The 72089-nt window shown below is 46.3% G+C and overlaps 1 protein-coding gene across 2 annotated transcripts; it reads right to left on the reverse strand.

The window, feature by feature from the left end:
* Positions 1–8616: 8616 nt before the first annotated feature.
* On the reverse strand, positions 8617–48558 carry PTGS1 (prostaglandin-endoperoxide synthase 1). 2 transcript variants are annotated; one of them, XM_003407491.2, is made up of 11 exons: positions 48517–48558; positions 48323–48412; positions 38938–39054; positions 38414–38554; positions 38074–38217; positions 35465–35646; positions 35277–35360; positions 31106–31352; positions 28300–28586; positions 11346–11493; positions 8617–9765 (listed from the first exon to the last, which is right to left on the reverse strand). In XM_003407491.2, exons 1-11 carry the CDS (start codon positions 48521–48523, stop codon positions 9410–9412), a joined length of 1803 nt encoding a protein of 600 aa, XP_003407539.1. In that variant the 5' UTR covers positions 48524–48558; the 3' UTR covers positions 8617–9409. The 2 variants fall into 2 exon arrangements, with proteins under 2 accessions (XP_003407539.1, XP_010585962.1); XM_010587660.2 differs by lacking the exons at positions 48323–48412; positions 48517–48558 and adding an exon at positions 43828–43941.
* Positions 48559–72089: the final 23531 nt, after the last annotated feature.

Here is a 72089-nt window from a genome sequence, read left to right on the forward strand (position 1 = left end):
CCAGTGCTGTCGAGTCGATTCCGACTCATAACAACCCTATCGGACAGAGTAGAACTGCCCCATAGAGTTTCCAAGGAGCGCCTGGCAGATTTGAACTGCCGACCCTTTGGTTAGCAGCCGTAGCGCTTAACCACTACACCACCAGGGTTTCCTAACATTAGTCATTGGGGAAATGCAAATTAAAACCACAATGAGATACCACCATATGCCCACTAAAATAACAAAAATTTAAAAGTCTGACAATACCAAGTGCTGGTAAAGACGGCACCTGAAAACCTTCTGCATTGCAAAATAAGCAGCCGCTTTGGAAAACTGCTTAGCAGTTTCTTAAAAAATGTAACCAATACCTACCGTGCAACCCAACATTCCCGCTCCTAGGTATTTATCTAAGAGAAATGAAAACATATGTTCACACAAAGAACTGTACGCCAATGTTTCAGACAGCTTTATTTACAGTAGCCAAAAGCTGGAGACTGTCTTAACAACTGATACGTGGGTAAATAGTGGTACATTCATACATAGAATACTAGTAAGCAATAAAAAGGAATGAACTACTGATACGTACAACAACACGAATGAATCTCAAAAGCAGTATGCTAAATGAAAGAAACTAGACAAAAAAAAGGCTGCATACTGTATGACTCCATTCATATGACATTCAGGAAACAGGAAATCAGATCAGTGTTTGCCTGTGGCTGCGAGTGGGGGAAGGGTAGTGGCTATAAAGGGAACTTTTGGGGTGATAAAAATGTTCTATATCTTGACTGTGGTTGTTACATAACAGCATACATTGGTAAAAGTCATTGAACAGAAACTTTTTTAAAAAGGATGAATTTTATTGTACAAAATTATAGTTCAAAAAGTTGACTTTAAAAAATAAAATTCTTAGGGGAAAATAAAGATTTTAGGAAAAAGTCCTTAATAAGATCAAAGTGCATTGACAACAAAATATTGATAAATTTGTTTCAGCATTAAAGCCAAAATCTTTGCAATGGTCTATAATGTCCTCCATGAACTGGCTCTCAGGGACCTCTCTGACTTCATATCCTGTCTCTCTCTGCTCACTGGATCCAGTCCAGCCACATTGGCCCTCTTGCTGTTCCTCAAACACATCAGGCACACTCCTGCCTCAGGTTTTCACCAATCCCATTTTACAATTTTAAGCCTCCTTCAAAGCAGAGGAAATTACTAGGAATGATTACTGCTGTGCAAGACCCACCCCTCAACTCGGTGCCTCAATTCCAGGAAGAATTTCAGACCAGACCGAGGTAGGTCTGCTTGTCTGATTGGAAAGTGGGACAGAGAGGCCTGAGAAAGAGTCTCCGTTCCTCCAGTAGTAGTTTGAGCTGGTGACAGTGACAGTCAAGGGCCATTTTTCTAATTAGGAAACTGCTTTGCTGAGAGACTACCATGCCTAATGACTAACCACCGCTCACTTAGGAGAAACCAAACTTTTGACCACAGATGAACCACAAAGAACTTCTCTGAGTGACTAATTAATACCAAACAGAGAAGCCAGGAAATTCTCAAATACGGTTTCTCTGGGGTCTCGTTAATGAGGCCACGGAACAGACCAGGCCCCAGAGAGGCAGCTCCAGGTGTGCTGAAACTTTCTGATATTTCACACTCAAAGCTTCCTCACTGCTTCAAGAGGTTACATGTATCCAACTCCTCTTTTGAAACTTGGATGTCTTACCAAAAAACAAACAAACAAAACCTGTTGCCATCAAGTCGATTCCAACTCATGGCGAACCTACAGAATAGAGTAGAACCCCATAGGGTTTCCAAGGAGTGCCTGGTGGATTCGAACTGCTGACCTTAACCATTATGCCACCAGGGTTTCCTTAAATTTCCATATTCAAAACTGAAATTTTGACCTTTGCCCCTACAGTTGTGTTAACGTCCTCTCAATTAAGTCTTTCCTGTCTCAGCAAATGGCACCACCACTCCCTGAGCTATTCAGTGACCTAGGGGTCATCCTTGATTTCTCCTTTCTTTCATGATCCGATTCCTCTGTCTAACACCAAGTCCCATGGATTCCTTCTCCAAAATAGACTTTGAGCCTGCCTGTTTCCCTCAACCCACTGGGCTTTCAATATCTGCTTATTATCGTGATTTTACACTGCCCTATAATGATCTGGATAATTGGGGTGCTGTGCAAGAATAACTTTTAGAGCCAAGTTCTTGGTGGATGGGCTACAAGGGACACTAGTAGTGTGCCTCTCTGGTAGAAAAAGAAAAAAAAAGTGAGATATTGGTGGGGGGATAGAAAGACAAAAAAGATAACCTATAAGAATAGCCAAAATAAAGAAAGGAGAGGTCCTTCTTAAAGATATCAGTGAGGGCTTAACTACATAGCAGCCTAAGATACAGACAGGACAGTGAGTAAAGAGAGCACAACCTGGGTATATCTGGAAGCCCCACACCAAAAGAAACACTAAAGGATGTTCTTTAGGGAGACGGAAAATGATCCTAGATGGACAGACAAAACACAGGAAGAAATGAGCACAATGAAAAGGATAAAAATGTGACAAATCTTAATAAACAATGCCTGTTTAAAGCAATAATACAGATGTCTTCTGAGGTTAAAAATGAATGTTGAATTAAAATACATGACAACGTAGTTTAAAAGGCAAAAATTGAGCAAATGAAGTTAAAGTATTACAGAGGTCTTTCATTTACCAGGAAATGGTAAAAGTAAACCCCCTTTCTTTTTGTGGACAAGGAGATTGCAGCTGCTTCTTTCATTTCCAGGACTGCAAGGGAAGTCAGCCAGGGGCCCAAGCTCTTGAACTGAGAAACTTAAATGATCACTGGACAAGAACCAGGCAGTTGGCACCTTTCCGTACATGAGACCCCCTCAGTCTGTCACACACTTAAAGTCATTCCTTGATTCTTATTCAGCTGCCCTGTGCAGCATCCCAAGATTTGTGAAAGCAACCAACAGTGTCCGAGTCACATCTGGGATCTTACCATCAAGCTATTTCCTTCAATCCAGCATCTCAGATAGTGGAAAATTCCTAGAGCAAAAGTCATTTGAATGCGTGGTAACTGCACTTTTTTTGTTACCGCTGACCTTCAGAATGGAACGAACATGAATCTAGGAGTCATGCAGATTTGCGTCATATTTACGACCAAAAAAAAAGCCTCTTAGATCTTGGCCGTCTTTTAGCACGAACTGGAAGCAGCACTGGGCTGGGAATTCTAGTCCAGGCTCTGCCATTGACAGGCTTTGTGACCTCATAGAAATCTCTTCATTCTAAGCCTCAATCCTCTCATCTGTGAAATGGAAAGAAGAATGCCAATTTCACAGAGCTGCTCTTATGAGAATTAATAAGGTATTGTGAATAATGAGATTAACACAACGACCGATGAGTAGCAAGAGTTTTTAAAAAACTATAGACAGAAAGCAGATGAGTGATTTCCAGGGGCTGGGGAGGAGGAAATGGGGAATGACTGCTGAATAGGTACAGAGTTTCCTTTTGTGGTGATAAAATGTTCTGGAACTAGATAGTGGTGATGGCTGCACAAAATTGTGAGTGTACATTCAATTGTACACTTTAAAATGGTAAGTACTTTGTTTTGCATATTTTACTACAATAAAAAAAAAAACAACACTGTCTGGTCTCTTTCTGCATCCCATGGGGTGCATAAGAGAAGGAAACTAGGACCTGCCTTGAGACCCTCCCCTGGGGGCAAGAACTGAGAACTAAGACTAGGCCAGGCACAGAAGAATCACCACGCCAGGCAGGGCAGAGCCCTGGATCTGGAGCATCACTGAGAGCTGCTAGAGAGCACGGAGAGAAGCATAAGTGAGCTAGCAGGTGGGGAGATAAATGGGCACCGCTATGGTGCCCACTTGTAGGAAGTAGGGTGGGGCTCCGCTCTTTTCAGATTTCAGGGGACCGGGACCAGTTACGTTCAGTGAACACCAGTGTGGTATGAAGAGTTCAAGTCATAGATTAGAAAAGAGAAAGAAAGCCTGGAAAAAGTGAGTCATGGGGAGATTCATCCAAAGAGGAAAAAGATGGCCTACAGGCTGCACGACATGGTGCAGAGGTCTCCATCCAAGGCTTATTAGTAGCGTCACCTGGACACACATTAACATTACCAACGCCCACCATATCACTTCACCCTATACTGTCTACTCCCCCACCCCCACTGTGATTATGGTTCCAGATGTCTTGGACAAGGCCACGTGGTGGAAAGAGGCCAAGCTTTGGAATTTCATACTGCCTCCCACTACTTCCTGGCTGTATGGCTCTGGACAAGTCACCTAACTTCTCTGCATCTCAATTTCCTCACCTGTGACATAGGAAAACCTACCTCAGAGTTGTTATGAAGATTTAATGACATATACTGGTAAAGCCATAGAGTAGGCTCTTAGTATTTATTCCCTTTCACCTTTTCTCATGGTATATGTCACACTTGTGAATTTATTTTCTCTTTCCATCAGGCTACAAAGCCAGGGAAGACCTGCAGGGGATTTTGAATGGAGAACAAGGACCATTTCCCATTAAAAACGTATATAACAGATGATGTTTTAAACAGAGCTCTGCCATAAAGGCAGCTTTATTCATAATACCCAAAAAAATGGAACAACCCATACATCCATCAACAGTAGACTAAATAATCAATTGTGGTATATTCTTACAATGAAGCTTACACAGCAATTTAAAAAATATCAAGCTACTGATACACATAATGTCTCTTGGATGTCAGAAGACATTATGCTGAGCAAAAGAAATCAGACACAACACATACTGTGGGACTGCACTCATGACATTCACGAGCAGGAAAAGCTAATCAACGATGACAGAAGTCAGAATAGTGGTTATCTTTGGAGGGTTGTTGACTGAGAAGGGGCACAAGAGAACCTTCTAGAGTGTTAGAAAGGTTCTATATCTTAGTTTGTTTAGTGATTATTTGTGTTTATACATAAATAAAAATTCACTAAACAGTGCACTGTAGTGGAAACAAACTAAATGTCCACCAAGAGATGAATGGATAAACACAATGTGGTACATATACACCATGGACTATTACTCAGCCACGAAGAGAAATGAAACACTGATTCATACTACAACATGGATGAACCTTCAAAACATTATTCAAAGTGAAATAAGTCATTCACAAAAGGATAAATGGTAAATTTTATGATTGTATGATCGCATTTACGTGAAATATCTAAAATTGGCAAATGTATAGAGACCAGAGTTTATTAATGCTTACCAGGAGCGAGAGAGAAGGGGAAGGAGGGAGTCATTGCTTAGGGGGGCAGTGAGCTTCTGTTAAGGGGGGATGGAAAAGTTTGGAAACACATAATGGTAATACTTGCACAATGTGATAAACGTAATTAATGTTACTGAATTGTACTTGTAAGAAATGTTGAAACGGCAAATGTTTTGTTTTATATATATATATATATATACTTACCTCAATTTAAAAATTAAAAAAATTAATGAACTTTCTTGTGTATACGTTATACTGCAATGGAGGGGAGGGGCAGCGGAGGACCTGCCATAGAAGTCTTCAAGGATGCACTGCCACGTTATCCTAAAACTCAAGATACCAAGGCCATAATTGCGCAAATGTCTCAAAAGCCGTTTTGACGAAAAGTATAAAGAAGTATTTTGACCAGGCCTGGGGAAAAACCAACTTCAAATTAAATATCAATAATGGGTAAGATAGTGAGGGAAATGTTCCACTGTAGTTCCCTTAAGAGTGCCCTATAAGAGTACTTTTTAAGTTTTGGTATCCTTTAGTGCCATTCACACATAGTAATTGTAATTTAAAAGTCCATTTTTATAGGAAAAGTATAATTAATCACAAAAAACTGGATTATAGGCATGCCTAACGTTTTTTGACCCCTTTTACGCAAACATTATTAGAAGATTGTACTGTATGTACTCTAAAGTCCTTTGCATCTCTGTTCTTCTGTATTTCCCTCATTTCACTTAAGTTCTTTGCTTGCAGTTACATCTAGATGCTATCAAGTCAACTGTGGTGCATCTGCGATATTCTCTGTGATACTAACTTGGATCCACTGAAAGAAACTTCTGCTTCCTAGCCCCTCTGAACACTCTTTGTAGATATGGAGAATTTCCCACATTATGGGTCTCCTCTCCCCAGGGTACAAGCCAGAAAACTCATTTTCCCATCCTCCCTTGGATCTGGAATACAGACATATGCGCTAGGCTCCATCAGTCAGGTATTTAAGATTTTTTTTTAATTCTAAGTAGAGCAAAGTGAGGAGGCAGAGATCACAGGGGACCCATTTTCTGGCCCGGGTGGCTGGAAAAGCAACCGGCTTTAGGGCAGCAGTAGTGGGATTTTGGCAGCAGAGGTGCAATCTGAGATGCCGGGACCTGGTGGCATCTTCACTGGAATGGTGGGATGAGGCCTCCGAGCCAAATTCTCTGTCCTTCCTAATGGTTCTTCAAGCTACAAAATGCTTTATAATAAATTCCTTCATGCTTAAAACTGGCTAGAATGGATTCTGTTACTTCCACTAAAAGTCCTGAATGAATCACCCACCAGATCAAAACTCCAGGAATGAGCGTTCACACTAAGATCGTTCTCTCTGAAGAAGCCTTCTTGGTGCATTTGACGTAAGTTCCAGTTTGCAAAAATGTCATACACGGTTTCTCATACAAAGCAAGTTCCACCTAACCTAGGCAACTGGATTTGAGAAGGAAACATCCCTGGAATCTATCCCATCCTCCCACCCTCTTAGCACTTTGTTTGGCCCCAGCTGCCTCCATCTCTCAGCTGGACCATGGCAGCAGCCTTCTCACTGTTCTGTCAGGCTACCGTGCCTCTGCTCTGGTCTGTCGTCCACCTCAGCTGAACACACTCCTTCTCACACATGAATCTGATTGTGTCTCCGCTGATCAAAACTCCCTCCTGCACCACTGTAGTGCCTCTGTCACTTTGGGCACAGCCTCTTGCCAGCAGCCATTAGGGTTTGGTTGCAAGCAACAGACACCAACTCTGACTGATTTAAGCAAAAGAGGAATTCCTGGAGCAGCCAGGATGGAAGGAAAAGCTAAAGTTCATTGAAGGTCAGGAATCCAGGCTGCTCTGGGGATCTCAGAATCAGAAACCAAAGGATAGTCTTTTCAGGGCCCAGCTGTGGGGTTGAGTCAGCCATCTTCAGGCTGCATATAACTCCATTCAAGTATCAATTACAAGGACAGGGTGTCAAATTGGCCGAGATTGTTTCACAGGCCCACCCCTTGGCCAGGGTAGTGCCATTGACAGAACCACCTAGACTGAAATTAATGAGAGAGGGGAGGGCTCTCAGGCAAAGTAGGTGTGTTTATAGAAGAGTGGGAATATATATACTGGGCAAGCAAGGACAGGACACAGCCACTCCTTGCCCACTTCCAGCACACTGAAAGATTCTTGTACTTCAGAGCAACTGGGAAGCAGGGAAGACTCTGCATTCAACAAAGCCCTGAGAGGATGGTGGGAATGGTCCTCACCCAACTAAGGAGGAAACAAAGATTTTCTGAACTGTAAGACAGCAGCCCCAGCCCCAGTGACCCAATTCCCCAGTTGTAGTCTATCATCTTTTTGAGGAACTCTAAGCCCATGTGTGTGGAACACAAAGGACCTTTCCTCTTTCCCCTAGTCTCTTACCTTACCCCTCTGTCCTCTCCATTCTCTTCATTGGCCACAGGGGTCTGCATGGCTGGAGAAGGGGTCTCAGGGCTGAGACCAGAGGGAAAAGGGGATGTATGCCCTTGGATCACCACTGCTCCATCTCAGGTCTCTGCAGCAGAGTGGGCGAGGAGAGAGCAGAGTGGACAGAGCAAAGTTCACACTCACCTTGTAGTTATCTTCTTTAATTGCTTTCTTGTTTATAGTCTGTTCTAACCCATTAGAATGTGGGCTCTATAAGGGCAGAAGCTTGTCTGTCTTGATCACTTACTGCTGTATCCCCAAACCTGTAAAGTACCTGGCACTTAGTAAGCATTTAGGAAAATAAATAGTTGTAATTGAATGAAAAGTGTGCATGTAAAGTGGGAGCTACACGGTTCCATCCCACCCTCTGTCTTTGACCCTAGGCCAGACAGGCAAGATAACCCTGGCACTGAGTCATATCAGGAAGCCGGGGAAAACTGAGTGGGTCAAACAGTACAACATCTAGACTCAGACAGACCTGAGTACCAAGCTTGGCTCTGGCTCCTGTGGGGTATGTTGTGTAACCACTCCGAGTCTTGGTTGCTACTGTTTTAAAATGGGGATATATCACCTACTTCATAATGTTGGTGCAAGGATAAATGAAAACTAAACTGTGAAGCTGGCCCACAATAAGTGCTCTCCTCCCCAGATGCCCCTCATCTGTCACACTCTCTGTAAAGGAGGATGGTGTAAATAATGCTACATCTCTCGGGGCTGGGACGTTGTGTATTATAGTACAGCAGCCTAGAAAAGGTAATGCCTAAGCCACAGGAGAAAGAAAAGCACCAGTGGTAGGACATATACACAGTGACAGAGCCCAGGTGATCCCAGTAGAAAGTCTCATGCTGCAATCTCATCACACATAGCTTGTGGCTAGGAAAAAGGCCCCTACGTTTGAGGATGGGACCAAAAGAGATACACAGCATGCAACTTTGGAAAGAGAATTTTATTAGCCTCATGAGAAACAGTTGCCGTGATTCAAGATCTGCTTGGGGACCAGGCCCTGGTGGTTTACAAGCAAAGGCACGGAAAGGCTCAACTGTTCTATCTACATCCTTGGACCAGGATCTAAATAGGAGTCCCAAGAAATATACTCCACCTTCTTGCTCCCTCAGTGCAGGTACGGGTTCAGACAATGCATTCTTATTGGACATTAGATGCTCCTGCTCTATGGATATCTCATTGAACAGGAAAATAATCAAATTAACATTCTAGGCATTCAGATCAGGACTATTCTGGCACACTAGTCACTGTTTTGGGTCATCAAGCAGGAACATAACTTTCTGGATCACCAGTCATAAAGTTAACATCCTGGGAAGGTCACCCACAATTCTAGAATGCAAAATAAGAGCCCCCTAACTTTCTAGATGATTTAACCAGGAGCTCCACATTCTAAAATGCCTATATTCCAAATCAACCAGAAATCTGACATTCTAGTTTGTTAACCAGGAACCCAGTGTTCTGGCATGCCAAGTGAGAGCCACTCCCAACATTCTGGATGATTAACCAGGAATTCAGCATTCTAGAACAACAAACAAAACCACAACATTCCAGATAATTGGTGAGGGATTCAAAGTTCTAAAGGTCAGTCCCAACAGTCTTAATGCCAAACTAGGCTATCAAAGTTGGCCTCAACATTTAAGACTATCAATCCTGGCCTCAGCATTCTGGAATGATAAGCACAAAGCTCCATCCTCCAGAATGCTGCTGCATTGTCCCCTTAGAGCTCTGTGGACGGCCGCTCCACAGTAAACCAGTCATCCCGACTGGGGTCAGGCACATGGAAGGAAACATAAGGACAGGTTTTGGTGTTGAGGCAGACCAGCTTCTTCAGTGTGGCAGTCTTGACAATGTTGAAACCTGTCTCGCCGCCAAATGTGCTGGGCTTCCAGTACTCCGGAGAACAGATGGGATTCCCTAGGAGGCCCTTGAGGGAAAAGGGAGCCCCAATTTCTATCATACTCTCCCCAAAGATGGAGTTTGGATGGCACTTCTCAAGAAGCAGCCCCGGATAGAACTCCATGGCATCGATATCACCATATAGCTCTTCCAACTCAGCTGCCATCTCCTTCTCTCCTACAAGGGACAGAGGCTAGAGTCAGAGCTGTGCAGCCAGTAAGGTCAATCTGGGGAGAGAATCTTCTAGGTCCATCTTTTACTGGGGAGAATAAGAGGCTTCAGAACAGCAGTTCAAGCAACTGGACATGACCTAAAATCTGGCCTGGTTGACATTGTGGAAAGCACAGATTGACACTCCTCCAAGGATGGATCTTGGGAAGGAATGTGCTACTGAAGAGAGAATAAGGGGCTTGGATCTGCCGCCAAACGGTGGGACCTTGAGCAACTCATATCACTTCTCTGGTCCCTAATTACCCAATCATTATGACAGGGAGAATGCTACCCATCTTTCTTTCTTCACAGACAGCTTCAAGGTCTTATCCTAGTCCAAGCCCCTTCATTCTGTTGGAGTTCAGAAACTCAAAGAACTAGTCCAAGTTCATATTTGGTGACAGTGTTCTTTCTGCCACTCTGGACTATTTGACACAGGAGATTAAAGAATGGGTGCTCTTTGACAAACCCAAAGATTGCCATTTCAGGGTTATGGGGATCTCCTCCACTGGCCCCAGGATCTGCCTCTATGTGAGACTCACATGTGCATTGATAGGGACCAAAGAGAGACAAACATTGAGTGACGCTACCCATTTCCTCAAAACCATCTTCCATGTGGCAGTAGTGCAGAGTCATGGGTCATGTCACATCTTGCTCAAAATCCTTCAATGGCTCCCTGTTATCTGTGACAAGGGCCCCCAAAATTAGCTGCCCAGCAGCTGGAGGTCTCCAATAAAAATATGTATGTACAGATTCTTGTGTACCACCCAAGCCTACTGAATCATAATCTCTGGGAGTGATATCTGGGATTTGGTATTTTTAATCAGTTTTCCAAGTGATTCTTATGTAGCTGGTCCATAAATAGGCATACAGGAATCACTAGACAGAATAAGGAGTCCATGGATGGTGCACATGGTTAACATGCTTGTCTGCTAACCAAAAGCTTAGAGGTTTTTGTCAATCAAGAAGCACTCAGAAAAAAGGCCTGGTGATCCACTTCTGAAAAATCAACCACTGAAAACACTGTGGAGCACCGTTCTACTCTGACACACATGGGGTCGCCATGAGTTAGGGTTGACTTGAAGGAAACTGGCTTCAGTTTTTTGTTTGTCTGTTTGTTTAGACAGAATAAAACCCAATATCGTTAGCATGGTACCCAAAATTGTACACAATTTGGCCCCAACTGCCCATCACTAACACCTTTCACCTAAGCCCCATGTTCCAGCCGTACCTACTATTCACTGTTTTCCTGAATAGGTGCAGTCTTTCTGACCCCTATGCCTTTGTACTTTCTGTTTCTTTACCTAAATTGCTCTTCCCTCTATTCTCCATCTGGAAAATTACTATTTATCCTTCAAAGGCAGCTGAAAAGCCACCTTCTTTCCCCAAGCACGGTTGTTTATCATTGCTCTCCACCCCAGGCACAGTGCTCTCATATCCTTACAACTAGGCCACAATCTATCATCTGATTCTGTTTTCTTGGCTTTGTCTCACTTTACTGTGAGTCCCTCAAGGGCAGGGACTGTGTCCAAGAAACAGCTGCTCACCTGTGAGCTCCTCGAAAGAGGTGTAGGGCCTCATGCCAAACCTCTTTCGGTACTCATTGAAGGGCTGCAGCCGCAACTCTCGAGACTGCTTGATGACCTCCACGGCAACATGCAGGACATGCTGGTCCAAGTTCTGACCGCCACCGATCTGCCAAGAGATGAGCACAGCTGTGGGCTGTAGGCCAGGCTAAACTGTCCTGCAGTCTGTGTTAGAGCCCTCAGAATAGAACCTCAGGCCAGGTGTCTCCCCTGAGCTAGGACAGAAAGCATGGCTCAGCCTTGCAGCCACAGTGCTGGGGATCCGGCCCTAGGTCCACCACTGTCCTGATCTCTCACAGACCCCTCTGAATCTCGGTTTCTTCAGCTTTAAAGTGTTTAGTGGGCCAGGAGGATCCGTCTAGTAGCTCGCCAACTCACACTGTTGCCTAATCCTTTAAATCTAGCTGAGAACCTTCAAGGCCATGATAAGGAAGGTTCTGGACCTATTAGGTTCAGCAAAAGGACTCTGCAGAGGAGATGGCCAGCATGGCCATAGCCAAGAACTCAAGCAGAAGGGGAGGGCACCCCACCTCTGGAGAAAAAAGTTAGAAAGGCAAAAGGGTTTCTGAACCAATAAGTGATTTGAACAGAAGGATGAGGGAATGCTAGTTTGGGGTGCCAGGAGTTGGGGAATCAGAAAAGAATTCCACTTTATGGCTTTCCTAAGATATTTTTTACTTTTTCTTGTACTTTAGATGAAAGTTTACAGCTCAAGTTAATTTCTTATACAAAAATTTATACACACATTGTTATGTGACCGTAGTTGCAATCCCTATATATACGTTGACAGTACACTTCCCCTTTCCACCCCTCATTTCCTGTGTCCATTCAACCAGCCCTTATCCCTTTCTGCCTTCTCATCCTGCCTCTGGACAGGAGCAGCCCATTTAGTCTCGTGTATCTACTTGAACTAAGAAGCACACTCTTCAGGAGTATTATTTTATGTTTTATAGTCCACTCTAATCTTTATCTGAAGATGGGCTTCAGGAATGGTTTTAGTTCTGGGTTAACAGAGTCCAGGGGCCGTGTCTCAGTCAGACCATTAAGTCTGGTCTTTTCACTTGCATTTGAGCTCTGCACCACACTTTTCTCCTGCTCCATCAGGGACGCTGTTGTGTTCCCTGTCAGCGCAGTCTTTGGTGGTAGCCGGGCACCACATAGCTCTTCTGGACTCAGTCTGAGAGAGTCTCTGGTTTATGTGGCCCCTTTTTTTCTTGGGCTAATATTTTCCTGGTGTCTTTGGTATTCTTCATTCTCCTTTGCTCCAGACGGGGTGGGACCAATTGATGGCCGCTCCCAAGCTTTTAAGACCCCAGACACCACACACCAAAGTGGTATGCAGAACCTTTTCTTAATAAACTTCGTCATGCCAATTGACCTAAATGTTCCCTGAAACCATGGCCCCCAGACCCACTCCCATGCTACTCTGTCCCTCGAAGTGTTTGGTTGTGTTGAGGAAACTTCTTAGCTTTTGGTGTAGTCCGGTTATGCTGACTTCCCTGTATTGTGTGCTGTACTTCCCTTCACCTAAGATAATTCTTGTTTACTATCTAGTTTTTTTTACTATCTAGTTAGTCAATTTCTCTCTCCTTCCCTCCCCTTCCTTGTAACCATCAAAAAATGTTTTCTTTTGTGTTTAAACTTTTTCTTGATTTCTTATAATAGTGGTCGCATACAATATTTATCCTTTTGTGATTAATTTCACTCAGCATAATGCCTTTCAGATTCATCCATGTTGTGAGATGTTTTGCAGATTCATCATTGTACTTTACCGTTGCGAAGCATTCCATTGTGTGAATATACCATAATTTGTTTATCCATTTGTCTGTTGATGGACACCTAGGTTGTTTCCATCTTTTTGCTATTGTGAACAGTGAGTGCTGCAATGAACATGGGTGTGACGGTTTATATTTCTCTAGGATATATTCCAAGGAGTGGGATTGCTGGATTATACGGTACTTCTATTTCTAGCTTTTTAAGGAAGTGCCAAATCGATTTCCAAAGTGGTTGCATCATTTTACATTCCCACTAGCAGTGTGTAGTGTTCCAGCCTCTCCACAACCTCTCCAACATTTATTAATTTTGTGGTTTTGGGATTAATGCTAGCCTTGTTGGGGTGAGATGATATCTCACTGCAGTTTTGGTTTGCATTTCTCTAATGGTTTATGATCATGAGCATTTCCTCATGTATCTGTTAGCTGCCTGAATGTCTTCTTTGGTGAAGTGTCTGTTCATATCCTTTGCCCTTTTTTTATTTGTCTTTTTGTAATTGAGGTTTTGCAGTATCTTGTAGATTTCAGAAATTAGACCCTAATCGGATATGTTGTAGCCAAAAATTTGTTCCCAGTCTGTAGGTTCTCTTTTTTACTCTTTTGGTGAAGTCTTTTGATGAGCATAAGTGTTTAATTTTTAGGAGCTATTTTTTTTTTTTATCAGTTATCTAGTTTCTCTTCTGACATTTGTGCATCATTAGTTATGCTTTGTATTCTGTTTGTGCCATGTATTAGGGCTCCTGGCATTGTTTCTACTTTTTCTTCCATGATCTTTATCATTTTAGATTTTATATTTAGGTCTTCGCTCCATTTTGAGTCACTTTTTGTGCATGGTGTGAAATATGGGTCTTGTTTCATTTCTTTGCAGATGGATATTCAGTTATGCCAGCACCATTTGTTAAAGACTGTCTTTTCCCCATTTATCGGACTTTGGGCCTTTGTCAAATATCAGCTGCTCACAGGGGGATGAATTTGCGTCTGGATTCTCAATTTCTGTTCCATCAGTCTATGTATCTGTTGTACCAATACCAGGCTGCTCTGACTACCATGGTGGTATAATAGGTTCTAAGATCAGGTAGTGTTAGGCCTCCCACTTTGTTCTTCTTCTTCAGTAATGCTTTACTTATCTGGGACCTCTTCCTTTTCCCTATGAAGTTGGTGATTTGTTTCTCCATCTCATTAAAAAATGTCATTGGAATTTGGATCAAGAGGACTTCCAGTCAACATGGTGCCATAGGGGGAAGCACCACACCGTCCCTCTACAGCAAAGACCCGAAAAACTAAGTAAAACAGAGACAAACATCATTCCTGGAACCTGAAGTGTCAAATGAAGAGATAAAAAACTCAGCCAAGCACCAAATGGAATAAGGAACTGACAGAGGACAGAGAGCAAGGAGAGATACCTGCAGAGGGCCCCATCACTAACACAGCACGGATCTGCCATTTTGGACTCCTGTCGGGGATCAGCAGACAGGTACCACGGGAAAGCTGCTTCACAGAACTCCCAGCAGGAGATAGAGCACCTGGTAACCAGTAATATACACTTTCCCACCCCCCATTCTCTCCCCGCTGCTCTACCTCTGAGCTGGCTGGCTGCAGTGGCTCGGCCAGCCAAGAAGTACAGAATCCGTGCCACTTGTATTCACCCCACCAGTGTCAGAGATCGGCGGACAGGGAGTATGAGAAAGCAGCTTCATGAAGTTCCCAGCAGGAGACAGAGCACCTGGTAACCAGCGATACATGCTTTCCTAACTCTCCATTCTTCCTCCCCACTTCAGCCTCCTCTCCTTCCTGCCAGCCACAGTCTCTTGGCCAGGAAGCAACTGTTTTGGCCTCAGTCTCCTTGGATTCGACCTGCCCACACTGGCTGGGCTCCTGAGCTGGTGTTGGTTCTTCCTGTCTCTTTGGTTTCCTCTGTGCCTCCTACCACCTCTTCCTCCTTTCTCTGGAACACCTGGCTCCCTGTGCCATTTTTGCTTCTTCTTGAAAGGCTGTGAAGCCACGCTCAACAGGGAAACCACTCCCCTGGCCCACAATGCCATGCTGGTGGGATCCCTGGGGCTTTTTTTTACCTTGTTTTGTTTTGTTTGTTTTTCTTTTCGCAGATTGGGAGCCCTTTCTAGCCAGGCTGCATTGCACAACTTAGGAGTCACTTCTCTATTCTGCGCAGCCGCCACGTAGGTGGGATCCCTGGGGGCATTTCTTTTTTTCCTTCTTTCTTTCCTTTTTTTTTTTTTTTCTTTTCTCTCTCTTTTTCTCTTTCTGTCTTTCCTCATTTCTCAGTTCTTTTTTCTCTACACTTATCTTTTTTTCCTGTCTCCTGAATACCTGGTGCTGTGTGATATCTATACCCTCTCTAGCTGGGCTATACCATGCAGCCTGGGAGCCACTTCCCCAGTCTTAGCACCCCCAATGATGGGACTTCAGGACTCCTGGGGCTTTTCTTTTTTTCTTTTCCAAATTTTTATCTATTTTTTTTCCTTTTTCCTTTTTCCCTTTTCCTTTTTTTTCTTTTTGCTTTTCCCCATTTCTCAGTTTCTTTTCTCTCCACTCCAACAGCAAGCTCCCTTAGCACTTTTTTCTTTCTTTCTTTCTTTTTAGCTCCTGTTTCTCTCTCCTCTTCCCCACACCCCTATTAGCTCCACACATCACAACCTCTTCCCTTTTTCCTGCCTACCTACACCAAGCACTGAAAATCACACCCCTGAGCAGTACAGGCACGACCTAGTGGAACCTGCCCAGCACTGACTCCTGGCCCACCCTGTCGGCCCTACTATGTGCACAAACAATCCATCCCAAACCCTTCCCTTCAGCTGGATATGCCCTGCTGCACCATAGCTGATTGACTGGCCCTGCTCATTGGACAAGGAAGTGAAAAGTATTGTGACTACAGACTAGCAAACAACAAAGAACACACAGTCTGCCTACTCAGACATAACCAAATAAAACAAACAAGCAGGACAAAGCAAACAAATCTACAATCAAGAAACAAAGAAAATAACTACTGAATGTCCTGAAGACAGCAGACAATACCAAAACATTAAAAAAAAAAAAAAAAAAGGACAGGATGGTTCCAGTAGGTGTCCAAAATAAAACATCAGATGACTTTCCAGTAGAAGAAAAGGCACTAGAACCACCTGACAGGGAATTCAAATCTCTAATATTCAGAGCAACCCAAGAATTGAAGCAAAAAAGCAGGTGAAAATGAGGAAAAAATAGACAAACTTATGGAAAAGGCAGACAAATTCATGGAAAATGCAGACCAAAAAAATGGAACAATTCAGGAAACTAATACAGGAACAAAGCACCAAAATAAGCTCACAACTAGAATTGATACAAAAACAACAATTAGAAATCCAAAAGATAAACAACAAGATTTCAGAAATGGACAGTGTCATAGAAGGGCTGAGGAGCAGGTTTGAAACAACAGAAGACAGAATCAGCGAACTTGAAGACAAACACTTGGATATAACTCTGTTTAAGGAAAAAGAATGAAGGAAAATGAAGAAACCCTGAGAATTTATGTGGGATACAATCAAAAGCAAAAATTTACAAGTGATTGGAATTCCAGAACAGGGAGAGAAAACAGAAAACACAGAGAAGATCATTGAAGAATTGCTGACAGAAAACTGCCCTAATATCATGAATAATGAAAAGCTGATCAACCAAGAAGCTCAACGAACCCCATATAGGATAGACCCCAAAAGAAAAACACCAAGGCATATCATAATCACATTTGCTAAAACCAAAGACAAAGAAAAAATCCTGGGAGCAGCTCGAGAAAAACAAAAAGTCACACACAGAGGAGAAACAACAAGGCTAAGCTCTGATTATTCAACAGAAGCCATGCAGGCAAGAAAGCAATGGGATGACATATATAAAACCTTGAAAGAAAAAAATTACCAACCAAGAATAATATATCCTGTAAAACTTTCATTCAAATATGATGGTGAAATTAGGACATTTCCAGATAAACAGAACTTAAGGGAATATGTAAAAACCAAACCAAACTTACAAGAATTATTAAAGGGAGTCCTTCAGTCTGAGAACAAACATCAGACCACAGCCTGAATCTAGGACACAAGATTGTACCAGCCAGATACCAACCTAGGAAATGAACTCTCAAGGACTATTCAAAGCCAAAAGAATTGCAACATGGAACCAGGGAGGTTAATCTGTAAATGACAACAACATCGGAACAATAAAAGAGGGAATAAACAGTGTAGGTATAGAACTTTCTAATGAAGAGGAAGGCAAGGGAATACCAAGTAATAATAGGCTGGTTCAAAACTAGGAAGATAAGGGTAAATTTCACGGTAACCACAAAGAAAGTTAACAAACCTACTCATCAAAATAAAGAAGAAAAACATAAGATCTCAATAAAAACAAAATCTACAAAAATGAAATGAAAAAGAAATCAACAAAAGGAACTCACCATAGGAGAGTAAGAGAAACAAAGAAAATGTTAGCACCACACACAAAAAAAAAAAGCACTACAAAATGACAGCAATAAACTCACACCTATCAATAATTACACTGAATGTAAATGGCCTAAATGAACCCATAAATAGATGCAGAGTGACAGAATGGATTAAAAACAGGATCCATCAATATACTGTCTACAAGAGACACATCTTAGAAATAAAGATGTAAATTTATTAAAAATCAAAGGATGGAAAAAATATATCAAGCAAATAACTACCAAAAAAGCAAGAGTGGAATTTGGATCAGGATTGCATTGTATCTGTAGATCGCTTTAGGTAGAATTGACAGTTTCACAATGTTGAGTCTTCCTATCCATGAGCAAGGTTATTTGCTTCCTCTCCTGTTTTTCTTTTGTTAGTTTGGCCAATGGTTTATTGATTTTGTCAATTTTTTCAAAGAATCAGCTTTTGGTCTTGTTAACTCAATTGTTTTTCTATACTCTTTCATTTATTTCTGCTCTAATTTTTATTATTTCTTCTGGTGCCCGTGGGCTTCTTTTGCTGCTGTTTCTCTATTTGTTCGAGTTGTAGGGTTAATGTTTTGATTTTGGCCCTTACTTCTTTTTGGATGTGTGCATTTATTGCTATAAATTGACCACTGAGCACTGCTTTTGCTGTGTCCTAAAGGTTCTTGTAGGATGTGTTTTCATTCTCATCTGATTCTGTGAATTTCTGTATTCTGTCCTTGATTTCTTCTATAACCCAGTGGTTTTTGAACAAAGTGTTGTTCACTTTCCATGGATTTGATTTTTTTTTCCCTTGCTTCTTCTGTTATTGATTTCTACTTTTATGGCTTTATGGTCAGAAAAGGCACTTTGTAATATTTCAATGTTTTGGATTCTGTTAAGCCTTGTTTTCTGTCCTAATACGTGATCTATTCTGGAGAATGTTCCACGTGAGTTCGAAAAGAAAGTATATTTGGCTGCTGTTGGGTGGAGTGTTCTGTACACGTCTATGAGATCAAGTTGGTTGATTGTGGCATTTAGATCTTCTGTGTCTTTATTGAGCTTTTTTCTGGATGCTCTGTCCTTCACTGAAAGTGGTGTGTTGGTCTCCTAATATTATTGTAGAGCTGTCTATTTCTCTTTTCAATGCTGTTAGAGTTTGTTTTATATATTTTGGAGCCCTGTCCTGTATATGTCTATGAGAGTGTGTAAATATTTATTACAGTTATGTCCTCCTCGGATCCACAATCAATACCCATGGAAGCAGCAGTCAAGAAATCAAAAGACACATTGCATTGTACAAATCTGCTGCAAAAGGCCTCTTTAAAGTGTTGAAAAGCAAAGATGTCATCTTGAGGAGTAAGGTGTGCTTGACCCAAGACATGGTGTTTTCAATTGCCTCATATGCATGCAGAAGCTGGATAACGAATAAGGAAGACTGAAGAAGAATTCATGCCTTTGAATTATGGTACTGGTAGAGAATATTGAATATATCATGGACTGCCAAGAGAATGAACAAATCTGTCTTATAGGAAGTACAACCAGAATGTTCCTTAGAAGCAAGGATGGCAAGACTCTGTCTCACATTCTTGGAATGTTATCAGGAGGGATAAGAACCTGGAGAAGGACATTATGCTTGGTAAAGTAGAGAGTCATAGAAAAAGAAGAAAATCTTCAATGAGGGAGACTCACACAGTGGCTGTAACAATGGGCTCAAGCATGGCAACAGTTGTGAGGATGGTGCAGGACTGGGCAGAGTTTCATTCTGTTGTGCATAGAGTCACTATGAGTCGAAAACAACTCAATGGTGCCTAACAACAACAACATGTCCTCCTGGTGTATTGACCCTTTAATCATTATACAGTGTTCTTCCTTATCCTTTGTGGTGGATTTTGCTTTAAAGTTTATTTTGTCAGAGATTAATATTGTCACTCCTGCTCTTTTTTAATTGTTTTTTGCTTGATTTTTTTTTTCATCCTTTGAGCTTTGTTTGTGTCTTTGAGTCTAAGGTGTGTCTCTTGTAGGCAGCATATAGACGTATCGTGTATTTTTGTCCATTCTGCAACTCTATGTCTCTTTATGGGTGAATTTAGCCCACTTACATTCAGTGTAATTATTGATAGGTATGAGTTCAGTGTTGTCATTTTGATGTGGGGTTTTTTGTATTGTTGCCAGTTTCTTTGTTCCACTTAATTTTCTGTGCTGAGTTGTATTTCTTCATGTATTTTCATCTTTTTCGTGGTTCTTGATTTTGTATCTGCTGAGTCTTTATGTTTTTCTTCTTTTTTATTTTGATGTGTAGGATTGTTAATTTCCTTTATGGTTACCTTAATATTTACCCCAATTTTTCTAAGTTTAAACCAGTCTTTTATTTCTTTATATCACCTTGACTTCCTCTCCATGTGAAAGATCTATGACATTTTTTAGTCTCTCTTTTTTGTTTTAAGTTGTCATCTTTTACATACTGACGTCTCTGTTTCCCTATTTTCAGTGTTTTAGCTTTATTTTTATGACTTCCTTATCTGGGTTGATATCTGGTTGCTCTGTCCTGAGTTCTAGTCTTGGGTTGTTAACTGATGTTATTGATTTTCTAACCAGAGGGCTTACTTTAGTATTTCTTGTAGTTTTGGTTTGGTTTTTACAAATTTCTTAAACTTGTGTTTATCTGGAAATGCCCTAATTTCACCACCATATTTGAGAGATAGTTTTGCTGGATATATAATTCTTGGCTGGCAATTTTTTCCTTCAAAGCTTTATATATGTCATCCCATTGCCTTCTTGCCTGCATGGTTTCTGCTGAGCAGCCCAAGATTAGTCTTATTGACTCTACTTTGTAGATGACTTTTCATTTATCACTACCCGCTCTTAAAATTCTCTCTTTTTATTTGGTTTTGGCAAGTTTGATTATAATATGTCTTTGTGAATTTCTTTTGGAATCTACCCTGTGTGGGGTTTGATGAGCTTCTTGGATAGGTATCTTCTCATCTTTCATGGTATCAGGAAAGTTTCCTGCCAATAAATCTTCAACAATTCCCTCTATATTTTCTGTTATCGCCCCCCCCCCCCCATTCTGGTATTCCAATCACTCATAGGTTATTCCTCTTGACAGAGTCTCACATAACTCTTAGGGTTTCTTCATTTTTTTTAATTCTTTTATCTGATGTTTCCTCAAATAAATTGGTGTCAAGTCTTTATCTTCAATCTCACTAATTCTGACTTCCAGTTCCTCAGTTCTGTTCCTATGACTTTCTACTGAATTGTATAATTCTGAAATTTTATTGTTAATCTTTTGGATTTCTGTTTGCCGTCTCTCTACGGATTCTTGCAGCCTGTTAAATTTGTCATTATGCTCTTGTATAACCCTCTGAAATTCCTCTGTTGCTTTGTCTTTGTGTTCCTTGTCTTGTTCTGCATTTTACCTTATCTCTGTCCTGATCTCTTGAACAGCTCTGTATATTAATCTTTTGAATTCTATCTCTGGTAATTCCAAGACCTTCTCTTCCTCTGGGAAGTTTGTTGGTTTTTGTTTTGGTTGCTTGCTGAAGCCATCATGGTCTGCCTCTTTACATGATTTGATATTGGCTGTTGTCTCTAAGCCATCAATAAGTTATTATATTTATTTATTGTATGTTTGCTTACTGTGTCCTACCTTCATGTTCTGTTTTGTTTTGCTATGCCCAAATAGGCTGGTCATGTGAACTACTTTGATTACTGTCATCTTTGAAGGCCTCATATCCTGTCACCAGGTGGTTAGAGCTGTTACTAGGTATGTGAGGCCAGGAGTTCATTTACTTTTCTTGTGTGGATTCAGCTCAGGTGTCCAGGTCATCAATCACCAAATGTGTGGTGCAGGCTCTCACCTACAGTCCTAGACCAGGCAGGGCTACATAGGGGTGATTGGGGTAGGCACAGGTATCTGCAGTAGGTGGTTATGTGCTGTGCAACATAGGGTGCTGATGGATACCCCTGAGTACCTAAGTGAAAGGCGTGTCCCTGTTCCCTAGAGCATGTACGTGGGTGGGCTTTGCGGCTGGACTTTGGGCACCCAGTGCTATTGGCTGTAAGGAGGAGGAGGCACCACTTATTCTCAGACTCCCATTGTGGGTTGCTAAGTGGAGTAAGTGGAGCCACCAGTCCTCAGGCCCCTGATGTGGGTACGTGAGTACCCTGCTTAATGTGCAGGGCAGTGTCAAATGTCACAAATCTGCCACTCCCCCTTAGCTGTTGCAGTTGAAAATAGGCTTCAGATGTATACTCTGTTGTACTGTACTAATGAGGGCCTGTGCTGCTGAAATGGGCCCACAGAGGCCTAGGCAAGGGTGAAAGACATTGAAAGGCCATGGAGCTCTTATGCCTGTGTCTAGGCAAAGAGCTGTGCCTGCCCTGAGTTCCCAGCTTAGGAGAGCTGGCAGATTGTTTTTTCCGGTTTGTTCATTTGTTCCCTCTCCAAAGCCAGGAGAAGGGCTCGGGGGGGCATGATAGGTCCCACTTCCAGCCCAGAGGGCAAGGCAACTGCTGAAGCTGGACCAAGACCAGAGCAGAGCAGGGAGGGAATGGGTAAATGAGAGAGAAATACTTCCCAGAGTGGGGGAAGGGTTTTTTTTGATCTACTGTGGTAGGTTAGATGCTTGCACTTAACTTTCTAAGATTCAGTGCTGCTTTCCCATGGTTCTGCAGGCTTGAGCAGACTTTCCACTGCTCAATTTCTCCTGGTGTGGAAAACACATCCTGAGCACTACCGCTTGCCTCAGGCCTGCACACCGGCTGATCCAGCCTGCAGGGTGCCAGCCAGGTCAGGTCTGGCAAATCCTCACTGTTTCTGAACTGTCTCTCCCTCCCCCTCCACTCAGTCCGACTCCTCAACTTTGTCTTTGATGTTCAGGGCTCCTAGATTGTCATACATAATCAATTCACTTGTTTTTCGGGTCTTTGTTTTAAGAGGGACGACAGGAAGCATCTGACTACTCTGTCTTCTTGGCCTCGCCTCCTAAGATATTTTTTAAATTATGTTCTAGCAGAGCTGACATGTGCTTGTCACTCTCCAAGTCTGCTTTTATCATAGAACAGGGATAATTAATCTTTCTGTGGCTTTTTTTTAATTTATAATTTTAATTCTTTTGCTGTTGTTGAGAATATACACAGCAAAACACACACCAACTCAACAGTTTCTACATGTACCATTTAGTGACATTGATTACATTCTTTGAGTTGTATAACCATTCTCACCCTTCTTTTCTGAGTTGTTCCTTCCATATTAACATAAATTCACTGACCCTAAATTTCACATCTAATCTTTCCAGTTGCTGTTGTCAGTTTGATCCCATATAGATAGACCTTAAACGAATATAATGCTCAAGGCTGCCCTTTTTTACTAGTTAAGCTAAACCATCGTTTGGTTTTAAGAGGACTTCAGGGGTATTTTGGTTTAAAGTTTAAAGATTATCTCAGGGCAATAGTTTCAGTTCATTCATTCAAACTTCGTGGCTCTAGGAAGTCTGGAGTCCATGAGAATTTGAAATTCTGTTCTATATTTTCCCCCCTTTGATTAGGATTCTTCAATGGAATCTTTGATCAAAATGCTTAGTAAAGGTAGCCAGGTACAATCCAGTTCTTTTGATCTCATGGCAAAGGAGACAGCTATTCATGGAAGCAATTGGCCACACATTCCATACCCTCCTCCTGTTCCTGAGTCTCCTTCTTCCTCTGTTGTTCCAGGTAAATAGAGACCAGTTGTTGTGTCTTGGGTGGCTGCTTGAAAGCTTTTAAAACCTCAAGCAATACACATCAAAGTAGGAGGTAGAACAGAAGCATTAAACACGTTATTAGGCCAGTTAAATGGGATGTCCCATAAAACCTCGACCCTAAACCTCCAAACCAAGAACCGAAATCCCACGAGGTTTTTGGTTGTATATATGCAGCCTCAGCAGCTACTCCTTTTTTTTTTTTTTTTTTGTCAATGTATCTATGGCACAACTTTTTGCCAATTTAACTTTTTACAGGTGCACAACTTATTGACCACAATTACAGTAATCGCTGTGCAGTCATAACCTTAATCAACAAGTATTTCCATCAACATTAATCCCCCTTTCCCGCTCCCTCCCCTCATGGTAACCACTAATAAACTTTGTTCTCTACATATTTGCTTTTTCTTGTCTTTTTATATAAGGGAGGTCATGCAGTATTTGTCCTTTTATAATTGACTTATTTCACTTAGTATAATGTCTTCCAGCTCTATCCATATTGTAGCATATATCAAGACTTCATTACTTCTACTGGCTGAGCAGTATTCCATTATATGTATGTATCATACTTTGTTTATCCATTCACCTGCTGATGGGCATTTAGGTTGTTTCCACCTTTTGGTTCTTATGAATACTGCTGCAATGAACATAGGTGTACAAGTATCTGAGTGAGTCTCTGCTTTCACATCTTTTGGGTATATACCTAGGAGTGGAATTGCTGGGTCATATGGTTCTATTTTTAGTTTTTTGATGAACCACCACACTGTGTACCATTTTGGCTGTATCATTTTGCATTCCCACCAGCAATGGGTAAGTTTTCTAGATTCCCCACATCCTCGCTAAACGTATTATTTTCTGTTTTTTTGTTGTTGTTTTGTTTTTTAACCTTAGCCATCCTAGTGGGAATGAAATGGTATCTCACTGTGGTTTTCACTTGCATCTCTATGATGGCTAATGACGCTGAGGATCTTTTCATGTGTGTGGTGGCCATTTTAATGTCCTCTTTTATGAAATGTGTATTCAAGTCCTTTGCCCATTTTATGATTGGATTATTTATCTTTTTATTGTTAAGTTGTCAAAGTTTTATATATATTTTGGTTATTAGATCCTTGTCAGATATACGGCTTCTGAACATATTCTCCTAGTTGGTAGCTTGTCTTCTCACATTTCTATAGTCTTTTGATGAACAAATTTTTTAATTGTTACAAGATCCTATTTATTTATTTTGTCTTTTGCTGTTTGTGATTGTGTTATCATATATTAGATAATCCATTGTTGAAAGCTACGCCTGAGAGCGTTGCTCTGCTTTTTCTTTTAAGAATTTTATGGTTTTAGTTTCCACATTTAGGTCCTTAATCCATTTTGAATTTGTTTTTGTGTATGGTGTGAGGTATGGGTCCTGTTTCACTTTTCTGCACGCAGAAATCCAGTTTTCCCAGCACCATTTATTGAAGAGACACTTCTTTCCCCATTGAATGGACTTAGCACCCTTGTCAAAAATCAGTTGACCATAGATGTGTGGGTTTATTTCTGGACTCTCAATTTTATTCATTGGCCTATGTGTCTATCGTTATACATATTGTATAGTATGTTTTAAAATCAGGAAGTGTGAGTCATCCTACTCTCGTCTTCTCTTTTAACATTGCATTAGCTATTCAGGGCCCCTTGCCATTCCATATAAAGTTGAAGATTGGCTTCACCATTTCTGTAAAGAAGGCCGTTGGAATTTTGATCAGGATTCCGTTTAATCTTTGGATAGTGTTGACATCTTAACAATATTAAGTCTTCCAATCCATGAACATAGAACATCTTTCTATTTATTTAAGTCTTCTTGGATCTCTTTCAGCAGTATTTTACAGTTTTATTGTATAAGCCCTTCATGTCCCTGGGTAGATTTATTCCTAGGCACTTGATTCTCTTAAATGTTATCATAAATTATATTGTTTTGCTAATTTCCCTTCCAGATTTCTCACTGCCAGTGTATAGAAACCCAACCAATTATTGTTTGTTGACCTTGTACCCTACAACTTTGCTAAATTCCTCTATTAGCTCTAGATGTTTTCTTGTGGGAGATAATTAATCTTTTAAGGGATCTTGCCAAGGGACCAGAGTCCTGGTGTCACAGTGGTTAATAGCTATGGCTGCTAACCAAAAGGTTGGCCGTTCAAATCCATCACCCACTCCTTGGAAACCCTATGGGGCAGTTCTAGTCTACCCTATAGGGTTGCTATGAGTCAGAATCAACTCGACAGCAAGGGTTTTTTGTTTGTTTGTTTCCTAAAGGACGAATTTGTATTTATTTATTTTCATTCTCTGTATCATAGTACTGAGATTCATCAAGATGTACTGAGCATCTAACATTAAGAAGGGAGCCCCTAGTAACTGGCCACCAGTAGGAAGAGAAACTAAAAGGAGTAGGAAGGTAGAAGGAGTAGGAAGGTAGCAACAGAAAGCATCAAGTTCCTCCAGACCAGATTAAGGCAATCACAGGAAGAGAAGTGAATACAGTCTGTTCTTTCTCTTTCCTTCTGCCAAGCTGCCTGGGAGAAGAAAGGTTGTATACTAGCAGGGAGGGAGCTAAAATCTTCCCAGGAAAACTATAGTATCTAAATAAATTTAGTTAAACTAAACTTGAAACATAATCCCAAAACCAAGGGGTGGTGTAAACACTCGGTGAAGGCAGGGAAAATAGGGTTCAAAACCCAAGTAACTTGGTGAGATAAAGGAGGCTCCAGAAGAAGATTCTTGTTCATAGCGGTTAAGGAGCATTGGGTTAAAAAAGGCTCTATTGCTCAGGATGAGTAGAGAGTTCTGTTTATACAGAGAAAGTATAACAGGGTGGGAAAGAGGAAAAACAGAGTTGGATGAAAACATGCACCTTGGAACAAAATAAAGAGAGGCTGTTACCACCCTGACTCGATCATTTGCAAGTTGTGGGACCTTGGGAATGTTACTTGAGCTAAGTGTCTGTTTCCTCGAATGTAAAACTGGGAAAGGTAAGAGCATCTACCTCATAGGGTGGTGGCAAAACAAATGAGATAAAGTATGCAAAGCAGTTATCACAGTGTTGGCCACATAGTCACCCTCAAGCAGTTAGCCATGTGTGATGGTTATCAGCGGAAATCCTGTTTTATCACTCCTCACATTCTTCTTAATATCCTGAGAGTCAGCACACTCCTGTCCCCCCTCTATTTTGTTCCATATCATCATTCCCATAATTATCATCATGGTCATTCCTTGAAAATGCTTTGGAAACCACACCTCATCACACAAATGCCATTATCTCTGTGCATCTGTGTTCCCACAGAGAACAGAGACCATAAACCAGCCAGCAGCTGCCTACTGGTGGCAGCATATGCTAATTTCAGTCAAATTACCAGGAGGAAACAAAAATCCATATGGTGCCAAAACTTCCCGATAGAGCTCAGGAGCAAGGAGTAAAGTGAAGCAGGGGGTCAGGGATGAAAACGAAGGAGTCAGAGAGCCAAGATGAAGGAGCTGGGAGCTTCCAAGCCAGGAGAAGGGAATATTTAGGAGGGAGTTGGTTAGGAATTCCAGGGAAAAAGACCTGTGATTTAATAAACACCTATGTGCAGGAGCTTTCACATGTATTACCATATCCTGAATGTCCTTCTGTTCCTCAAATCGCCATGCCCTCTAGTCTCTGGGCCTTGACCATGCTGTCCCCCAGTGGCATCACCAGGGGAGTGTGGGGCGTGCAGACCTCACCAGGTGACAATGTCAGAGGGGGTGACACCAAAATGATTGTCTATAAAAACATCCCTGTAGTGAGTTATAACAACAAAAGCATTTTTTGTAAGCCCAGCTTACATCAATATACCTACAGGGCTAAAACTCTTACACTAATTTACTTTTTGAACCTTCTAATGCACCTATCAGAGCTATCATTATTATCCAATTACAATGACGCTTCAAATCACATGGTTTCATTTCCATGCACTACATGCGTGCGCTGCTGTTTTCATTGCTGCTGGTGTTTTTATAGTCACTGGTTTTGTCGAATATTCTGGTGTTTTAGCTACAATACTATGGTAATTGGTATTTGTCAATCTGCATCAATAACTTTTTAGAGAATGAAGTAGTTATTAAAGGAAAAGGAGAAAAATCAAAAAAAGCTTTGCTCAACTACTAATAATACTGTAACATTGTTCGTGATTCATTGTAGAAAGATTTCACCAATTTTGTTTTTAGTATTTATATAATCTAAGAAATATTACATTTAAGCAATCTACAACTATATTTATCACATATTATTCTATCATTACAATTGATAATAAACATTACTAGGGATTTTGTATGATCTGGTACAGGAGGAGGTCCATGGTGGGGGAAGTGTGACACCATGACTTACCATACTGGGTGACACCAACCATAGTGAAGCCACTGCAGTCCCCTCTATCTGAAGCAGAGCCTTCCCCATCACTAACACTACCTCTTTCCCTGGGAAACTCCTATCCGTCCTTCAGATCTCTGCTTAGTTTCTTACCCATAACATCGCTTTCTTACCAATAACCCCCTAAACTGGATGAGAAACCCTCCCTGATCTCCCAGAACACCATAAGCTTTCTGTGTGGTGGTTCTTATCATGTGTTTATAATTCTGGTAACATCCAAAAGTACTTAGCACAATGCCTAACACACAGTAAGCGCTCAAAGGGTGTTTGCTGTCATATAACTATAATCCCTTTCTAGGGTGTAAGCTCACAGAGGACAAGAAGCCATGTGTCTTGCATGTCTTATGTGTCTTATTCACCACTATCTTCCCAGTACCTGGAATAATGTCTGCCATTGCTAAGTGGACAAATGAACAAGAGAATTAATGAAGGAATGCTCACAGCCGACCTTTGGAGGTGATACTACCCCCACTTTACAGAAGAAGAACTGGGATTTGGACCCACGTCTGTTGGTTCTCAGAGCCCACAAGCCCTCCCCAACACTGGCTCTGGGGCTTACCTTGCCAGCGCCCTGACGAGAGAAGGCATCCACTAGGGCCTCAACGCCGTAGTCCACCAACATTGAGGTGTTGAACAAGAACTGCTCATAGCTGTACTCTTGGGAGCCCACTTTGAAGGAGTCGGGCATGAGTGGGTGCCAGTGGTAGAGGTGGTTGAACTCCACGGCAATGCGATTGCTATACTGGAACTGGACACCGAACAGCAGCTCCGGGTCAAACTTCAGCTGCAGGAGGTAGCCACTCAGCTGCTGCACATACTCCTCAATTACGATCTTGATGGTCTCGCCTGAGCAGGGCAGGATTGGGAAGAGGGTCAGCAGATCACATTGATTTAGACACCCAGCTTGGGAATCAGGCCAATTCATGAAAAGTGCTCATTTTTTTGTTACTTTATGATTATTATCATTGCTGCTATTGTTAACATTTAATTTTAATTGGCCATTTTTCATTTTGTCTTTCTGTAACATGATGTGAAAATAAAATTTTCTGTCTCAGTTTTAACTGAGATCCCCCAGCACGAGAGGCACCAGCTACCCTTACATTCCAGAGGGAGGCACAGCTAAGAAGGACATGCAAAGGAGATATCTGAGAACTCCAGCTCATTAAAAGAGGTTGGAGAGGCCACCAAATATGGGAAAGTGGAGGTTTTACTTAGTGAGGGCTGTCAGCACGCTGACACCCTCAGAGGCGGAAAGGGGACTTCGAAGGGACCACTCTGAGAGCTGCTGCAGCAGCCAAGTCAGGGACACTTGGGGTATAAGGAGAACCAAAAAAAAAAAAAACAGTTGCCGTCAACTCAGTTCTAACTCATGGCGACCATACGTGTCAGAGAAGAACTGTGCCCCACAGGGTTTTCAATGGCTGATTTTTCAGAAGTAGATCACCAGGCCTTTCTTCCGAGGTGCCGCCAGGTAGACTCAAACTGCCAACCTTTCGGTAAGCAGCCAAGCCTGTTAAATATTTGCGCCACCTGGGAACTCAAAAGGAGAACCTAGCCCCAAACATATTTTAAAACTCTGTTTCTTATGTGTTTTTATACATAACAATTCTTTGTTACGTATAAAAATCTCCCTTACAAAGAGATTTTTCCTATACTCAGTAATGGAACACTGGCGGCACAGTGATTAAGAGCTATGGCTGCTAACCAAAAGGTCAGCAGTTCGAATCCACCAGCTGCTCCTTGGAAACCCTATGGGGAATTCTACCCTGTTCTGTAGTGCCACTATGAGTTGGAACTAATGCGACGGCAGTGAGTTTTTCCTCAGTAATAGCGACAAAGAGTGAGGGAAGAAACATATTGAACATCCTGTAACAAAATGATAACTGGTTAACTAGGTATTTTTTTAAAAACTGGCTATTTGGGGAAATTAGTCATTAGACAAATGGGCATTTAGTAAACTGACCTGGAGCCACTGGATTTGGAATCAATAGACCTGGGCCCAAATCCTGTCTCCTCCATGTCTAGTCACTTCAGCTTGGGCCATGTTGCTTAATCTCTCTGAACCTTACTTTCCTTAACTGTAAAATGTGTGTAATAATAGTACCTAGTTCACAGAGTCACTGTGAGGAGTTCACAACAAATGTATCTAAACTGCTCGGCACAGGGCCTGGCCTGGCATATAGGGAGTGTCGATACATATCAGCTAGAAGCAGGAGTACTAAGTGTAGGCACAAGGGGAGAATCCCCTCCCCATACTCATATGTCACAAAAGATCAGACTGATGTTTGCAACCTCTCTCCATTCAGGAAACAGTCCCCTTGTGACATGGTAGAAGTAGCATGAGCTTTGGTGCACCCAGATCTGGGTTCAAGTCTCCCTCTGCTGGGTGGCCTTGAAGAATTCACTGAACCTCTCTGAATTTTAAATTTCCCAACAAGCACAACAATAATTCGCTCATAAGGTTGTTGGGGAGAGTTAGATGCTGTACTGGATGTGCACTGCCCTAGGAGTTCCAGCTTTGGTCACAGCTTGATCACCTTTCAGCGTGCTGGGCAGCCTCTAGCCACAGACTTGCCCTTCTCTGGTCAAAGTCTCTCAGTGCTGGGACTTCAGAACCAGCCTCTCTCCCTCTCCAGGCCATTCCTATTCCAAAAGCCAGGCTCTTCCAGGTTCCAGTGAATCAAGCATTATAATTGTGACCAGCCATGCCCAGTGATGGGCGGAGGTAGGGGAAGGTGGTTACTGGTGACTCAGAAAGAACATGGCCTGGACACGCATGTCAGAGGCCAAGCACCCAGGCAGGAAACCATCTGACACTTTAAGCTGCAGACTCGCCCCCATAAAAAAATTAGGGAACACAAAAATATCCTGTCCCTGAGTCACCCAGAAGCTCTCAAACTCCAGGAAAGCAAATACATGTAGGGCAGGAAACGTGGGGATTCCTGAAGGCTGGGCAAGCTGGGGTTTGACCCTGCACATGCTGGGGCCATCACTGTGTACATCTGGGTACAGTACAAGGGAGAAACTGAGATTTAAGGTGGCTAATCAGATTTGCATTTGCCGTGAATCACCCAACTAATAATCAACCGTCACAGCCATCCGTTTTCTGAAGGCCTACTATGTGCTAAGTGCCCTCCCATCTATTATCTCAACAAATCCTTACAACCATTATTATCCCCAGTGAACAGATTTGGAAACTGAGGCTCCCAGAAGTGAAGGGGAGTACTCAAGTTCTCACAGTTAGTAAGCAACAGAGCCAGGATTCTAATCCCAACTCTCTGTCCCCAAGCCACTGCCCTCCACCCACCCACTTCTCAGGGTAGATGTCGTGACCTTCCAGAGCAGAGCTGGTTTGGGGTCCTCACCTATAAGGATGAGGCGGGTCGTCTGGAAGAGCTGCTCGTCGTTCCAGGTGGGGTGCTCAGCCTTCAGCAGGTCACACACACGGTTGTGCTCACGCAGCCAGATTGTGGCATAGAGCATGAGGCCGGGAAGCAGCCCGAACACCTCCTGGCCCACAGCCATCTGGCTCCGTGGCGAAACATTCCGTGGATAGTGCATCAACACAGGTGCCTCTTCCACCGAGGGGGGGTACACGTCTCCATCCAGCACCTGTGGATGTGGCCACCTGGCAACCTGGGACAACAGGGCATCCACACCTGCCCACAGCCAACACCTTCCCACTCCTACTTAGAGTCCTCTGCATCACGGCAGGGCAGCTGCCATCCTCTGCAACCAAGGCCTGTTGACTCTACCTCCTAAATCTCTTTGAAAGTCTTTCCCCTTCTCTCCGCCTCACTACCACCATCCTCGTCCCTTATCTCCCACCCTGATCGCTCTCTCTAAGCAGGCTTTCTACATCCACTCCCTCCCCCCAAACAGTCCATTCTCTACACTGCAGCCAGAGCAACCATTTACAAAACAATCTAATTTCAGAACCTATTATATAGCTACAGTAGTCAAAACAGCCTGGTACTGGTACAACAACAGGCACATAGGCCAATGGAACAGAATTGAGAACCCAGATATAAATCCATCCACGTATGAGCAGCTGATATTTGACAAAGGCCCAGTGTCAGTCAATTGGGGAAATAATAGTCTTTTTAACAAATGGTGCTGGCATACCTGGATATCCATTTGCAAAAGAATGAAACAGGACCCATACCTCACACCATGCACAAAAACTAACTCCAAGTGGATCAAAGACCTAAACATAAAGACTAAAACGATAAAGATCATGGAAGAAAAAATAGGATCAACCCTAGGAGCCCTAATACAGGCCATAAACAGAATACAAAACATTACCAAAAATGATGAAGAGAAACCAGATAACTGGGAGCTCCTAAAAATCAAACACCTATGCTCATCTAAAGACTTCTCCAAAAGAGTAAAAAGACCACCTACAGACTGGGAAAGAATATTCAGCTATGACATCTCAGACCAGCACCTGATCTCTAAAATCTACATGATTCTGTCAAAACTCAACCACAAAAAGACAAACAACCCAATCAAGAAGTGGGCAAAGGATATGAACACACATTTCACTAAAGAAGATATTCAGGCAGCCAACAGATACATGAGAAAATGCTCCCGATCATTAGCCATTAGAGAAATGCAAATTAAAACCACGATGAGATTCCATCTCACACCAACTAGACTGGCATTAATCAAAAAACACAAAATAATAAATGTTGGAGAGGCTGCGGAGAGATTGGAACTCTCATACACTGCTGGTGGGATTGTAAAATGGTACAACCACTTTGGAAATCCATCCGGCGTTATCTTAAACAGTTAGAAATAGAACTACCATACAACCCAGAAATCCCACTCCTAGGAATATACCCTAAAGATACAAGAGCCTTCACACAAACAGATATATGCACACCCATGTTTATTGCAGCTCTGTTTACAGTAGCAAAAAGCTGGAAGCAACCAAGGTGTCCATCAATGGATGAATGGGTAAATAAATTGTGGTATATTCACACAATGGAATACTATGCATCGATAAAGAACAGTGACGAATCTCTGAAACATTTCATAACATGGAGGAATCTGGAAGGCATTATGCTGAGCGAAATGAGTCAGTTGCAAAAGGACAAATATTGTATAAGACCACTATTATAAGATCTTGAGAAATAGAAAAAACGAAGAAGAACACATACTTATGTGGTTACAAAGGGGGGAGGGAGGGAGGGAGGGAGAGGGCTTTTTATTGATCAATCTGTAGATAAGAACTGCTTTGGGTGAAGGGAAAGACAACACTCAATACAAGGAAGGTCAGCCTAATTGGACTGGATTAAAAGCAAAGAGGTTTCCGGGATAAAATGAAAGCTTCAAAGGTCAGCGGAGCAGGGGCTGGGGTCTGGGGAACTTGGTTTGAGGGGACTTCTAAGTCATTGGGCAAAATAATTCTATTATGAAAACACTCTGCCTCCCACTTTGAATTGTGGCGCCTGGGGTCCTAAATGCCAACAAGCGGCCATCTAAGATACATCAATTGGTCTCAACCCACCTGGAGCAAAGGCAAAGGAAGAACACCAAGGTCACACGACAACTAAGAACCCAAGAGACAGAAAGGGCCACATGAACCAGAGACCTACATTATCCTGAGACCAGAAGAACTAGTTGGTGCCTGGCCACAATTGATGTCTGCCCCGTCAGGGAGCACAACAGACAACTCCTGAGGGAGCAGGAGACCAATGGGATACAAACCCCAAATTCTCATGAAAAGACCATACCTAATGGTATGATTGTGACTAGAGGAATCCCAGAGACAATGCTCCCCAGAACTTCTGATGGCACAGGACAGGAACCATCCCCGAAGACAAATCATCAGGCATGAAAAGGACTGGTCAGTGGAGGGGAGAGAGATGCTGACGAAGAGTGAGCTAATTAACTCAGGTGGACACTGGAGAGTGTGTTGGCAACTCTTGACTGGAGAGGGGATGGGAAGATAGAGAGAGAGGGAAGATGGCAAAATTGGCACGAAACGAGAGACTGTAAGGGCTGACTCAATAGGGGGAGAGCAAGTGGGAGAAGGGAGTAAGATGTATGTAAACCTACATGTGACAGACTGATTGGAATGGTAAATGTTCACTTGAAGCTTAATAAAAATTAAAAAAAAAAAAAACAATCTAGTATCACTTCCTGACTCAAGACCGTCTCTACTCTTGGCAGAAACTCCAAAATCCTTAATATATCTCCAGCAAACACCTCCACTTTCACCTCGAGTCATTCCTATCCCCAGTCACTAGGTTCAGCAACACTCCCCATCTTCTACTCCAAGCTGCTTCCCACCTCCAAGCCTTGGCACATGCTAAGCCCTCTACCTGGAAAGCCCCTTCCCGGCTTTGCCTTCCTAACCCCTGCTCATCCTTCACACAAGTCTCTTTTTATTTGTAACTTCCTAGGGAAGCCTTCCCAATCCTTTGAATACTCTAGCGGTGCCCAAAACTTCTCTTTGGTGGCAATTATCATGAGTAAGATTAATTATTTGACAGTTTCTTCCTTCATTTAATAAATATACACTGAGGGTCTACTATATGCCAAGTACTGGTTTTAACCCTAAAGATTCATCTGTAAACTTTTTGTTTTTGTTTGTTTGTTTATATTAGCGCTGTCCAATATGATGGCCACTAGCCACATAAGGCTATTGAACATTTGAAATGCAGCGAGCGTTTGTTTTATTTAATTTAATTTTAAAATTAAAAGCCGGTGCTTCGGTTACTGGGAAATTCTTAAGTATGCTTGGAACAACCTAGGCATGTACATCTATTTTTCAACTGTAAATTTTATGAAATTTAAATACAGATCAAGTAATTCCAGCGAAGAGTTCACATCCAAACTGAGGGGTGCTCTAAGTATAAAATACACACCAGATTTCAAAGATACAGCATCAAAAAAGTTATATACCTTATTAATAATTTTTCTATTGATTACATATTGAAATTATAATTTTTAGATCTATTGGGTTAAATAAAATATACTATAAAAATTGATACAGCTGTCTCTTTTTCTCTTTTTTAATGTGGCTTCTAGAAAAATTTTAATTACATTATGTTGCTCACATTATATTTCTGCTGGGCAGTGCTGGTTTAAACAAAAAGCCCTCCTGGAATTAGCACCCTAGTGTTTATGGCTGTGGCTCCTGAAGGACTATGAGTTCCCTGAGGTCACAGTCCATAACGATGATGTTCGCTGCCCTACCACCTGTGCCAGGTGCATCATAGTACCCAATTACTATTGTGGAATAGTTAAATAAATAAATGCAACCTGGAAATATCCACCTTTTAGTGAGCCTCAAAAGCTACCTCCTAGGAGAACATAAGAGGCCATGTCTGCTCCTCATCCACTTCTCTTGCCTGGGGACTTCTTCCAAGGATTGACTGTTGTCCCTAAACTGTCTCTCCTCCTAGCACACATTACCAGCTCCTGCAGCTGGCCCCCTCAGGACAGCACGCAGGCCCCAGAGCAGCCTTTTCCAGGGGAGACCATCAGAGGCCCTTCCCATCACCCCACCTCCAGGTCCAGCGCTACCTGGTACTTGAGTTTCCCATCCTTAAAGAGCCGCAGATGATACTGACGCTCCAGATTGTCTCCATAAATGTGGCCCAGGTCTACCTGAGGACAAAGAGGGTCCATTCAGATCTCCCTGGTCCCGCCCACCAGCGACGACCTGCATGTGCCAAGCTCTGGGAAGTCCTGAACCCCTCCTAAGGACTCACCCCGTGGCTCAAGGCCTTGGTGAAGCCAGGACCCATCTTGCCAGAAGTTTTGAAGAATTGGTGGGTAAAATGTTGTGCAAAAAAGGCAAACATGAGGTTGGCACCTTGGGGATCAGGTATGAACTTCCTCCTGAGCAGGAAGCGATGGGCCAGGAGCTGAGCATCTGGCAACTGCTTCTTCCCTGATTGGGGAGGTAGAAAAGAGCAGGAGCTGCCACCTGTCTGGGCCTTCTGGGCTCCTCAGGCCAAACTGGCCCAAGCAGAAAGCCCAGAGCAGCCTCTGCAGGACCACTTCCCACCCACCAGGTGGCCCCTGAGCCTTCTTCTATACCAAAGACCCTAGAAGTTTTTATGGGTAAGATGACATAATATCTGTAATTTTCTTACAATACTCCATAAAAAATAAGGTGAGAGGGTATAGATAAAATGCTGTTGTTGTTGTTGTTAGCTACCATCCAGTTGGTCCCCTAACTCATGGTAACCCCACACACAACAGAATGAAACACTGCCAGGTCCTGCACCATTCCCACGATGGGTAGTGGATCAGACTGTTGTGATCCATAGGGTAAAGATGAAGAAATTGTGGACAAGTGTTAAACCTAGGACATGGGTACATAGGAGTTCAGTATACTCAATTTTTATGTATGTTTAAAATTTTTCCATAATGAAAAGAAGTTAAAAAAAGAAAAGAACATGGACTCCTTGATTTGGGGGCAAGGTAGTCTATATTTGAACCGGGCCATGCCATTTGCTCTCTGTGCACATAGGTAAGTCATTCATCTTTCTGAACCTCAATTTCTTCATCTGTAAAATTGGGCAACTGATACCTATCTTATACAGTGGATTTGAAGATTACATACAGTATCGGATTACCCAATAAGCAAGGTAAGCACAGGCTTACTTGTGCTTGCCTACTCATCTGTAGTGAACAATTTCACATTTTTTCACCACATCAAAGCATCTGCTTCTACGTATGGCTGATATCTGTCGCTCTCTCAACCCCACAGCACCTTCCTGCAGAATCAAAGCCTCTTCAAATTTACAATTCCTGACAGGGACGGATTACCCAGTAAGCAAGATAAGCATGGGTTTACTTGTGCTTACTTACTTATCTGTAGTAAACGGTTTCACACGTTTTCACCTTATTTATTAGGTAGTCCGCCCCTGGTTGCATGAGATAATGCAAGCATGGCACAGGACTGGTAAAGCAGACTCTTTTAAAGTCCAGATAGTAAATATTTTAAACTTTGCAGACCAACTAAACTTTGCTGTTGTCAATGAAAGCAGCCATAGACAATATGCAAACAAATGACTGTGACTGTGTTCCAGTAAAACTTTATTTACAAAAATGGGGGCAGGCTAGATTTGGCATGGAGGCCATAGTTTGCCAACTCCTGCTTTTATTGATGGCAGTCCTTCTATGTCTGGGGTAAAGACAAGCCTTCTTGAAGGTGGTGTCTGTCATTATCAGAATAAGCACTTGAGGGGTCTTCCTTAATTATATAAATGTCAGATGAGTTAGCACCCAATGCCCTAACAGAAAAGACTAACAGAATGTTTTGTGTTCTAATAAAGGCATTCCTTGACAATACCTCTCGTAGGACCAATGTTAAAAGTTCAAGATTAGTAGAACCTTCTTTGGATCCAGATGGTCAACTTCATTCCACTGGCAGGAATGAATATCAAGCACCCCAAAAGGGAACTTACCAAAAAGGTAAGTTGGAGGGTATGGTCTGTACCCATAACCTGAAATCATCACCCAGGTAGACCTTGAGTTCGGACTGGTTCCAGCAAAGTATTGTCAGAGTCCAGAAGCTCTGCTAGACCTCACTGTCCTCCCAAAATGGTCATACTTTTGGAATAGTAGCTTAAAATGTGAGCGCAAACCATCAGAAAGGTAACCATGAGGCCAAAGTATGAGTTATCAATACATATGCAAGGTTCTGAACCTGCAAAAGCACACATCCATGGGACTGCACAGGATCAGTGTTTAACAGTGACACTCTATGGCAGCAACTGACTAGTTAGTCCCACTTGTCTTGCTGTTCTTGAAGCTGAGTTCATGGCTCTTATCTGAGTAACTCCTAGGTTTTTTGGACAATTAGGGGTAGAGTGGGAAGAAGAATTTAGGAGGAAGGCCCCTGCCAATGAGGCCAGGTGGGGTCTTGAGCAACAGCAACAAAACCAAATAAATAAATAATTCTTACTAACGTAAACAGGTTCCCATATTTCACCAGAATAGAGTACAAATAAGGTCATACCTTACTATAACAGGTATAAGTTTTCAACTTTCAAGTTACCCCCACTCCAGCAGGGTCTCATCCATTCAGTAGACAAAGTTCAGCCAAAGTGACACATGGAAATATGAAAGCCCTAGTCTGACTCTGCCAGAGACTTTCTAGGTGACCTAAGGTAAAGCCTTTCAGTGCCCTTTTCTGTCCTCATTCCCCAACCCTATCTCAACCCTGATGCTGGATATGTTCTTGCCTTGCTTTGGCCCACCCGTCTGTGAAACAGGCCAATAATTGCTCTTCTGCCTGCTTTTCCCCAAGGAGAATTGAGCATTTCCTGTGATTCCCAGGCCCAGCCCCTCGCCCCATCTTCATTACCTTTGGTTCCCATTGGTGTAGGGCAGTCTTGGGGCACAGAGGGCAGAATACGGGTATAGTAGGTCAGATTGGAGAAGGACTCCCAGCTGATGTAGTCATGGGCTGAGTTGTAGGTTGGGGGGCTGGGGACAAGGTTGGAACGCACTGCAGAGGGTGAAAGTACTGGTGACAAGGGGGCTCCCAGCCGCAGTTACATCCCTTCCCCACCCCCTCCCGAGTTGGGACTTGCCTTATCTGGCATTGTAGCATCTCCCCAACCATTGCCCATATCAGATGCCAAGAATTGGCAGGATCACTTGCTCTGATGTTCCCCAGATTGGGGGGCCCTGCCCCCACTCACCTACGAGTACCAGACGCATGAGCATTTCACGGATGAAGGTGGCATTGACAAACTCCCAGAACCAGCGCCCATGGGTCAACAGGAAGTGGAGAAAAGAGGGGCTGGGCCGCAATGCATTCCGGAGCCAGGTCCATAGATCAGCTGCAGGGGCAATGGGAGCCACTCAGTTTGGCCCCCTGGCAGGATCAGAGAGTGGATGAGGGGAACTGGCGACTAGGGCCAGGATGGAACAGGGAGTACATATGGGATAGAGAAGTACGGACAGGGCCCTGGGAGTGATGACACATGTAGAGTCAGAACTAGAAACAAGGACAGGGATAGGTCTAGGAACTGAGGTTGGGAGTGGTCGGTGAGGATTCCCGCAGAGCCCAGAGCTAGGAAGAAGGATGTGCTGGGAGTGAGAGCTCAGGATGGAGCAGATCAGGGAGAGTGTCAGAGCCAGGATGGGAATGAGAACGAGGCCATGTGGGGGTCTGTGGAGGGGAGCCCAGGGGAAAGGAGTGAGGGCTGGAGGGCAGGCTCACGGACGGTGCAGTTGGGGCCGGAGTAGCCCGTGCGGGTGCAGTCACACTGGTAGAGATCAAGACCAATGCGGACGCAGATTCCCTGGTGCTGGCACGGATACGAACAACAGGGGTTCACTGTGGGTGACAAATGAGGATCAGAGACTCTAGTGTGACCCCCAGATCCCCATCTTGCCCTGAATGGGAGAATACAGTGCCAAAGGTATGAGTTCAAGTCCCAGCTTTGTCCTAAGTCTCTAAGTGAGCCCTCTCTGGACTTCAGTGTCCCCTAAGGGCTCTCCCCGTTCCCACAGCAGTGAGCATAAATTCCTATTCCTGCCATTACCAGGCTCTGCTCTGCAGCTCCAGCTTTGCTCACATCAGGCCCCCAGGAGAAGTTTCCCTCCCTCCCTACTGCCACCAGAGGAGGCGTAGTCTGGACTCAAGACCATGACATCAAAGGCTAGGAAATAAGCTGATAAGACCCTGCAGTCACAAGCTTCTAGAGCATTCACTTCCTGCCAAGTCAGGGTTCAGTAGCAAGGGCAGGGTTTGTAGGGTCCAGAAAAGGGACAAGGATGAGGGATTTCTCCCCATGCTGGGTGAGCACCTGGACATTAGGACAATGAGGCCTCCCACCCATCCCTCCATTGTTGGAGAAGGGAAGGAAGAGCAAGCATCACAATACCCACTTTGCAGGTGGGGAAATTGAGGCCAGAAAAAGGGAAACCCAGAGAAATAACCCAGCAAGTCACACCAGACCCACTGCCTCATCCCTTCACTTCCACCCTACCCCACAGGCTCAGCAGTCAAGCCCAGAGGAAGAAGCTGTGGGGGTAGAGAGTGAGTTTGAGGGGAAGGAGTGACTCCAGCGGCTCAGCTATCTCAGTTCCAGTTCCTGATAGGCCCAGTCTTAGCCCAAGTCAGGGCTGGGGTCTGGGCTCTAGGACTCTGAAGAAAGTCAGGGACAAAAGGAACAGGAGAGAAATGGCTGGAAAACCCTCCTGAGAGAGTGAGTGGAGCTCTGGCATCAGCCCTCTTGCCTCCTGGAGAAAACTCCACAAGGAAGTTCCTCCTTGTGTCTAACCCAGATCTCACTGACCACAGCCCCCTGGCTCAAGTCTGCACTGCTTCAGTGATTCTTCAAACAACAAAGTTAGAAACTCTTCAGAGCTCATTTGGGTCCACCTCAAAGTGCAGAGCCCCTCACTGTTTATCTAGGGAAACTGAGGTCCAGGGAGAGGTAGCCACTTGGCCAAGGACACAGAGCAGAGCAGAGCATGGGCTTGGGCAGATCCAGGGCTCCTGGCTCCTGGCAGCAGACCCATTCCCAAGCCTACACAGCAAACACCAGCTTCTCTCTAAAAACATACACATACTTCCTTATCTGGGCTGAGAGCCAACATCACAGGGAACTTTTATTCTCTGTACAACTGATTATTGGTGATCAAGAGGGTAGCAAAAGGGGGGAGGATGGGATGATACGATCAGCCATCTCAGGGACCCATGATCTGAGGGCATGACCTTGGGCAAGGCCTGACTCCCTGGGCCTCAGTCTCCTTACTTCATAGGGTGGGGCTTGGCCTGGACATCAGGGTCCTCCCAGCCCCAACATCAGGGAGGGCCCCCAGCACCACCCCTTCACACACACGCAAGCACACAGACACACACCCCTGAAAAGAAACAAAAATTGCAAGAATCATGCAAATACTTTTGCTTAAGCCTTGGTGACTCCCCACAGTCCCACGATGGGCATTGTGTGGCCCTGGCAGGAATGTAGGAAGGAGAGGCCAACGGGAAGGAAGTTGGACAAAAAGGCCTTATCAGGCTGACACAGGCAGACCTGGCAGCCAGGACCTAGGGACCCCTCCCTCTCCCTCCCTCAAGCCCAGAAATGCCAAGGAGACTCAGGATCATCTCCCCAGCAGGCTCAAGGATCTAGCCCATCAAAGAAAGGATTCTTTACCTTGAGCTCTACTCCTTTGGTCCCTCCTGCTTACAACAGTTAAGAGCTGGGCTACTAACTGTAAGATTGGCAGTTCAAACACACCCAATGGCTCCATGGGAGAAAGACCTGGCAAGCTGCGTCCATAAAGATTACAGCCTAGAAAACCCTATGGGGGCAGTTCTAATCTGTCACATGGGGTGGCTATGAGTCAGAATGAACTCAAGGTCACCCAACAATAACAATACCATAGTAGGGACCTCAAAGAGATCTTAAAAGGTCCTTCTACTCCCAGGACTGAGATACTGGGATCGAAGGCTAAGGACCTTAATCTCAGGGGACACTGAGGTCAATTGGCATAACATAGTTCATAAAGATAATGTTCTACACCCTACTGTGGTGAGTAGCGTCTGGGGTTTTAAAAGCTTGTGAGTTCAACTGGACTAAACCAAGAGAAAAGAAGTTTTCTGAATAAGCTGAGTGCTTCGAAGGCCAGCGTAGCAGGGGTGGAGGTTTGGGGACCATGGTTTCCGGGGACATCTAGGTCAATTGGCATAATAAAATCCATTAAGAAAACATTCTGCATCCCACTTTGGAGAGTGGCATCTGGGGTCTTAAAGGCTAGCAAGCGGCCATCGAAAATGCATCAATTAGTCTCAACCCACCTGGAGCAAAGGAGAATGAAGAACATCAAAGACACAAGGTAATTATGAGCCCAAGAGACAAAAAGGGCCACATAAACCAGAGGCTACATCAACCGGAGACCAGAAGAACTGGATGGTACCTGGCTACAACCAATGGCTTCCCTAACAGGGAACACAACAGAGAACCCCTGAGGGAGCAGGAGAGCAGTGGGGTGCAGACCTCAAATTCTCATAAAAAGACCAGGCTTAATGGTCTGACTGAGACTAGAAGGACCCTGGAGGTCATCATCCCCTGACCTTCTGGTTAACCCAAGACAGGAACCATTCCCAAAGCCAACTCTTCAGACAGGAATTGGACTGGACGATGGGATAGAAAATGATACTGTTGAGAAGTAAGCTTCTTGGATCAAGTAGATACATGAGACTATGTGGGCAGCTCCTGTCTGGAGGTGAGATGAGAGGTCAGAGGGGGTCAGAAGCTGGCTGAATGGACACAAAAATAGAGAGTGGAGAGAAGGAGTGTGCTGTCTTACCAGGGGGAGAACAACTAGGAATATATAGCAAGGTATATACAAATTTTTGTATGAGACTGACTTGATTTGTAAACTTTCACTTAAACCCCAATAAAATTTTTTTTAAAAAGCTTGTGAGCAGCCATCTAAGATACAACTATTGGTCTCTTCCCATCTGGAGCAAAGGAGAGCGAAGAAAACCAAAGACTCGAGGAAGCAATTAGTCAAAAGGACTAATGGTCCATATGAACCACAGCATCCAGTAGACTAAGACCAGAATAGGTAGGTTGTGCCCGGCTACCACTGCCAATCACTCTGACCAGGAGCACAATAGAAGCTCCTGGTTAGAGCAGGAGAAAAATGTGGAACAAAATTCATAAAAAAGACTAGACTTACTGATCTGATAGAGACCAGAGGAACCACCGAGACTAACGCTCTAAGACACCCTTCTGATATGGAACTGAAGCCACTCAAGGAGCTCACCTTTCAGCCAAATAACAGACAGGCCTACAAAATGAACAATAACACCCATGAGTAATGTGCTCCTTAGAACAACCAACTATACAAGACCAAAACGACAACATTTGCCCAAAAGTAAAGATAAGAAGGCAGGAAGGGGCAGGGAAACCGGAGGAACAGAAACAGGGAACCCAGGGTAGAAACATTGAGGGAATTGCAACCAATGTCCCAGAAGAATTTGTGTATGATTATTGAATGGGAACCTAATTTACTATGTAGGCTTTCACTTAAAGCACAATAAAAATGTTCAAAAAACAGTCCTTCCAGCTCAAACATTCTGTAACAGTCCCTTCCCTTAACCTCAAGGCTGAAAGGTCTTCATCTTTTAACCAGGCTGCTGTCCCTCCCCAATAAATTTCCTCCAAACCTACCTGACCCTCCTGACTGAGCCCACGCCTTGCCTTGACCAGAAAGCCTTCCCTAAATATCCACACTCTAACTCTTCAGCTCTCCCTAGCCCTGGCTACAGAGTCCAATGCAGCCTGTTCTTCACCATAAGTTCCCAAGGAAGCGGCCATGCCTTCCCTGCCTTTCTCCTCCCCCTAACACAGGCTGTATACCCAAGTGGGGCTCTTTGTGTCTACTGACCAACAACCTCCACCCAAGTCTTGGAGATATCCAGCTGCCTAAGGGACTCACATGTGGTGACCAGAGGTCCATAAATATTTGTTGAATAAAATGAAATAAGGAAACTGGTCACTTTCAGCTTAGCCAAAGATACTCGCTTATCTTCCCAGCCCTCCGCAGTTGGATCTGAAATCTAGCTTGAAGCCCTCCTGCCGTCACTCTAGAGTTCTGCACCAGTAGGCAGCACATAGAGAAGAGAAGTGCCAGACGTTGGAGCTGCTGCCCACATCCCCTCCTTCCAAGAGAAGCTGTATGCTGAGCAGAGGCTCCTCCCTCCCAGACCAGCAGTCCAGCTTTCCCTCCCTCCTCCCCCACGTTTTTTCCATAAACACCAGCTGCCCCAGGACAGGAAAGCTTCTCCACAGAACACCAGCTGCTGCTAAGGCCCCAGGGGTACCAGGGGGGCAGAGAGGAGACTGGGCGCCGCTTCCCAAAGGATGAGCTTGACCACAGCTGGACCAGGAAGCCAGGACTCTCGCTCACTGAGTCTGGGACCTTTATACCTTCCATTGATTTACCTGCCCCGCGCTCCCTAGGAGTGGTACACTAGAATCCCCATGGCGCAGATGAGGAATACGAGGCTCAGGGAAGGCAAGAGACTTGCCCAATCCCCACTGCTCCGAAGTGGCAGAGCCAAGACTTGAAACCGCTTCTCTTCCCCTACCTTTCCCACTTCCTGGAGGAGCTCCAGGCCTGGATCCAGAGACGGGATGAGGAGGGAGAATCACCAGAACCCACAGGTTGAAAAAGACCCCAGGTGAAGTATGTCTATCGCCATTCCTTCAAAATGGACCTGAAAACCATGAATGAATAAAACTAGGACCCAAGAGGGATCACCATCCCCTTCCACAACCAGAATCTTAGGAACTATTTGTACTGGAAGTCATTCCTTCAGTCTAACCTAAATCCCACATGCTTTCATGCCAGCCCAGTTCTGTGCTCAGTGGAGGACACGCCTGTATAATAAACCATCAGGAAAGGGAACTGGAGAGATGTGGGCACCAGGTCTAATTCATCCTGAGTCCCAGAATCCAGCACAAGGCCAGGCATCAAGTAGGTGCTTTTAACCAAAAAGAAAAAAAAAAAACTCATTGCCGTTGAATCGATGCCAACTCATAGCAACCACACATATTTCAGAGTTTTCAAAGGCTGTAATCGTAAAAAAAAAGTAAATTCCCAGGACTTTCTTCTGCGGAACCACTGGGTGGATTTTCATTTTCTTAGGGGATTTCAGTCCAGCCACTTTGATGGCCCTTCTCACTGCTCGCCACCTTCGCGTCCTGGAGGACTTGGTGTTCCCCATGCTGTGCCTCACCCCAGTCATGCTCAGCCCTGAGTATCGCGCTCCAACTCCTGGGCTGGGGAGCTTTTCCTTGCCTGAATCCTTGGAAAGGGTTCTAGAGCCAGGCTGTCCTGGACTGTCCACGTCTGTGCAAAGGTGGACTAGTTGCCTGGCCTTTAGGTCTATGGGCCTCATGTGTAGTATGGGTGTGCTGATCACCCTCCCGCCCCGGGTTGTCTTGGGGACTTACTGAGAGCAAGGTCTCTGCTGATCGGGTGCTGGTAGGGTAGAGTCATATTGATACAAATTATTGCGAAGGATAGACCAGCTCCACCCTTAGCAGAGAAGGGGGAACAGAACCTCAGAGCAGAAGGCCTCCTTCAAGTCCATCTGCTCCATCCACATCACTGATACATCTTCCCTGAGTGCCTACTAGGGTCTCTGGGTGACACAAATGGTTTGGGCTCAACTATTAATGAAAATCCACCTTACTGGCTGCATGTCCTTGAGCAAGTCTCTTCCACCCTCTGGTCTCCATTTTCCGGTATATCTTAGCAGAGAACTTTACAGCTTGCTCTCAGTAAGTCCCCAAGACAACCCAGGGTAGGAGGTGATCAGCACACCCATACTACACATGAGGCCCATAGGCCTAAAGGCCAGGCAACTAGTCCACCTTTGCACAGACGTGGACAGTCCAGGACAGCCTGGCTCTAGAACCCTTTCCAAGGATTCAGGCAAGGAAAAGCTCCCCAGCCCAGGAGTTGGAGCGCGATACTCAGGGCTGAGCATGACTGGGGTGAGGCACAGTATGGGGAACACCAAGGCCTCCAGGACGCGAAGGCGGCAGGCAGCGAGAAGGGCCATCAAAGTGGCTGGACTGAAATCCCCTAAGAATAATATTTAGAGAAGCTGAAGTGGCCTGATAGCCAAAGAGTGCACAAAGGACCCTGACTTGCCAGGCCAGGGCCCCAGTTTATGCACCCAGAAGGGTAGGCGGCCAGAGGCCAGGCACTCCCACACCAGGCCTGGACGGCTAGGCCCAGCCGCTGGAAGATGCCAGCTGGAGAGGAAGCCCCCTCTCAGCCCACAGGTCTGGCTGGTGCTGGAAACAGAAGGCAGTAGGCGGCTAGCGCAGAGAGGCCTTGGTGCAGGCTGGGTCCCTGCCACATGAGCCAGGGTCTGGCCTCAGGCCCCTTACCTGGCACAGAGGGAGCTGTGTCTCCAGGTCATGCCCCATCCCTGGCCCAGGGAGATGGTGCTAGGCCAAGTCCAGGGGCTAACAGAGGTGAACCTGGGCATCAAGGATTCCCTGGTATGGACTTGACCTCCAAGCTGTACTCCATCTCCTCCCTGCCGTCCTCATCTCCTGGTGGGTGGGCTTCAGCTGCCCCAGTGGGGGCCAAGGCACAGGCTTTGGCTTCCCACGGCAAAGGTTCAGGCAACCTGGGCCTCACTTCGTCACAGACTTAATATATGACAGCAGCCCAAACCCTCTGGCCCTAATCTCACTTGTTATTCGATCTGTCCTTGATCCTTGCAGCAGCTTCCTTACTGGTTTCCCAGCCTCCAGCCTCATCCCCCTAAGTCATCCATCTACTCTCACTCTCCTGCTCCCCAACACCCTCAGGCCGAAGTCTGAGCTCCTCACTCTTGCATTCAAAGGTCCTCCTTGTCCAGCAGCTGCAGGTCACTGCAGCCTCATATCCTACTACCCCCAAGCTCGTGCCGTTGTTTCTACCAGAAAGAACCTTCTCCTTGTGCCCACATCTCCTTCAGAGTCCAGTTCAAATGTCATTACCTCAGTTCTCACACTGAGAGGTAACTGCTCTCTCCCCTGAGCTCCACAAATCCCTGTGCTCCCCTCAGTCATGGCCCTGGTCTCTTTGGATGACAGTCTGCTGGCATTTCTGTCTCCCTCGTCAAACTGTGAGCTCCTCCCCTCTCTGTGTGTCCAGGACCCAGCCTGAGTCTGGCACAAAGCAAGCCCTCAGGAATGTTTGTGGACTGGAAAAAACAATTCCATTTAAACACTTATGATATAAAGGTAAGTAGAAAGGGCAAAAAGCAAAATGACACAGATCACAGGTCACTGTGTGCTCATGAATAGAAAAAGGAAGCCAGACAGGGCAGGCCCTGTGTGCCCTATTGTTGTTGTTAGGCGCCGTCGAGTCAGTTCCAACTCTTAGCGACCCTATGTACCATTCTCAAAATCCTGTACCGTTCTCACAGTCGCTATTATGCATGAGCCCATTGTTGCAGCCACCATGTCAATCCATCTCATTGAGGGTCTTCCTCTTTTTCACTGACCCTCTACTTTACCAAGCATGACGCCCTTCTTCACGGACTGATCCCTCCTGATAACATGTCCAAAGTATGTGAGGCCTGGATACAGCAGGATGGGGCCTCAGAGGAAGTGCCAGGCTGATCCAAGGGCTGACAAGATGGGTGACTGGGGCAGCTTGGTCAGCCTGGCTCTGTCCCTAGCTCACTGCAGGGTCTTAGACAGGCAGGCTCATCCCTTTGGGCATCAGAGGCCCCATCTCCCTGGCAGGGCTCTTGTGAGCATCAAAGAAGCAGATGCTCACAGCCTTGCTTTGACAACTGTAAAATGCTGGCCATGTGAGTCCTCCTCCTCTTCTTCCCACAAACTAGGCCTGCACATACCCAAACCCTCCATCATCTCCTTGGCTTCCCCAAATGCCACCCACTTAAACCCTCTCCTCCAGGAGGCCTGGTCTGATTTGCAGTCACATGGATATCTTTCCTTGCTCCTCTGGAGCCCAAATCCCTACAGCATCACAGCATGAAGCTCAGAGCCCCTCTCCCACCCCTCTTCCCTTGCCCCCATTTTACAGGCAGGAAATGGAGACCCAGAGATGGATAGGTCACACAGGCAGTGGAAGCTGTGTGCAGGTCGCCCCTCTACTTACCCACTCCCCTACACAGAGAGAGAGAGACAGAGAGAGAAGCAGTCAGCTGGAGGAGGGAGGCTAACTCAGTGAGGAGGGAATTCCTTCACCTGGAACCTGACATGCATTGTGTGGGAAAGGGCGGAATTTTACAGGCTCCAACTTTCCCCATCATTGTCAAGGTGATGAAACTCGAAGGGCCCAGGGTTCATTGAGGGTGGAATGGTGGAAACTCTTCCGAGTTCAAGTCTTCCACCAGGTGGAAAAACCTTGCAGAGGTTTCAAATGCTATCCCTACCATGAACACTGTGAGCTTAGGGGCTTCACCGCACCTCTCTGTGCCTCACTTTCCTCGTCTGCACAATGGAGACCTCACAGGTGAGGATTAAACTTCAGGGGAGTAGCCCAGCTCAGTAAACGTATTTCCACCTCCGGTCTTCCCAGAATGGCAGGTGTAGTCGGAGTCCTCAACAGGGGAGACCTTCTCCACTGAGATTGGAAGTCAGGATGGGTTCCCAGAAAATTAGGGGTTGGAGAAAGGGATCTCATTCTCTAGTCTGCTTTCCCCTGGAGCCTCCCCCCGCTCCAGCCCCCAGCTTCCTCCGAAAGAAGCCCCCACAGAAACAGCAGGGTTGTTGAGGTGGAGAAGGTTTGGACAGCTAGGGGCCCAGAAAAGGTGAGGGGCCTGGCACAGGCAGTCCGTTCTCCCCCAGCAGGCACGAGATCTCCATCTGCTGCTCCTCCGAAAAAAAGAACCCAGTAGCCCCCTACCAAAGACCACACCCCTTGAGAGGCTTGGAGACCAACACCTTAACTGCCGCAGCCCCTTTCCTACCCTCACTCCCACCCCCCAGGGACCGCGGGCTGAAAGGGGAAGCTAGGCCCGCTGGCGGGGAAAGGAGGGAATGGAGCTGGACAGTGGCGAGGCGCCGGGAGATTCCCCGTGCGCAGGAAGGGGGCCCGCCTACCCGGCGCGGGGGCCCGGGAGGCAGCCGCGAGGACCGGGGGCGTCGGCAGCAGCAACAGGAGCAGCGGGAACCGGAGCGAGAGACTGCGCCCTGCAGAGGGAGAGAGAGAGACGAGAGGCTGAGCCTGGCATTCAAGGCTCCGTCAGGAGGCAAAGAAGATTCCTGGGCGCACGGGGCACCCGGGCCAGACTCACGGCTCATGGTGCAGGGGCAGCTGACTGATGGGTGCTGGACGCAGACTGTGGGCTCTGAGGATGCGTCTCTAACACCGCTCGGTGCATTGGCCGGCCTGGCCCGCCCCTTCCCCACCCATCCCCTGACTCCACCCCCTCCCCTCCAGCTGTCACCTCGGCCACCGCCCACTTCCTCTGCACCCGCCCCAGCCAGGACTTTTTATTAATTATTGTATGATGGCCGAGAAGGAGGTTATTTGCCCGGAATTCCTGAGGCGCTGGAGCTTTTAAAGCCCTATGGGGCCGTAATTGTGTCCATTTGGTAGACAGGAAACTGAGGCTCAGAAACTTAATGCCAACGCTGAGGTCACCCAGTGCTCAGGGGCAGAACTGAGAGTATCTCAGGCTGCAAGCGGCTGGTCTGAACCACACATCCTGACCCCCAGAGAAGCACACCCCCTCCTAGAGCTAGAAAAGTGGCAGAGCGGCCTGGCCTTCACATGATTTCCTGCATGGGGAACGCACTACCCCTCAGACAGCTCCACAGGGAGGACTGACTTTCCCAGCAGGCTGGCCTCTGCCCTGTGGTGCCACAGATGTCTGCAAGAGCTTCTATTGGCAGAAATTCAAAGCATAGACTTCAAGTCTGAGAGATCTGAGTTCAAGTTCAGACTCTGCAGCTTCCTAGCTGTGTCACCTTGGGCAAGGTACTAACCCTTTCTGGTCCCAGTATTCTCATCTACAAAATGGAGTAAATAATAAGACTCATCCCAGAAGGTTGTTGTAAGATTCAATAAAGATAATGCACACAAATCTCCAGATGCAGTGTCTAGCACATAGGTGCTCAATTATTGGTAGGCATTTTTCTCAAAGCTCTTTCTTAGAGTCCAGGACTGTCCAGTGTCAATGGTCTTGCTGGCTCACATCCACTGGCCTAATTTACAGAATCCTAGCATCCAGCTCCTCTTTTTTTACAGCTGGGAAAACTGAGCCTAGAAGGAAGAAGGGATGGGCCCCAAGGTCACATGGAGTCTCCAAGTGTGGGAACCACGCCAGGTGGGAGAGTTGAGACAGGTGAGACCTGCTGGAAGACCCTTCCTCCCTCCCCATCCAAGTGAGCTGTTCCCATGCTCCACTGGGACAAAAGCCAGCTTTCCCAGGAGACAGAAGCGAGCCAGGGCAGATCCGGGAAGGGAGTGGGGCCAGCGTAGCCCTCCCCATCACCGCAGATCCGCAGCCCTCTCAGTAGCTACCCTGACAGGGCAAGGAGACATGAGTAATGGGATTATCAGCAAAAGGGATGGTGTCAAGTTGAGGATTTGGGAGTCTAGTTACCCAAAGAAAAGAGGGCTTTCTGGCAATGAAGAAAGGAGAGAGGAACTTGAACTAGGCCCCATCTTCCACTCCCAGCCTCTCCCTCCCTTCAGGTCCTGGGCCCAAGAAGTTACCAAGCCTGTACCTCCTGCTGACTCTTTATTCCCAAACCACCCCACCTGGTACCCAAATAAACAAATGCGTGTGTGACTCCGGTGTTTCAGGAAAGAGCTTTAGCCTGGAAGTCAAGAAAACTGAGTTCAAATCTCAATTCTTCCATGGTATGACCTTAGATAAGTCTCTCGACCATGCTGGGCCTCTGTTTCCCCATGTGAACAATAAGAAAGGTTAAATCAGGCAGCCTCTGACAGCAGGTCCAGTTCTGAGAGGTAGTGACTGAGCCCTGGCTATGATCAGGCTCTGTGACCTCACTGGAGATCTTGGATGGCTGAAGGAAGAAGAGGCCAGCGGCCAAGGTAGCAGACAGTGCCGGTGTAACCCTCCAGGGACAGGGTTCAGACCAAGAGGCCACACGGAGGGGAACCTAGGTGGAACAGAGAGAAACACTGACAGAAGTGCCAGGGCTTGGGACTGATTGGCACTGGACCTTCAGAGAAGCAGAGGTGTAGAGAAGGATCCTCAGGTTTCTGAGCCTGGCGCTAATACCCAGGGAGGACCTAGGGAATGGAGCAGGTTAGGGGTAAGTGGTATTCAGATTTGGGCTGGTCGTATTGGGCAATCTCAGGGGAGGGGTCCAGCATGCCACTGGATACACTTGGAAGAGGTCCTTGCCCTTGTCTCAGTCCAGGAAAAAGAGGCCACAGCACAGAGTCACCTTCCTCCCCTCCAAAGTCTGTGGTTTACATGTATAGGGAGATTTCCCAATCCCCAGGACAGTGAACTTCTACTCATCAAGCAAGAGAAGCCACCTCCTCATGTCTCCTCTGGTTACAGGTACCGCACTGGGCTGTACTACCCCCGATCTCTACCTGGTTAGGCCATGAGCCTCTTGGGCACTCTTGTATGCCCAGAGCCAAGCAAAAGATCCAGTATATAGAAGACATCCAGCAAATGTCAGTTGATTGAAAGAAATGGATGTGTGTCTGGGGGGGTTACTGAATGGATGAAAAAATACGAACCATCTATGAGTGAGTGAGGGTCCCTGCCAGCCTCATCAACATGACTGCCAACCCATCCATCTGCTGTGACTACCGCCAAAATAGTCAGCACCCTGCCTTGGTTTCCACAGGGGGTCTATTGACCAGCACCCCCAATACCCCAACAGGTCCAGATCCACCCCAGGCCCTGAGCCCCTCCCAGCTAAGGTGGCCTAGGACTTGGAGTGAGGTTTCTCTCTCTGCATACCCCTACCTCTGGCTCCACACCAATCATATATCCTCCTGCCCACCCTGCCAGAGGCCCTTGCTGGGGCCTGGATTTTAATGCCTGTAGACATGTTTCACCCTTGCTAAGCCTCACCCACTATTTGGAAATCCAGAGCTGACTCTTACCTGAATCACTCATGGGCACAACCCCACCCTGCCCCACCTCTGCAGGCAGCTTCCCAGCCCAGCAGGAAAGCTCTGGAATCAACCCAACATTTCTTCAAATTCCAACCCCCAGGCCCACTCCCACCAACTCTTAGTGTGACCTTAGGCAGCCAACTGCCCTTCTGGGACCTCCATTTCCCCATCTGTAAATGAGGCTAATTATTCCATTCTTACAAGACTTATTGTGAGGACAGAATATGATGGTCTATGTGAGCATGCCCAGTATCCACTAGGCACTCGATGGCATTTCTCTACCTGCCCTCCCTTCCGTTTCCTACCCAAGCAGGCGGGCTTCATGCAAAGCTCTGTCTCCCTCCTCCTCTTTACCTACTCAGTACCAGGCTAGGGTTGGGCATTGAAAGTAATAACAATTACTACTATTTATTGAATGCTTACTATGTGCCAGACAGAGTACTATGTGCCTTACCTGCACTATCACATATAATTGTCTATGAAGTCAGTATTATTTTATATTTTCCTGACAAGGAAACTGGGGCCCAGAGAGCTGAAATGATTGATCCAAGTTTGCACACCCAGTAAGGGTTAGCTTTCAAGGCCCAACCTCCTTGTTCTGGAATACCAGGTGCAACATACCTAAGCCCCAGCACGGCCAGGCAGTGCTTGGAGTTAGGAGGGATCAAAATTCACTATTGGGTGGTGGTTGTCTGTTGGGGAAGAGGGCTCCAGTTTGAGCAACACAGTTCAGCTGAGAAGCTAAGAACTGAGAGTCACAAAATGTTTTTACATCCCTTTCTCATTGAAATCCTCTCAACAATTCCAGAAGGAAGGTATCATCGTCCTCACTATGCAAAATAGGAAACTGAAGCTCATAGATTGCCCTACATCATGCAGTGAGGAGGAACAGGAGGAGCGACCCTTTCTGGGGCACTTACTACCCGGCAGGCATTGCCCTAAGGGGTTTTGGAACATCATCACCTTTATACCCCGTAAGAGCCCTGTAAGATAGGCTCTCTTCTTGTCCCCATTTTTGTAAACAGGAAAACTGACTTGCTAACAGTCACAGGCCAGTAGGTGGTAGAGCTGGGATTTGAACCCTGGTCTCTCTAGTTTCAACATCTACAAGTTTAACTCCCTGCACCACGTCATCCCTGACTGTCTTAGGTCCCAAACCCTACAACTTCCAAAGACCGAAACCCCAGGCCAAGTAGGCAGATAAACAAGCAGGATGCTGGCGAGTGGAGAGTCCCCAAGCTTCTGTGAGGAGTTTCCACTGCAGGGTCCCCTGCCCTACAGACCTCGCCCGTAGGCAGCTAGCCATCTGATCGGTACAGGCGCCATCTGATCAGTCACACCACTGGCATCCTTCCCAGCCCACTCCCACCATCAGCGTAATCTGCCGAGCATCAGGTATCAGTTCTTGCGATCTGGGGACCCAGCCGCCTGTGACGGAGGAAGTAGAGCCATTTTCTGGCTAAGGGATGATAATTGCTCAGGAAGTTGCTAGGGGTGAAAGTCTCAGTCCCCTCATCCCCCTCTTCTAGCCATACTAAATATAGTTGAAGGAAGAGGAACTGTCTTCATGGGCCTTCTTTGGCGTGTGAAATACCCTCTTGATTCTGTTCAGAATCCTTCAATTGCTCCGAGTGTGCCCAGACCTTACCCTGGCCTTCCAGCCGCTTCATTCACTGATCAGCAGGGTGTCATGGAAAGAGCTCTGGAATGGGGACACAGAAGGTCTGATTTCTAGTAACACAATCCTCCTGAATTATTGTGCAACCTTTGGCAAGTCACCCTCCCTCTTGGACCTCAGTTTCCCTACCGTAACCATCTTGAATTAGATGTGCTGAATGTGGGGAGGTAGAGTTTTGGAGCCCAGTCACAATATTCTAGCTGTGTGACCCTGAGCCTCTCATTTGTCCTCTCTGAGCCTCAGTTTCCTCATATGAAAATGAGGATAATAATAAGACTTATTTCCTAGGACTGTTGTGAGGATAAAATCACTTAGCTCAATTCCTGGCACAGAGGAGGCATTTGGCAAATGCTAATTACTGGTGGAATTATTATAATTCAGTACTGTTCACTGTGATCCTAGATCTAGAAAAACTTGAACTAGACACATAGAGTTTAAAGGAAAATGGGTGCAGGCAAGTGCTAGCCTAACGTATCAGGGGTGCATTTGGCTGCATATCACAACAGCCCCAAACAAAAGAATGGGTGGGGGCATTCTTTCTTTCAAACAACCAGAAGTCCAGAGGTAAGCTTCCCAGGTCTGGTGTAGCTGCTCAATGATGCTGCCAGGAGTCCAGACTTTTTCTGCCTTTCTGGTCCAGCATCCTCAGAACGCATTGCATCCTCTTGCTTAGCACATCATACCTGTGTTCCAGGCAGGAAAGAGGAGGAAAGGGAAGAGGCAGCACCAGGCCTTTTCCACTTACACCTCTTCCGCCGGAACCGTGTCCCATGGCCTCACTTGGCTGTGAAGGAGGTTGGGAAATTAGTTTTTGGAATAGGCAGACAAGGGACAGAGAGTTGGAAATGGAGGCTGGGCCAGGCAATCTCCAGTGTCTGCCAAACTCCAGATAGAGTCTCTTCTGGTGTCGGCTGTGGTTTCCAATGTGTGGCTTCTCCAGAGAATCCAGGAACAAGTATGCACCATAGGAGAGCAGACATTCCTCGTCCCTGGATAACCACTCGGCTGCTGTTGAGCCAATTCTGACTTATGGGGCCCTCATGTGTGTCAGAGTAGAACAGCGTTCTGCAGGGTTTTCCTTCAATGGCTGATTTTTTGGAAGTAGATCTCCAGGCCTTTCTTCCAGAGTGCCTCTGGGTAGACTTGAACTTCCAACCTTTCTGTTAGTAACTGAGTGTGTTAACCATTTGCACCACCCAGAGACTGAAGTCCCTGGATAGGGCCTGGGAATTGAAGGACCACAGCAGGTCAGAGCCAGGAGCTCCCTAAGAGATGGTCCAATCCAGCCCCCCTTGGGTGCCAGGGGAGAATCAGAGACTCAGAGCTAGGCAGGGAGTTGTCCAAGGTCCTATAGCTGCTGACTCTCAGGGACAAACCAGAGACTATTCCTCTGTGTCTTATGGCCTCTTGTCAAATGATAATCATGGAACAAAGTTGTGCAAGAAACAATGCTGCCCCAATCCAAGGACACCTTATTCTTTGAAAACCTGCGCTAAAAGACTAAAAATATAGGCGACAAGAATTGCATCTCCAATTTTTTTTTTTTTTTTTTTTACAGGAAAGCCTGTTTTGTTTTTACGGGAGGCTCAGGTGGCACACGACAGTTCATCAAATGGCTTCTGAGGTAAAGGGTAAAGGGAGAACAAAAATAAATTGGGATGGGAAAGAAAAACAACCAGGAGGAGGTTAGAGCTGGCTGGTTCCTTCTCAGCCTGATTTAGGAGAGGGAGTTGGTGCCTCTGAATGATAAGGATGGATCCCTTCCTTCAACCCTTGGTAGGGGAGAGAAAAAAAGAAAAACAACAAAGGCTGTTGCTTTGGCCCTGCTAAGTCTCAAGGGAAAGGGGAAAGGCTGGTGTTTTGATGTCATGGATTACGGGAAAGGGGGAGGAGGACTTCAGCTCTCATGCAAGAGCCGGTAAAAGTCCTGAGCCTTCCAGATAGAACGGGACTGACTCCCATACGGCATGGAAAGTGCATTCCTGCAATAATACCTCGTTAATAACTTACCATCATCCAGTCATATACGGTTTACAAAAACACTTTCCCTTACATCATCTTCTTTGATCCACACAGCAACCCTTGAAGTAGATGTTTTTAGCCCCTGAGTAAGTCAGGATTCTTTCCATTACAAAAAATTAATCCAAACTCACTGCCATGTAGTCAATCGCAGCTCATAGCAACCCTACAGGACAGAGTAGAACTGCCCCCATAGGGTTTCCAAAGCTGTAAACCTTTACCGAAGCAGACTGCCACATCTTTCTGCCACGGAGCAGCTGGTGGGTTCCAACTATCGACCTTTTGGTTAGCAGCCAAGTGCTTTAACCACTGCGCCACCAGGGCTCCTCTTTCCAATACAAGTGACACTCAATTCCAACTGTTTTTAGCAAAAGAAGGGAAAGTAGTGATGCCTAAATTGAAAATCCAGGGATAGGTATACTGCATCCAGGACTTACAGTCTCTCTTTCACTTTTCCTCTTGTTGGCTTCCTTCTCAGGCAGGTGCTCCCTAAGTGACATTACAGGGGTCTCAGGCAGCTTCAGGCTGACACTGTCCCAATGTCCCCATCTCCTATGAAAAGGGAACCTCTCTTTCCTGGCAGTGCAAGAAAAGCTCCTGAGACTGCTCTGATTGCTCTGGTTTAGCTCATGTGCCCATCCCTGAAGGGACTGCTTTGAGCAGGAAGATGGAAAACCTGGTTCTGATTGGCCAGCTCTAGACCACGTGTCCACGTGAACTGAGAGTGGGAGAGGAATGCTCCCTGAAAGAAAACTGGAAGGAATGCAGGGCAGGCAGAAACCACAGGTGTCCACCAGCACTCCGTCTCTTCATTTGACAGACAAGGAAGCCAAGGCTCAGAGAGGTGAAGTGGCTTATCTGAGGCTCAGAGCTGGTGAGCAAGGGAGACTTTCTAGGCCTAGATGGAGAGAAGAGGGAAGGGTGATGTTGGTGACAGACCTCCTGTATGCCCATAGCCTAGCCTGCTTATAGCATCCCCAAAGGGCCAGTGTAAGGCTTTGGAGGGATGCTGGAAGCCAAAGTTGCTTCTCCTCTGTACTTCCTGGTGTTTGCTTGAGCAACCAAGGCATGCTGGACACTGCCAGGAACTTTGCATAAATAATCTCTCTGACTATGTTTTTCAGAGGTAGAGGTTGAGGCTCAGAGAGGTAAAGTGACTTGCCCAAGGTCACACAGCCAGGATTCAACCCAGGTCTGAAAGACTCCAAAGCCTGTGCCATTTTCTTGAATGGTTTCTCAATGGAATGCTATTGGCATATTATGTAGGACTGTCCCACACAGGGCAGGAACAGCAGAAGCTTAACTATCTAACAGTAGGCCCAGTCATGATGACAGCAATCATGAATTTCCAACCTGTCCTCCCAGGAAGTTACGTCTGCCCCTGGATGAGAACTACAGCACCATACTGACCAGGTCTTCTTCCTCTCTATTGGTACAGGACCTGACATAGAGAAGGCACTTAATAAATGTTTGAATGAATGAATCTGGAGTCAAATAGGACTAAGTTCAAATCCCAGCTCTACCACTTACTGGCTATATGACCTTGAGCAAATTATGTAACCCCTCTGTGCCTCAGCTTACTCATCTATAAAATGAGGACAATACTAGTACCATCCTCATAGGGTAGTTTTGAGGGTTAAATGAGTTAATTCTTGTAAAATGCTTAGAACATTGCCTGATGCTTAATAAACACTACATTCTTGTTTATTAAATAAACGAGTAAATGAATGAACGACTACCATTTACCCATATACACATATATACACAAATATAAAAAGGAGTTTACAGTTTACAGATACTTTCTTTTTTTTTTTATCTCATCTAACTCCATTACTTCGTAAGGGAACTTTATGCACATTTTACGGATGAGGAAACTCAGGCTCAGAGAGGTGAGGTGACTTGGTTAGAGTTCTCTGGTTGTTCAGCTGCAGCTCCAGAATCACAGACTTTGGCTTCTCTGCTCCTTCTGTCCCCTGCAAATAAGCATTTTTAAGCAAAGAGTGAACCAGTGAATGAAGGAGCTGCAGGGATCCCAACCTCTCAGAGAGCCTGGGCAGGGAAAGTCTGTCTCCCATCCATCTACCCTGAGTTCTTTCATGGGGTTGCCCTGTGGTCTGTGGGGTGTGTGTGCATGCGTGCATGTGAGTCACCAGGGTAGGAAGGAGGCCCAGCCACCCACCCAGACCACCGGACCACAAGAGAGAACTGGGTGCTGAGTGAGGGCTGGTCAGCTGCCTGCCCACAGCCTCCTACTCTCTGAGGAGGGGAGCCCTGCTCTGTGGGCACTCCAGGGTACCCTAACCAAAACTTCTCCCCCAGACCACCCCAGGACAGGAGCTGGGCGTCTCCTCAGAGCACAACACCCAGCATACAGAAATGTCCACACTGCTCTGTGGGTCCTTTCCAGTCCGTTCTACCCATCCTACAAATATTTATGAGATAGTATCTTGTTCAACCTCTAGGCAGGCTGCTAGAGACCTCTGCTTTCAAGGAGCTCCCAGAAGTTGTTCCTCTGCAGAGGAACAGAAGACAAAGGGGAAGGAGGCATTGGAAACCTCCTTGCTGGACTGTACCTGCCTTGGATCCTTAAAAGTGTAACCAAACGAGGGTTCTTGTCCTATCAGCCGATCAAAAGAAGACGGATGCCATACCACCAGTTGCAAGGGAAACAGAAAGTGGAAATTTGTTAGTCTGTGCAGACTAGGAGTAACGTGGGGTCTAGCAACCATAAGGCCACGTGCTCACTTTGTGAGGGGGTTGGGGAGCTTTTTATTTCCAATGGCATTTGGGGTTGGGTTTGGTACCCGCAACTCTCCACCCTGAGCTCTCCCATGTCCACGCTTGGAGGTCCGATTATTAAGTCATCTTCCGCCGGATGTGTGTGTAGTGGGACCCCTAGCTTCTAAGATGTAACTGGGTAAAATCATGGGCTGGGAAATATTGCTCTTTCCAGTGACAGTTGGGTCCAGGGTGGGTTGAAGGACGTGATCTCTTCAGTCCACGCATGCTTCAAGGTGTAGCTTGAGCTAGTTCAGTGGATGGAGACACTACCTGCTATGACTTCCTGAAAAATGTTGCTCAAAACAAGCTTGTGGCTAGCAAAACAATGAAAAGGGGAGGAAGAGGCGTTGATTGGAGTTTTTAGAAGGATTCCATTTACCAAGGACCAAGACCTGGACCTGCTGCCTAGTTGAGGTTGTGGGTTCCATGATTAGGCCTTGATTAACGTGGTGTTCCTGGGCTGCTCATGCCTTCATGTTCTCACCTCTTCTCTGACCCTTCAACCTAACCTGTCTCTCCACCCCAAACCCAACCTCCTCTGACCCTCAACCTCACTTCCCTGATAGATCACCCCATCCCTGCTCTAGTTTGTCACCTCCTCTCACCTGCTTTGTCCATCCAGGACATTTTGGTTGGTTGGTTGGTTGGTTGGTTGGTTGGTTGGTTGGTTGGTTGGTTGGTTGGTTGGTTGGTTGGTTGGTTGGTTTCTTGCTTTCTTGGCATAAAGGAAAGAGCATGGACTTTAGAGACATACAGACCTGACTTTACGTCACACTAGCTGTGTGACCTTGATGATGTTGCTTAAATTCCTTGGACCATAGTCTCTGCACTGTAAAATAGAAGGATTTCGTGAAGATTTAATAAAACAATGGATGTGGAAACCCTTGACACATAGGTGCTTAATAATTATTACTTTCCCTTTCTGTCAAAAGCTGCTAGCCAAGAGTTTGGCCTAAAAGACTGAGTACAAAATCTTCTGGTGTTTGCTCTTCCACCTCACTCCCTTTAGAAAATTGCCAGGGGTTCGCCTGAACAGGACTCCTTCTCTGCAGGAGTGAAGAAGATTCTATGGAACAGAAGTTCTCAACTGGGGCTATGCCCCAGATTGAGAAGCATTTAGGAATCACCTTAGGGTTTTGCTTTTTTGTTTGTTTGTTTTTGTTTTTTCAAATTACACACACACACACAATAAGATTCTGGTATTCCCTTCTTCATGTGCCAAGATGCAAATCGCAGCCTTTGTTACCAATGGAAATGTATAGCGAAAAAAAGACAAATACTAAGATAGATCATGTATATGTCAAACCCTCTCAGACTCACAGGATCTCTTTAGGTCTCAGCCTTGAACATCTTCCCTTACCAAGTCTCTCCTTATTGAGATCTCACTTCACCTTTCTGAGGCATGGCTTCCCTGGATCTGGGCTCCTCCTTATTCCTGTCTACTTGGAGTCCGTTAACTTTCTTATCTAGACCATTCCAACCTAATTCAACTCAACCAAATACAACCCAACTCTCCTAAATAATATGCAAATCAATCCAACTCCACTCAGTACAACTCAAATCCAATTTGACTCCATTCAATTACATCCAACTTCATTGAACACAATCTAACTCAGCTCAAATCTCCGATATTCAACCCAAGTCAGCCTAAATCAACTCATTTCCATTTAACCCACCCAAACCCAACTTAAACCAACTCAGTTAAACTCGGCTCTACTCAGCTCAACCCAATACAATCCATCTCAACACGATGCAACTCAGCTCAACTCTACTAAATTCAATTGAAATCAAACCAGCTCAACCCACCAACTCCAATCAATTGAGTCAAACTCATCTTAATTCATCCCAACCCACTCTAACATAACTGTACTCTACTCCACCCAAACCAGACTAACTACACTCAACCCAACCCAACATAATCTAACTCAATGAAACCCACCCCTACCCAGCTCAGTTTTTCTCCCATTGAATCTCCTCTTTTCTTCTAACACTAAATACCTGCCTCCAAAACCCCCTGCTTACCAGGTTTCCTATCATTCCCTAAATAGTGAGACATGGAGTTAATAAAAACAAAAAACCAAATCCGTTGCCATCAAGTCAATTCTGACTCATAATGACCCTATAGGACACAATAAAACTGTCCCATGGGGTTTCCAAGGAGCGCCTGGTGGAGTCGAACTGCCAACCTTTTGGTTAGCAAGAGCAGTTCCTTAAGCACTACGCCACCAGGGTTCCCATGGAGTAAATACTGAATATAAATAAAGATTGAGAAATTTTTCTTTCAACTTTTTGCCTCTTTGCACTTCTCCTAACTCTGACCACATCCTCCTAGAGGAAAGAGCCTTCATTCATTCATGACTCCCCACCATCTACCCATAATCTTTTAATGAAATCCCAAGGCCATAAAGCCACAGAGATCTTAGGCCTGTGAGGAACCTCAGCTCTGACATACTACTCCCAGGGGGGTGAGGTCTGGAGGAAATTTAGATTGGGGGCCAAGGAGGGTTCCAGTGACAGAGGAAATTTGATGGGCAGAAGAGGGGCCACCAGATTCTGGCAACTTGCAGGGAGAAACAGGGCCTGACATGGCCCCCAGGGAGCAGAACTTACTGTCCTTGGCTTTTCTGCCCCATCTACCTAGCTCAGTCTTTATGGCCCTGTCCTTCTTTTTCTGTCTTTATCTCTCAGTCTTGGTCTCTGTATCTCTGCTTCTCTCTTTCTCTCTCAATCTCTATCTCTGCCTCTGTGTGTAGCCGTGTTTCTTCATCTGTCTTGAATTTTCTGTCTCTTCCTATTTCAGTATCTCTGTATTGCTATTTCCTCCTTGCTCTTTCCCTCTTTGTCTCTGTCTCTAGCACAATCCATTTCATATTCCAAACTTCTCTGGAGAAGTTGTTTCTCCTAAACAAAGGTGCCTCCATTCCTTCGCCCCCTCCCCCCTTTCCCTGCCGTGGACACAATAGGCCACCCAAGCTGCCTAAGAACCACTTCGAGGCTGCCAAACAAGGCTTGATGCCTCCCGGCCCCCTTTCCCACTCAGGAAATCAGAATTATACACACTAGGGATGGTAAGGAATTTAGGCCAATCTTCTCATTTTATAGATGGAGAAACTGAGGTCCAGAGATTGGGAGGGGCTTGCAGGTCATTCAGAGTCAGTGGAATGAGAATGAAGTCCTCCTGACTTTGGAGACCCCAGACTCTGAACCCAGAGTGGAGAGGTTTAGGCACCTGGCTGGCTGAGAAGTGGATGGGAGAACAATAGAACCTCCCCCAGAAGGCATTTCCATGAACAGAGCAAATATGTGCCTTACCACACCAACTCAAACCATGCTTCTTTCTCTTTTATAGTAAAATAGATTCTCTGTTCTCCGGGTGATGGGGAGACAAGAAATATTCTGGGTGCTTCTTTGGTAAGGGCCATCCACCATTAACCCTGACCCTGAACCTCCCACCTCTTAAAGCCAGGTCCCAGGGCCTCAGGAAAGCACAGTTCTGAGAGCACAAGGACAAGGCCCTTGCAGACCCAGGGGAGAGGAAGAAGCAGGAGTTTGGCCTCTTGCAACGTGGCTTCCTGCAACAGAGACTGCTACCTGTGAGGAATAGGGCTTGTGTTTTACCCAGATTAAATCCAGAATCCAACCACTGAACCCTTGGCTTCAGGCTCCCTGCCCAGCGAGGCACAGCCCCCAAGAGTGTCCTGGTGAGGTGAGCCTGGGAGCCAAGGGCCAAGACTGCATTCCTCCTTGGCCCCACCTGCTACCAGCCTCCTGGTCAGTCCAGGCTCTGGCTGGAACCAGTGCAGGGGAGTGGAGAGTGCCAGTCAGAGCTAGGCTGGGGCAGAGAAAGGGCTTCTCATAGCTCCCACAGCATTCTGGGCAGCTGCCTTCTCCAGCCCCAAGTGAGGTGCTAGCTATTTCCTCTTAAAGCCCATGACTGTTCAAATCTAACTGTGCTCCCTCCTTCTGTGGAGATGCCTCCCTCAGCAGCTCAGAGTTCCCCGGGAAGGCGCCAGCCTGGGCCTTGCTCAGAACTCTAGGATGTCTGAAAATAGAAAAGGAGAAGAGAGAGATGTGGTCTGTGTGGTGGGCAGAGGAGAAGCTGGGAGGGAGCAGGGTGGGAGGAACTAGGATCTAAGCCCAATGACCGTCATCACCAGGACCCATCCTGTCTTGACCTCCAGTACCCTTCCCTGGGCCCCGTTTCTAAGCCCCCTGCTTCATGCCTCACTGTAGACTGGACCTCTGGTCACTGGGTCCCAACCTTCACTGCACAGGTCAGGAGCCTGAGGCCCAGAGGAGGACAGACATGTAGCAGAGCAGAAGCGGAAATCCAGGGCTCCTGACCCCCAGACCCAGGTCCACCCCCAGTCTCAGAGTGGAGTTCCTTTTGGCCCCTAAGCCTGTCCCATCCACCCAGGGGCCAAATTAGGGCAGCAGCCCACTCCCTCCATAAATCCTCCAGACCCAAGTGCCCTGTTCCTTAGAACCCACAAGCTCAACCTAAGAACCAGGAAGGAGCCCTGAATCCCATCTCCAAGAGGCCTCGGGCAGGCCAGGCCCTCCTGGCTTCCTCCCACTGCTCCTCCGCTGACCTCTGCCTGGACTAGACCTTCCTTCCCCTTTCCCCAACACCCTTATCCCCTCCCCCACCCAGTCCAGCACAGCAGGGGGCAGACAGGGAGGGGGGCTCTCAGGCCCCTTCCCCCAAGCTCTCTCAGCCCACACCTGGACCTCAAGAGGCCCCAGGCCTCCAGTCCCCGTGGTATACCTCTCTGAACTGGAGCCTTCAGCCCACACAGCTAGACAGCCTCCATTCTTGGAAGGTTTTCCAGCCCATGAAACTGAAATCTGCTTTCTGAGCTTCCCCACAGGCCCTGCTTCTGACTCTAGGGCCCCAGAGCTCATGTCAATGCCTCTGTCCTATAGCGGGGAGTCTATAGTTCAACTTACAACCAATTCCCTAGCACCTCTAGAGATATGAAGAATAAGACAGATACTTCTCCACCCACAAGGTACCTACACCAGATGGAAGAGACAAGCAGTGACCAAGCACTGACTTTGGAATAAGTCCTGAGATGGGGGAGAAGAAGAAGCAAAGAGACACATACAGGGCACTGAACTGATCTGAGGGCCTTCCCAGAGGGAAAGCTTTCTTAGCAGAGAGAATAGCATGCGAAAAGGCCCGGAAGCAGAGAGTTCCTCACTTGAGGCACTGCAACAAGTAGAGCATGATAACAGCTAGCACTAAGACAGCACTTACTGCATGTCAGGCAGGGTTCTAAACACTTCACACATGATAATTCATTTAATTCTCACAATAAACCTCTGAAGTAGGTACTAGTATCATCAACTCTATTTTACAGAATGAGAAGCTGAGTTAAATAACTTGACCAAGGTCACATAGCAAATTCGGAAGCAGGCAGGCTGGTACTAGAGTCTACATGTGCTATGCCCCCTACCTAGGGAAGGCAGGGAGGGGACCAGTGAGAAGTGGAGCTGGGGGGTCAACAGGGGTGGTTCCCAAAGGACTTCCCTGGTGGAGTCTGAGCCTTGTCCTGAGGACAATGGAGAGCCACTGACATTTCTAAGCAGTGAGTGGCGTGATCATCTGTGGGTTTTGGAAATGTCACTCTGGATGCAGCATGAATTGCTGAAGGGCTGAGGTGGAGGAAGAAGACGGAATCCGAGGCTACTGTAGCAGACCAGGTGAAGACGATGAGCTGTGGTCATGGGGATGGACAGCAGAGGACACATTCCAGATCTGCCTAAAAGGTAGACATGACAGGATTTAGGGACAGATTGTACAATTTCTGGGGCGTGAGGGAGTAGGGGGAGCCCAGTTAAGACCCCGACTCTACCTTAAACCATTAGAGCACTAAGTCTCTGAGATAGGAGAAGACAGAAAGGAAAACAGGTTTGGGATAGGCCATACCACCATTGACCCCAAAGAGGTCAATGCCCCAGAACAGGGCTGCAGACCCTAGGGTACAAGATCCCAGTGTGGACCAGAAATTATCAAGCTAGAGCTATCACCAGAGCCCAGAAGTGACATAACTTAGAGTGACCACTAGGTGGCAGCATAGGCCACCTTTTTCCAAGGTTGACCTGGAAGTCTGGATGGAGGGAGAAGGAAGTGCTTCTCTACTGGGGATGTAAGCCCATGGGAGGACTATGGAAACTGAGCCAGGATCCTCAGCTGCAGGTCTGCAAAGAGACCTTCTGCAAGTGCAGTCAAACAAGCCCTGCTCTAGAAGGCAGGGGTCCTGGCTTCTGCTGCCTGTGACCAAAAGGAAGAGCTTACCCTGTCTTGAGGCTCAGGCACTCCCCTACAAAGACAACAAGGCACTGTAAGGAGGCCAGAAGCCCTGGACAGGGAGTTTTGACCCCTTCCCTGGCATCCCACCCCCAGCAGCTGTGGCTTTCATAGTTTTAAAGGCAACATCATTTTTTTTTTTTTTACAAACAAAATCCTAAAAGCCGCTTCCTACTCCCAATGTATAAAACAAAGAATAGGTTTATACAACCTGCTCTGGTTGGAGTAGAGGTTGGGGCCCTCAGCTCTACCCACCCCAAGGCCACTCAGAGGAAAAAGTCCAGAGCCCTCGGCCTGGCATTTGAGACCCTTCACTCTCTGCATCTCCAGCACCGTCTCCCGCTACTCCCTTCTCCCCCTGGCCTTCCACCCAGGGCTGCTGTTCAGGCTTCTCCGTCTTTGCCCATCTGGTACCTTTCCTTGGAAATTACCTCCCTTCCCCTCCCGATCCAAACCCTCCCCATCCGTTAACGTCAGGTCCCCTATAGCCTCTTCCCCGAAGCCTTCTCCAAAGCCCCTGGTGCAAAGAGCCACTCTCTCCCCTCACTGCCCAGCACCAAGCACCCGGTTAACCAGCCCTAGGAATGAGCCAAGCACAGCACTTCCTCTGAGCTCACATATCTCTCTCCCCCACTGATCCTGAGCACCTCAACGGTGGGGACCAACCCCTAGCCCCTATAGCAAAGTGTGTTCAGCTACCCTCCCTCAGCTGGGAGCTGGCACACTCAGCCTCTGCCTTCCAGGCCTCACTGAACCAGGTCAGCAGATAGTCCAGCTCTTCTGGGCCTCAGGTCCCCCTCTGTAGAATGGGGGCTGCTGTCATCTAACCAGGTCCCTGAGTGGCGCAAATGGTCGGGCCTGGACTACTAACATAAAGGTTGGCGGTTTGAACCCACCCACTGGCACTGCAGAAGAAAGTCCTGGCCATCTGCTTCCATAAAGATTACTGCCAAGAAAACTCTATGAAGCAGTTCTACCATGTAACACATGGGGTTGCCATGAGTCAGAATCAACTCAATGGCACTGGGTTTATCGTCTAACCAGGCTACATAATTTGCAGGGCCCAGTGCAAATGTGCAGACCTTTGTTCAAACTTACTAAGACTTTGAAGATGACAACGGTAGCGCATGACACCAAGCATAGGTGACACACCCATGAGGCCACCCAGTTTGTGCATGGCACAAGGGGTCTAAAATGCAGCCAACCTGCCTCCTGCTTGCCAAGCCCTGTGCCCAGGTGTGGTGCTTTATCTGCCAAGAAGATGGTCACCTTTCCCTTCATGCAAGGCTGCTTTCGATTGGTCAAGCTGGGGCCCCGCAGTGCTGCACCTGCCCAGAAGGGAGTGCCTTTTCCCAAGTCACAAAAAGGTACAGTACAGGCCAGCAGCTGCCCTGCTCAAGTGCCCTGAGATGTCACCATCCTGGCACATGAATGTGCTCCAGGACTGCTTGTTGAATGAGGAGAACCAAAAACCCACTGCCATTGAGTCAACTCCGACTCATGGCAACCTCACGTGTCACAGAGTAGCACTGCTCCATAGGGTTTTCTTGGCTCTAATTTTTACAGAAGCAGACCGCCAGGTCTTTCTTCCCCAGTACCATTGGGTGAGTTCGAACTGCCAGTCTTTAGGTTCGTAGTCCAGGCCAAACTGTTTGTGCTACCCAGGGACCTTTGAATGAGAAGAGAGGACCAGAAATTGAACATAAGAAATTGGAGATCGAGAATTAGCACAAAGCCTAGCACCCAACAGTGGGCCACTAATGTTTGATTAAAGAGTAAATAAATGAATAAGCCATCTGAAAAATCTTCAAATCCAGGGTTTTCAAAGCTGCAGGGCTCTGCAAAACTGTGTTGGGGACAACTCTAGAAGACCAGAGTTTGGGAGAGGCCAGGCACTCAGGGATCCACTCCCCCTTCCCACCTTTCACCCTGTAATCTGTCTCATACACCAGGCTTCCATTTAAGTTTTTGTTTGGAGAAGAAGAAGGATTCTGCTAGCCCAGGAAGGGCAAGAGGCTTGCCCAAAGTCACACAGCAGAGCCTGGAGAGAGGAGGACAAAGAAGAATTAGAGATGTGAGGTCAGAGGTCAGCCTGGAGCTCCCAGATCACAGTCTGAGCCAGTGAAATGCAGGCAGGAGAGTGACCACCCAAATCTGGAGTTTTATACCAGAGATCCAAAATCAGGGCAAGGATCTACACCAAAGCTGAGGGTGAACAGAGATGGCAAGTCTCACCTCGGTGCAAAGAGAGTCAAGATGAAGTTTGGAGTTGAGAGGCTGAAGGTGGGGGCTCATTCACTGCAGGGCTCATCTGGTTGGTATTTACTGAGAAGCTACAAAGTGCCAGAGTAGTCCCTGGGTGATGCAAATGCACCCAGAGGCACCTGGGAAGACAAGCCTAGAGAAAGGTCCCAGCCTTAAAAACCCTGTGGAGTGCAGTTCTGCACACTGGTGGTCACTCTAAGTCAGAATCAACTCAATAGCAGCTGGTAACTGGTACTACGTGCCAGGCACAATTCCAGGCCCTGAGATAGAGCAGTGAATTAAGACAAAATGCCTGCCCTCACAGGGCTCCCATTCTTGAGGTGAGGGAGGAAATAAAGATTACTATAAGGAAACAAATGAATCCGCCAGCTCAAGATAAGTGGTATGAAGAAAATTAAACAGGGCAAGAGGGAGTGACTGTGGTAGGTGGGCTAGTTCATATCGGGTGGTCAGGGAGGACCTCCCTGAGGAGGTGGCATTTGAGCTGAGCTCTGAATGAGATGGGACCCGTCAGTGCCCCAGCTGCGAGGCTGGGGGCGGCGGAGCTGCCTTCGGGAGAGCCTGCAGATCCTCGCTTGGAAGGCAGGGGGGCTGGGCAGGAAGTCTGGCCCCCTGTAACCATATCCCCAGGAAGGAGGAAGCCAGGAAGGCGCTTTCAGCAGTCGTATTCATCAAGGCTGGCTGCACTAACCCCGAGGCAACACCAGAGGCTCCTCAGGACCCCAGCCACTTTCAGCTGCCTAGGGAGGAGACAGCCAGGGAGAGAAGGAGGGAGGGCGGCCGAGAGCTGGCCCTGGATTCTCTTCCAGACAATAAATGTTTCCAGGTTCCTGGGGAGCATTCCCTGGGTCACAGCCGCATCTGATCTCAATTACCCCCCACCCCCCCCCACCCCCCGGTGTAGGGTTCCCAAGCTGGGCAGGGGCAGGGGTGGAGGGGAGGCCATTTCTCCATAATCAGAATCTCCTGGGCCAGTGGGTGAAGGCACCCCAGAACAGATCCCCAAGTTTTCAGGATGCGGGGAGTTGGGGTGGGGGAAGCGTTCTTCCCAGAAGGAGCAGAGCCTCTGCTTCACAGCCACTTTGCTGTGTGACCAGTGCCAATCACTTAACCTCTCTGGGTCCCTGGGAAGTGGTGAAGATTTGGCCTTTCTTTCCCCTCCCTTTTACCCCGAAATGAGGCAGGAGTACAGTCCCTTACCAGGAGGGGAAAGCTCAGTGCTGTGGGCTGGGCTGGGCTGGAATGGGGTGGGGCTGTTAATCACTTACTTTTTCCTGCTTTGATTAGATTTTTATTTGCCCTCGAGTTGACGTCGACTCATAGAGACACTGTGATAGAGTAGAACTGCCCCATAGGGTTTCCCAGGCTATAATGTTTATGGGAGCAGATTGCTAGGTCTTTCCGCCACAGAGCGGTTGTTGGGTTTGAACCACCACCAATTCAGTTAGAAGCCGAATGCTTAACCACTGAGCCACCAGGGTTCCTTTGATTAACTCTTAGCCCTCCTGCAAATCCTAGTCCTTTTACCATCCCGTCTAAGACTATGATGCCACTGATGTCGGAATCAAAATCTCCCAGGTCAGACAGACCCAGGACAAGCCCCAGGGTTCCTAAGCTGCTGGTGTGAGATCCTTTAGGCTGTGTGCCTGGTTTACTCATGCCCACCTCCGGGGGGGTGTGAGGGCTAAATGAGGAAGGGAGGTTGAAGCCAGTTTGAAAAGTTGTGTACCCCGTAGAACGGGGTACACAATTAACAACAAGAATGGCAGCACTTCTAGCACAGGGAGAAAGAGCCTGGATTTGCAAAAAGTCTTTGTGATAGGGCTTTTGTTATTGATGTATTGCAGATGACCTTGAGCAAGTCCTTCCCCTCTCCGGGCCTGTTGCCCTGTCCATACGGTGCCTGCAGGCAAAGTTCTGCCCAGAAGAGGGTCTTTCCTGTTAGGGGCAGATTCGTTTGCACAAAGGGGCGGGCCTGAAGCTACCCTTGTAGGTCTCCATCAGTAAGTAAAATTATTTCCAATTTTTCCTTCTCAGAGGATGCTGGGGGAGGGAGGCTGTGGCACAGGATCGGTGTTTCTAGGGGGACAAGCAATCTGGGGAAAGAGGCCTAAGGGGACAGCTGAGGTTTTCGCTTAGGTGGGCTTCCAGTGGCTCATGTTCATTTTACACGTGACAAAACGGGGCTCTGGGGGGCGGCGAGCCGGCATTCGAACCCGGGTCCAGCAGGCTGCAGGGGCGGGGCTTGTCTCCCTCCCCGGGCTGCCCGGAGCGGATACCGGGGTCAGCGGAGCGCAGGGCCGCGCTTCCTCCGGCCTCCGAGGCCGCGGGCCGGCCGGCCGCTCCCGCGGCCTCTGCTTTCTCCTTTTATGTCCGTGCGGGGCCGGGAACTCCCTGCCCGGGGCCGCGGCCCGCGAACAATGCGCCGCTTCCTGCCGGGCTCGGCCCCGTCGCAGCCCTGCGCCCGCTCCCCGCCCTGCGGCCGCCGGGAAATGGGCCGGAGCCCTGGCCCGGCCCGACCGGTACACAGGGTCGCGCCCTGAGAGACGGCAGGGGGCGGGGAGGCCCCAGGCTGCCCGCCCGAGGGCCACAGGGGGAAGGGTGGGAGGTGACCCAGCTTTGGCCCGGCGGCAGCTGGTATACGTCTATCGTTTAAACGTACGCAGAGCGCGCCGTTTAGGCTCGTGTGTGTGTGTGTGTGTGTCTGTGTGTGTCTGTGTGTGTGTCTGTGTCTGTGTGTGTCTGTGTCTGTGTCTGTGTTTGTGTGTCTGTGTGTGCCTGTGTGTCTGTGTGTGTGTGTCTGTATCCACGAAGCACACGTAAGCCCTACGTCTGCCGCACTCCCCTTGTGCACATACAGGGTGCCTGTGCCGTGCATGTAAGCTCATCTACACCCTGCATCTAACCCCCTATAGCTGCTAAAGACACTAAGGATGCAGCAGCCAACAAAACTGAGAAAAGCCCTTGGCCTCCTGAAACTTAGTTGTAGCAAGGGAGAAAACAAGGAACATAATAAACCACCGAATTTTCTAGTATAATACAAAACAATCTGTTTGTGAAGAAAAGTAAGGAAGCGACTGGGATGTGAAACTGGGGCTGTTTTAATTAAATAGGGTGGTTAGCTGTCTTTTAACTGAGAAGGTAGCATTTGAGCAAAAAACAGAAGATGAATCACAAACAAAAGAGATCTCAAAAGAATATGTACCCCCAAATATATGCATTACACAGATACATACCCTATTTACATCAACGTGCACCCCCCATGTATAAGCACTTCACACGCATGTGCATGTACCAGACCATATACATGCATCATACATGGTATATGGTATGTATATCTACTACATGCATGTCTGTTTGTATATAAAACCTCGATGCATACCCAAATGTGCTGTGCTGTGTGCACCTGTCCACATTTATGCTCATGTCTGCACCTTAGATATCTCTCATTACCCCATAAGCATATGTTCTCCAATTCACAAGTACAGAAAAAAAATTTTTTTTCTTTTTGAGCCCTGCGTAAATCCAAACCGGCTGCTGTCTAGTCAATTCCAACTCATAGTGACTCTATGGGACAAAGTAGAACTACCACATAGAGTTTCCAAGGAGCGGCTGGTGGATTTGAACTGCTGCCCTTTTGGTTAGCAGCTGTAGCTCTTAACCACTACGCCACCAGGTGTAGGCTCATATATATCACATACCTCAAGTACGTGTGTGAATTTCATAAGCACGTATCAATATAGTACATCCAAAGACATCTTAATATGTTTATTCACATGCCTTGTGTTGTGTTCGTCACGTAAAATATATCACATATGCATTACCAAAGTTCATGTATCATAAACCTTGTGTAAATGTATGTCTATACCATACACATTGCACAAACACATCTACACATGTCTCTCTCATGCTCTCTCACAAATACACTATATGCGCCTTTCCCACATACTCTCTTGTACCTGTTTTGTACCAGCCAGGGTTGCAAATAATAATATTTACTGAGTACTTACTCTGTGTCAGGCAGTATGCTACGTGCTTTACTTGGATTAACCCATTTAATTCCTTAGGACAACCCCATGCAATAGGTATTATCCATTTAGCCTGGCAGTTAAAGTTCACACTCTGCAGGCAGATTGCCTAGGTTTGAATTCTGGCTTCACCGTTATCTAACCTCTGAGAGCTTCAGTTTCCCCATCTGTATACTAGGGAAGATAGTAGTTCTTACTTTATAGGGTTGCTGTGAAAAGTCAAGAAGATAATAATGCATGAGGAGCATATAGTACAGTCACAAGGCACATATGGAGTGCTCAATAAATGTTAGCCCTGATGATTATGATTACCCATTTTACAGATGAGGTAAATGAGGCTCAGAGAGGTTAAATAACTTACCTGAGATCACACAACTTCTAAGTGGAGGAGACAGGCCTCAAACCCAGGCCTATGTGATTATGCAGTTCAGGCTCCTGAAGCACTGCTTCTGGGACTCATGCCCCCATACCACAGATGGGGACAAGTGACACACACACACACACACACCCCATAGGCACATTTCATGCAGACTCCACATATGTGTATCTTTAACACAGGCATCACATAGCTCTCACATCCACATACATTCATTCAACATTTATGTAATCAATACCCATCCACCATGTACCAGGCACCAACTGCGGGCATGGCATTCGGCAAGGAGCCCTTGTTCCCTGCTTTCATGGCACCTATGACCAGCACACACACCTCTGAACACACACCCAATATAAGCTGGGTACGCATGGTCCTTCTATGTGCACTACTATACACATATCCCACGTGCAGATATCATGTACATGTAGCCCATGTACACGAATCACAGCCACCCCTAACGATGAATCAGCTGCACATGGTCCATGTAGACACAGCTCTTGTATCATTTACACATACCCAGTATATTCATATGCCTCGTACCTACACCCCACATATATAGTCCTCACGATAGTGTGCACACCACAAACATACATGTACCATATACATATATACCCGTGCTTTCACACATGTGTATCTTTCACACATATCCAGGGTACACATTTTCCTTGAGTCATGTACCCAAAACCCCCATACACATACTACACATGTGTGACTCAGGTACCTGTTCCCTGTCTTCCCCCTACCACATCTTGGGAGGCCCAGGCCAGCTTCTCTGGGTGGGTCTGGCAGGAGGGCTGGGGTCAGAAAGGCAGCGCCTGGACCCCCATCGTGGGCAACGAAGAGAAGGAGGCCCCTGCTTCACGGCCGGCGGCCAGGAAATTACAGTCGACACCAAACCAAAGCGGCCCCGTCCCCAGCCAGGTAATCAGGCCTTTCCCGGATTCGGCCTGACAGCTTAAATGTTCTAATTCCGCTGCCAGGGCCTCCGCTCCCCGCTCCGGCCTCGTCCCAAGCCCTGGCCCTCCGCAGTAATTAGACCCACGTTTTCATTACCCTGAGATTAGGCAGGTCCCCTCCGGCTGGGGGACGCTCGCAGCTGCACGGGAACCACACCCCGCCCCACGAACGTATTTACCTGATTATGGAGTTTATTTTATAGCAATTGCTCCGGAGCGTTGGAGGGCCTTTCCGCCCCGCCCCCTATTCCCCAGGCCCCAGAGGCCCCTACAAAACCTGGACAAGTGGTCTCTGCCTAATATAGTAAAGCCACCGCCACCCCTTCCCCACGGACCCTGCA

Source organism: Loxodonta africana, chromosome 9 (assembly GCF_030014295.1).
Source record: "Loxodonta africana isolate mLoxAfr1 chromosome 9, mLoxAfr1.hap2, whole genome shotgun sequence".
Classification (NCBI taxonomy): domain Eukaryota; kingdom Metazoa; phylum Chordata; class Mammalia; order Proboscidea; family Elephantidae; genus Loxodonta; species Loxodonta africana.

Coding starts and splice junctions, on each gene's coding strand:
- PTGS1 (XM_003407491.2), bottom strand. Junction 31,353..35,276: donor ATGGGAAACTCAAGTACCAG/GTAGCGCTGGAC, acceptor CCACATCCACAG/GTGCTGGATGGAGACGTGTA. Junction 28,587..31,105: donor GACCCGCCTCATCCTTATAG/GTGAGGACCCCA, acceptor TGCCCTGCTCAG/GCGAGACCATCAAGATCGTA.